General features: G+C 43.4%; 2 protein-coding genes across 2 annotated transcripts; both read right to left on the reverse strand.

Moving 5' to 3' along the window:
• Positions 1–4,930: 4,930 nt before the first annotated feature.
• On the reverse strand, positions 4,931–35,278 carry LOC120030877 (beta-1,4-galactosyltransferase 3-like). Its single transcript, XM_038976374.1, has 7 exons — positions 35,091–35,278; positions 14,678–16,067; positions 12,971–13,206; positions 9,238–9,425; positions 8,886–9,008; positions 8,594–8,698; positions 4,931–8,377 (listed from the first exon to the last, which is right to left on the reverse strand). Exons 2-7 carry the CDS (start codon positions 14,961–14,963, stop codon positions 8,116–8,118), a joined length of 1,200 nt encoding a protein of 399 aa, XP_038832302.1. The 5' UTR covers positions 14,964–16,067; positions 35,091–35,278; the 3' UTR covers positions 4,931–8,115.
• A 4,109-nt stretch (positions 35,279–39,387) lies between these two features.
• Positions 39,388–50,715, reverse strand: LOC120031288 (26S proteasome regulatory subunit 6B-like). The gene is made up of 10 exons (XM_038976971.1): positions 50,660–50,715; positions 49,810–49,908; positions 48,167–48,353; positions 46,073–46,219; positions 43,098–43,301; positions 42,762–42,929; positions 40,824–40,900; positions 40,499–40,667; positions 40,075–40,130; positions 39,388–39,861 (listed from the first exon to the last, which is right to left on the reverse strand). Exons 1-10 carry the CDS (start codon positions 50,693–50,695, stop codon positions 39,748–39,750), a joined length of 1,257 nt encoding a protein of 418 aa, XP_038832899.1. The 5' UTR covers positions 50,696–50,715; the 3' UTR covers positions 39,388–39,747.
• Positions 50,716–72,089: the final 21,374 nt, after the last annotated feature.

Consider the following 72,089-nt stretch of genomic DNA (forward strand, 5'->3'; position numbering starts at 1 on the left):
AGGAAGAGTCTTTCTTGGTGGTTCCAAACTTCTTCCATTTAAGAATGATGGAGGCCACTGTGTTCTTGGGGACCGTCAATGCTGCAGACATTTTTTGGTACCCTTCCCCAGATCTGTGCCTCGACACAATCCTATGTTGGAGCTCTACGGACAAATCCTTCGACCTCATGGCTTGTTTTTCGCTCTGACATGCACTGTCAACTGTGGGACCCTATATAGACAGGTGTGTGCCTTTCCAAATCATGTCCAATCAATTTAATTTACCACAGGTGGACTCCAATCAAGTTGTGGAAACATCTCAAGGATGATCACTGGAAACAGGATGCACCTGAGCTCAATATCGAGTCTCATAGCAAAGGGTCTGAACACATACGTAAATAAGGTGTCTGTTTTAATTGCTAATACCTTCGTAAAAATGTTACCATTTTTTATTTGTCATTATGGGGTATTGTGTGTACATTGCTGAGGGAAAACATGTATTTTATACATTTTAGAACAAGGCTGTAACGTAACAAAATGTGGAAAAAGTCAACGGGTCTGAATACTTTCCGAAGGCACTGTAGAAGTGGAGGCTTTCTGCTTCAGGAAACCTACAGTAGAAATAAACTCGGCAAATAAAGAAATGTCCTCTCACTGTCAACTGCGTTTATTTTCAGCAACCTCCACAGACATGTGACTAACAGAAATGGAATAATGTGTCCCTGAACAAAGGGGGATCAAAATCAAAAGTAACAGTATCTGGTGTGGCCACCTGCTGCATTAAGTACTGCAGTGCATCTCCTCATGGACTGCCCCCGATTTACCAGTTCTTGCTGTGAGATGTTACCCCACTCTTCCACCAAGGCACCTGCAAGTTCCCATACATTTCTGGGGGGAATGGCCCTAGCCCTCACCCTCCGATCCAACAGGTCCCAGACGTGCTCAATGGGATTGAGATCCGGGCTCTTCGCTGGCCATGGCAGAACACTGACATTCCTGCCTGCATTGACAACAAGCTCAGTCTGATGATGCTGTGACACGCCGCCCCAGACCATGACAGACCCTCCACCTCCAAATCGATCCCGCTCCAGAGTACAGGCCTCGGTGTAACGCTCATTCCTTCGATGATAAACGCGAATCCGAGCATCACCCCTGATGAGACAAAACCACGACTCATCAGTGAGAGCACTTTTTGCCAGTCCTGTCTGGTCCAGCGACGATGGGTTTGTGCCCATAGGCAACGTTGTTGCCGGTGATGTCTGGTGAGGACCTGCCTTACAACAGGCCTACAAGCCCTCAGTCCAGCCTCTCTCAGCCTATTGCGGACAGTCTGAGCACTGATGGAGGGATTGTGCGTTCCTGGTGTAACTCAGGCAGTTGTTGTTGCCATCCTGTACCTGTCCCGCAGGTGTGATGTTCGATGTACCGATCATGTGCAGGTGTTGTTACACGTGGTCTGCCACTGCGAGGACGATCAGCTGTCCATCCTGTCTCCCTGTAGCGCTGTCTTAGGCGTCTCACAGTACAGACATTGCAATTTATTGCCCTGGCCACATCTGCAGTCCTCATGCCTCCTTGCAGCATGCCTAAGGCACGTTCATGCAGATGAGCAGGGACCCTGGGCATCTTTCTTTTTGTGTTTTTCAGAGTCAGTAGAAAGGCCTCTTTAGTTGTTAAAGGAATTTCGATTCCTGTTTATTAACCAATTCAATTAAAACACTCTGCCCGTAAATAAGAATTTGTAAGATAATTATCAGCATAAAATGGACAGATACCAGTCTTAAAATCAATCAATCAATTGCGTTTATTCTCGAGAGTACTGAATCATAGTACAATTTACATCAGGTTATATAATAAAGATGATGTCATAGGTTTTAATGTCCAACCCCCTCTCAGATACAATGGCAATACAGTTTGAGTTCTCATTACTGTCTGCCACCTGTTAAACTATCTACAACCAACCCAAGGTCTTTCCCCTCCCTGGGTGGAGACATCATTCTAGCCTGTCTGAAGATAAACCCATTCTTTCTAACAAGGAACACATAACATTCAACATTTATGAGTTATAATTCTAAGTCAAATGTATACATATTTTTGTCATTAAACACAAAAATCCCGTAACATTAGTGTCCTAAGTTTTCATAACTATGACCTTAATTGCCTACCGTCTGTAAGCTGTTAGTGTCTTAATGACCGTTCCACGGGTGCATGTTCATTAATTGTTTATGGTTCATTGAACAAGCATGGAAAACAGTGTTTAAACCCTTTACAATTAAGATGTGTGAAGTTATTTGTATTTTTACGAATTATCTTTGAAAGACAGGGTCCTGGAAAAGGGATGTCTCTTTTTTTGCTGAGTTTAGTAAAGAGCACTTTTTCTATAATCTAGATAGGTAGGACTGGGGTTTGAATATATTGTTTTGCATGTCTGCTCTTTTCTATAAACGGTAGGGAACACAATATATGATCTATACTTGACATGTTGGTTTCTCTCTTATGGGTGGAGCAAATTGAGATATGGGGCAGGGGAATGGGCAGTATATATACAAATGAAATACTGTAGTTAAAAAAGTTAAAGTGTAGCGTTTTTGCAGACATTGCTGTATAATTGACTACAGTGCTTTTGTAGTAAGTACTCTAGTATTTACTATAGTATTCTACAGTATACTACATCATTCTATATTAGGTACTACACATGATTGAGGGATACTACAGTGTGTAGTATAGTATTCTACAGTATACTACCGTTTAATAGAATTCTATAGGAAGTATTGTAGTCTTCTATAGCAAACTGTAGTATTTTTTTATGTGGGTCTCTTGGTAAAAAGTATGGTCTGCAGCTTATCATGAGGTATTCTAACTCAGGCGAGCAAAAACTTGAGACTTCCATAACATTAGAGGTTGTGAACCAGCTGTTGTTAACAGAGACACTACCCATCCTCCCGTCATCTTAACCGGGTCTGCTGTCCGGTCTTGACGATGAAAAACCAGCGAGATGTATATTGTCCATGTCCTCGTTCAGCCACGACTCTGAGAAATATAGGATATTACAGTTTTTCAGGTCCCGTTGACAGGAGACTCGAAATGAGCTCATCCAGTTTGTTATCCAGTGACTGTACATTTGCCAACAGAAAAGGGGAGGGATGTTACTGTTAGTTTCAGTTTGTGTTACATGACTTATGGCCTATTGCGCCTTTGTTTGGTCCTGCTCATTTTACTAGATGCTCATTGATCTTGATCGATCTTGAATAATCATTGATCATTTTACTCTAGCGTCTCATTGATGTCAAATCCTGAGGTCAAGGCAATTGGTGAAAGATCATTCATCCTCATTCATCATCTTGGAGAAGGATGAAGGAACATTACATATTTATGCCATATGATCATCAATTAATGTTTTTGAATGTTTAGCTGTTTTTTGTTGATCGAACCACATTGTGTGTGTGTGTGTGTGTGCATCCAATCCACTGTGCACCCATTCAGTCATTACAGACCCCTGACCAGAAGCAGACCTTTTCCCTATGAATGGATAGCTAACAAGATGGGAAACACCACCCTCCTGGAGCTAATGCCATATCGTGTACACATCCATATAATCCTTTCAGATCTAAAATAATTGTCTAGGGGTGGGAACAGACAGGGTGCGAGTCTCAAACCAACCCCTTGCTCCATTGGCACCACCCCTAGATTAGAACATATCCACCACTGCTCACTGATAGGCTAAGTATTGACAAGTGGCAGAAGCTAGGGATTGGCTTGAACAGAGATTCTGAGCCACCCTTTGTTTCAGTACCCATGACCACGTCAATGCCCATCTAGATATTTGGTTATATTTTAGGAGAAAAAGTGTGGCTACTGTTTTGGTAAGTGGCAGGACAGGTATATAATCTGGATACACGCAACACTGTTCAGTTAGAGCAGAACGAGGTGATGACTAAAGGAGGGAGGGTAGTGAAGTTTGAGGATGTGATGTTTAACAAGTTATAAGGTTATGGAGTGTTTGTGAAATAGATGATTTGACTGCTTCTCCAGAGGGTGGGCCACTCCCCTTACATCCTTCATTGGAAAAGTCTGACATGTTTATGGAGAGGGAATATATTTGGGAGACGGGATTAACGAATGGAATAATTCTAAATGTCCAGTAAAACTATAATAGACGTATCTAACAGTGACAATTCCCCACTACAGTAGACCCAATTTTAAAAAATGTAATCAACAATAAATGTTCTTGCACTGGTAAGAAGGAAACCTTGGAGTGAGTTAAGGTTGAGTAAGGATTTAGGGATGATCTTGAAAGTACTATCACTTCTCCTAATGCTACATGTTACAGTATGACTACAATTTTGCACACCTGGTTAGGTGCAAGTTCACAGAGGCAATTAGAGTCAAAAAAGTAATCGGTTCTGGGAATCTTATTCCTCTTGTAAATCAGTTGCATCTTTAGCACTGTATCATACATTTGACTTTGTACATCAGGGCTCTCCAACCCTGTTCCAGGAGAGCTACCTTCCTGTAGATTTTCGCTCCAACCCTTTTCTAGCACACCCGATTCTACTAATTAGCTAGTTGATAAGCTGAAATCCGGTTAGTTACAACTGGGGTTGGAGTGAAAACCTACAGAAGGGTAGCTCTCCAGGAACAGGGTTGGAGAGCCCTGGTGTAAATAGTAAAAAGCATTTGTTTTGTATCATTTATGACAAGAAGCTGTTCATTATTTCTTACTCTTAAGAATCTTAAGTCACTTTTCACAAATAGATATCCTCTTTACAACTAGCCTGGCTGACGCAACTCACGTGACTACACAGCGAAGAGCTGTGACCAAGAGCTGTCAGCCAGACTACTTTACAATAGTGTAAAAAAAATTCCTCTTGCAAGACTGTCAACCAGAGCCATGTTCAACTACAGAAAGGGTAACCCACACAGTTCATCCAGTCAGAAGGAACTTCACAGGTGTTTGACTAATCTTTGTTTATTAATCATTGTATAAGGCCACTCTGGACTGTGCAGACTTCATTGAGAGGAATTAAAATCAGAAATACAGTATCACATTGTCCTTGTTACATTTTCAATGCCCTGCGGTGAGCTCCATCTTCAGGCGCAGTCATCTTGGACAGCATATCCACATCATAATGGAGTGAAAGTCAAGCTATACATCAACTGAAACAAACTGCAGAGCACAAATAGACATGATAATACAATTGCATGATATATAATAAACCACTACATTAAGTGTTAAAAAGGTACATATAAAATACGTCTTACGAATCACTACACAAGCATACACTTTAGCATGCTTCTAGAAACTCAAATGTGAATTCATGTGATAGTGGTCTGTGGTTTTCTGTACATTTCACTCATCTAATACAGGGTCTGTGTATCATGCATAATCAGGCTTCATATGGAGTAGAAAAGGTAAAGACATAGCCTACATAGTGAAGCAGGTCATCCAAGAGATTCCTAGATCAGATAGTAGCACACACAAAAACCTCAGCATACCTGGAGTAAGTGGAATCGCATCTATTCCCATGTCAGCATGAAACCACCAGCACAACTATCAGGCGTACAATGCCTTCTCTCGAAGCCATCTTTGGTTTCAGCCAAGAGGCCTGAGTCCTCTATGTGACGCACACACAGAGGTTCAATTCCCAGTAGGGATCTAGTGTAAACAATCATATTCGTCAGGGGGTCCAGACAGCATGCAAAGAGGAAAGTCAGGGGACAAGCCATGCAGTGAGGAGGACATTGCACTGGGGAATTCTAGGGGTGACAGATTTTAGATAGCACAAAATAAAAAATGTAAAATGTTGAAAGAATGGCTAGTGGGGAAATGCTGTAAATGCTAACCCAGTATACCTATATAAATCTTTAAATCAGTGATTCAGCAGAATCAGTACAACCAATGAGCGTACTACACAGTAAACTGGCACTAGTTTCCACGTCACTTACCAGTGTCTGATTCCTAATATAGACCTAATTAATTATAGTGGTTTCTGGTCATCCATGGACAAAGTTCCTGGTTTTCAGCTCTCTTGGTTTTCAAAGATTTCAGCCAATTTAGAGTATGGAGATAGTCAGAGACTTGGGATCTATGGAGAGCCCACTAGGACTTCAATCCCTCAGTTTTAAGCTACATTGACAAATCATAGGAAACCAACATAAAAGCTCCATAAGGTAACAAACAATAAGATAAAACACAATGACAAACCACCATTCTGATGTGAATATAGCCAGCCCACCTGAAGGCAGTGCATTGATCATGTCACCTGCACCTATTCTATTTGACAAGGCAAAATGCAACCCCACGTCAATGCAATCTAGAGATTGAAGGAGATAACTGGAGAAAAGACACATTCTGATTGTAGTGATAAAACCCAACCATACCAAAAAGCTGTGCCAGAACTGTGAACCTACTGTGAGAAAATCGTTCAATAATCAGCCTGGATATTCAGGGCCTGTTTTGTGCATGTCCATCAGACTAGGTTTTCTGATATAAGATCATTGTTGCCTTTATCATAATGAATTTGATATGAACACGGAGGACCTGATCCTAGATCAGTACTCCTACTCAGATGCTTTATGAAGACGGGCCCAGGGGGTGACTACCACGCTAATTGCAAACAGCACTTACCCATGTCAATATTCAGGGTAGCAGCTTCACTCCGTATAATATTAAACTGTAAAATCAGTTACATATGGGTCGTTCTGAAATTAGTGCCTTTTGCGTCCCTTTGATATATTAAGTAGAAATTAAATATTAAAAGCCTGTTCTTTAAATGAAGTGCCCTTTAATACTGACCACATGGAAAATTTAATAAATCTCATTTAATAAAGACTTTTTAAACTGCCAAAATTCAGAATTTGGCATATCCCTCTAAGCATACTGTGACTTCGAGGAAGATTTTAACCCACTTAACCTCACCATTATTTGAAAGCCCTAGTTATTTTGTTGCTTTGACAAAGTAATTTCTGAAGACTTAATTATTTAATGTGATTAGTGATTCATTTTAAAGGACAAAAAAGTGAACTGAACTCTCATTTTAATATGGTGAAATTCCTCTTTAAATATTTCTTTCAAAAGAAAGATTGAACATATAATAGTCAAATCATAGTGTACAAGCAGGTGAGCTGGTTCTACTCTTTTTGGCTATTGTCTGGTGTTTTCTGATGGAAAAAAGAGCAGGTCGAACATAACATGTCTACCCTGTTACCCATAAATAGACAGGCTAGAAATGTTTGAAAAATTTAATTTGCACACAACAAGCTTCCATTCCCTGTGTCACAAGGGGATTTATGGCCGACTTAACCCGGTTACGGTCAACCCTGTTACTTTATTTGGCACCTACTATGGTCATTTCTTTAATTTGACCACGAGATGGGAAACCGTGTTTTGAACATGTGCTCTTTATGGCAGAATGTTAAAATTGGGTAAAATCAAGTTCTCACCAAGTTACACTACTCAAAAGCCACCTTATCAGCAGAAAGACCCATATGCTATTGCAATATCAGTAGCATAAAATGGTTTTTCATTTGTCTATTCTATCCCCTAATCTTGCTATCACTAGAAACCGGTTCCATTCATAACTCTCGACCTGAAATTCTACTAAAAGGACAAATAGAACAAGACAGGTTTTTCTAAGGCAACGGGGGTTTTCGGCAGCGATATAAACTCATAGAGTCAGTCTTTTTTTCTCTCCTCTACCATAAGTCCCTTTCATAGAGTCAGTCAGTGGAGTGGTGATACATAGCTGGAGAAGCTCGAGATTCACAACTAGGGTGGAGAATGCGACAGTAAATCATTTAGACAGACAAAGCCTCGGCCCACAGATTCTATCTAGGCAGTGGAGAGCATTGGTCTTCGGTTCGGTCTCTGCTATGCTATTGTTAAAGTCTCAGTTGATAATGATGATCAGACCAGAGGAAGGAACAGAAGGAAAAGGCATGTGCGTATAATGGCCTCTAGTCCAATAGGGGGAGCCACCCACCTCTCCCCACTGTAGGCGTTGATATGAGGTGTGAAGGCAAAGAAAGGAGCGATTTTAGTGTCCAGGGCCCCCTCTCACATCCCAGCTCCCAGGCATAAGTTAGGAGGGGAGAGTCGGTGGTGGATGGGAGTGGAGTGGGTAAAGGTGGTCCAAGTCAGTGGTTCGTGGGTTGGTTCTGTTTTTGTTCCTGTTGGAGCTTGGCTGGAGGTTTGGTGGGGGCTTCGACTGGCGGCTTTGCTGGGGCTTTGGCAGGGATCTTGGGGGACGGCGCCGTGGCATGCAGGCCGGCCTCGGTGCCAATGTGCACAGTGATGTTGGTGTAGAGGGGGAAGTGGTCACGTGACAGCACCTCGTAGTCCACAGTGTTCATGCCGTCCAGCTTCCACGTCTGACGCGTCTTGGCCAGCATGTTGAACCTAGGGGGAGGCAGGGAGAGGGGATTTTAGTGATGGACTGTGGGTTTATTCAACAGACCTAGGTCTTATTCGATAGAGGGCAACATTCAGAGGTAGCAGATGGAAATAAAAAAAATGTACAGATACAATGTGCTGCCTATTTGAAAGAATCTGAACGTGTCACCCTACTGAATGGACCCCAGCCATACACAAACATGTGTCAGTCCTGTACCATACCTCCTGGGGTTCACATCGTTTCCCTTGTCCAGCTTGTGTTTGATCATCTTGTATCGGCCCACCTTCACCGATGGACGAGAGATGAACATCCCTCCTAGGGATACTCTGAGAATGGGAGAGAGGGAAGGAAAGATAAATAATTTTAATTGGGTTATTATCTATTATAAATAATAGGATTATTCCGTGAATTTAAATTGTATCCTTTTGTTAGACAGAACAAACCACAATGGGTCCATAGCTCAATGAATTGGCTCAATGTTCCACCCCCAAAACTCCCAAGGACCCCTCTCACCTGACTCCAATGTCATCGTCCTCTCCTCCCCAGCCCCAGTAGTTGTTGGGGAAGCCGTTCATCTTCAGGTAGTGCAGTGGAGACAACGCTGACACCCCTCCGAAATACATCTTGTATGGCAGCCTAGGAGAATGACAGGATTAAAATAAAAAATTAAGGATCAGATAGGGAACAAGTGAAATCAGAAATGAGTGAAGCCACGCATAATGAAAGAACTAAATGACAACTAAAATATAATACATTTTGTGTTGAATAAACTAGTGAAAATCAATGCGACTTACGGTGAAAAGAGGAACTAATAACATAAGGGGAAAAAGAAGCAAAAAAAATTCAAAAAAGAGAATAGACTGACTTATATCCAAACTTGTCCATGGCGATGGCGGCATGCTTGGGGTTGGCATCGCACATGTAGGTGTTGCGGTCGTCCTCAGGGATGAGGTCCACATCATGGAAGAACAGGCAGTCCCAGTCCTCCTCCCGCATGGCCTCCCGGAACCCAACGTTCATTAGCTTGGCCCGGTTAAACGTGTAGTTACCAGCCTAAAGAGGAACAAGTAAGACATTTTTTATTTGGCCTTTAGAGACCCTTATGTCAGCAACAACCTGCAAATATTCAATATTGACATGGACTCTATACAAATTATAACAATAATAATAGGTTATTCAATATGAACATTCACTATTTCCCTAAGGATTTTTTTTTTCTTCAGTGGTGGCAAGGGTAACGGGGTGCATTGCTGCAAGCGGTATTGCAATGACATGCTAGCTGTTCCCATAGACTTCCAGTCATTGAGCTAATGACTATCCATTTAAAAGTGCATCTCAGCAGAACGATAGATTGGAGATAAAAATACACTACATGGCAAAAAGTATGTGGACACCTGTTTGTCAAACATTCGAAAATCATGGGCATTAATATGGGGTTGGTCATCCATTTGCTGCTATAACAGCCTCCACTCTTCTGGGAAGGCTTTCCACTAGATGTTGGAACATTGCTGCGGGGGCTTCCATTCAGCCACAAGAGCATTAGTGAGGTCGGGCACTGATGTTGGGCGATTAGGCCTGGCTCGCAGTCTACATTCCAATTCATCCCAAAGGTGTTTGATAGGTTTGCGGTCAGGGCTCTGTGCAGGCAAGTCAAGTTCTTCCACACTGATCAACAAACCATCTCTGTATGGACCTCGCTTTGTGCACTGTTGTTATGCTGAAACAGGAAAGGGCCTTCCCCAAACTGTTGCCACCAAGTTAAGATTTCCCTTCACTGGAACTAAGGGGCCTAGCCTGGAACATGACAAATAGCCCCCAACCATTATTCCTCCTCCACCAACTTACAGTTGGCACTATATGCATTAGGGCAGGTAGCATTCTCCTGGCATCCGCCAAACCCAGATTCGTCTGTCGGACTGCCAGATGGTGAAGAGTGATTCATCACTCCAGAGAACACGTTTCCACTGCTCTAGAGTCAAATGGTGGCGAGCCTTACACCACTCCAGCCGACGCTTGGCATAGCGCATTGTGATCTTAGGCTTGTATGCAGCTGCTCGGCCATGGAAACCAATTTCATGAAGCTCCCGACGAACAGTTCGTGTGCTGACGCTGCTTCCAGAGGCAGTTTGGAACTCGGTAGTGAGTGTTGCAACCCGAGGACAGAGGATTTTTACGCACCACGTGCTTCAGCACTTGGCCGTCCCGTTCTGTGAGCTTGTGTGGCCTACCACTTTGCGGCTGAGACGTTGTTGCTCTTAGACGTTTCCAATTCACAAAAACAGCACTTACAGTTGACCGGGGCAGTTCAAGCAGGGAAGAAATTTGACGAACTGACTTCTTGGAAAGGTGGCATCCTATGACGGTGCCGTGTTGAAAGTCACTGTGCTCTTCAGTACGGGCCAGTCTACTGCCAATGTTTGTCTATGGAGATTGCATGGCGGTGTGCTCGATTTTACACACCTGTCAGCAACGGGTGTGGTTGAAATAGCCAAAACCACTAATTTGAAGGGGTGTCCACATACTTTTGACAATGTAGTGCATATATCATATTTGGCCCCCCGCTGCTAAATGAATATAGGGTAAACACTGACTTTGGTTCCATACAACAATAACGGGTAATGGGGTTAACCCATTAAATATATGGAGTGTGCGACTTCATTTTTATACAGTTTATTCTCCGTTAGTAGTCTCATAAAGCCGACCGTAGGCAACACAGGTCTGGTTTCAATGATGGACTCTGTTGGCATAGAGGAACTACGTCACTGCCTAGGTCACTACTTTATCTGCTTGAATATAATACTACATAGTAGCTAGCAAGATGGAGATCATTGAGGTTCTTTTTAATGAGTGGATTTCGCAAGTGGCTAGTTTGCATCAACTACCATTATTAAAACCACTGCAAAAGGTTTTGCCTGTAAACTTTGGCTTTGAATAGCAACGTGGATCACATTAGTGGAAACCAAGACTGTTCTCAGGGCTGGTTGTAGCTACATATTTGAGTCGGGACAATTTTTGCGTTTTAGCTAACCCTAGCCCTTTTCCTAACCTTAACCTAATTCTCCTAACCTGCTATGAAAAGTCACTTACTCTAGTCAAAGCTGGCAGACCTGCCCTGAGAGCAGTGAAAGTATCCACTAATGACATACAGCGTTCTGGCATGTCTGCCTCGTGATTTGTTGGGCGAGTGTTCGGAAATATATTTTTCCCTTATCGACATAGGTATTGAATTACTAGTTCCTCTATACCAGAAGAGTCCATCATTGAAACCAGACCCTAGTCACCTGCAACTATTCAACATGGAAATTAATTGTGTAGTCTACATATAATGAAATCAATAGTCTGATTATTTACAGTACAACTGATCATCTGTAAATTGGCCAGGACGCTCTTGAAAAATAGATATCAAATCTCAATTAGCCCTTCCTGGTTAAATAAAGGTTAAATACATAAAAAAAATATTACAGCATACACTCAAATGGTCTAATAATATTCACTAAACTAAAAAACATCTCAGAAGGATTACACCTGGCAAGATATGACATTTGAGAGCGTTACTGAGGTCAAATAGCATGAGTAGTATTTGTTCCTGTGGTTCAGTGTGTGTGTGTAACTATGACAACCAACCACAGCTGAAGACATGCAAATGCTTGAACTGCTGCTAGCCTGCATTATCTTGTTTGAGTTGAGTGCAATCTGGCACTGGTTACGCAAAAATACTGCACACATGCAGAGTTATGAATAAATGCTTTAGACATGATGCTGTAACATCTTTCTAATGATAAATGCCTTAGCATCTCAAAATGAAACTGGCTCTAACTTGGTAGAGGTTGGCTTGGCGTTCATATGTTGCAGGTAAACAACAAGCAGGCAGTGACAACTTTGCTAACAGTGTGAGGGTAAGACAAAGTGCTTGTTTAAAGTGTAAACAAAGGGATTGCTACAAGTTGTTAAGAAGATTAAACTCGGTTAAGCCTTCCGGTAAGCATCTTTCAACCATAAGGCTGTGTGTGATTCCATGGTTAGGACACCAGAGGGTGGTTTTGATCTAGGCTGAATGTATACTTGGCCTCACCACTACAGCTAGAACGTAGTCCAAATGAATATATATTTTGGTCAATTGTAGGAAGAGTAAAGAACATATTCACACTGATAGGCTATGTTACAGATTGCACAATGAATTGATAACATTAATGTTGTCTTTAAAACAGCAATCATCAGTTGAAACAGTGTTTTTCACAACCCCGTTTCGGTAAAAGGCTGAGGGATGGAGAAATGTGTAACCACTCCAATTCATAGAGCTATGGATGCAAGGACTGACCATTCATGACAGTTTCAACCATGTTTTGAGGCTAGACAGTGTTTGTTTACATTTACTTTGTTTACAAACATTGGAGAAAAACAAACTTATATGTTGGGTTCTCATGGAGTGTAACAGTTGAACTAAACTCATGAGGCATTTATAAGTTATATTCTTCAAGAATCAAATGGGTACATATCATTAATTTATACATCCAAAAAGGTATGTAGCAACTGACGATTGCCCCTTCAAAATTAACCTTTTGAAACAATGTGTGTGTGTATATATGTATGCATTTCACCTGGTGGATGACGTAGATGCCGTAGTTGAGCTGCTGTCGCTGTAAGAATGGGTGAAGGTAGTAGAGGAGGAACTTCAGGTGGTGCTCCCGGTTTCTGTGGGGAATGATTATGGCGGTGCGGTGCCGTGCCTCACAGTCAGGCGGCCTGTAGCGCCCCCCGAGGACCACCAATGGATTCTTCCGCGCAACTTGGGCCAGTGTCAACCCAGAAGGAAAGCTGACGTGGATCGGTCCACCTGATAAGAGAAACGGGGTGAGAAGAAGCTAGATGTCATAACAGCATTTTATTGCTAGACCTATATCGTAACACACACCAATAAATTAAAAATCAGTAGGTTGTCCATGCTAGCATGCTTGTTCTAACAGTGTTTTTGGGATCAAATGTTTTACATGAGACGACAGTACAGAAAGCAGTGTGCCCCCTTTAATCAATTCTGTTCGGTCGTCTCATATAAAAAATCTCCAATCCAAAATGCTGCAGGATAGAGACAAATTTTTAAGTTTTAGCTTCACAGCCCAAATAAATACATGGGGGAGTGTAGGCCTAGGCTATGTAGCCTATGTGCTTTGAAGTTTGTCACTTCAAAGTCAGTAACCACTGCTGGAACATGCTGTCGTCTCATGTAAAAAAAAAAAAAAAAAAAGGAAAAAAAAAGGATCTCAAATCCCCAAAACCCTGTTAGAACGAGCATGCTAGCATGGACAACCTACTGATTGGGGAAGTAGGTAGTCTAGTGGTTAGAGCGTTGGACTTGTAACCGAAAGGTTGCAAGATCGAATCCCCGTGCTAACAAGGTAATATGTCGTTCTGCCCCTGAACAAGGCAGTTAACCCACTGTTCCTAGGCCGTCATTGAAAATAAGAATTTGTTCTTAACTGACTTGCCTAGTTAAATAAAGGTTAAAAAAATCCCAATAAATAAAAGGGCACAGCAAAACATTGTAGGAGCCTTTGCTGTAGGCAAATCTCTTAGTTTCAGTGTGTATATCCAAATTTGAATGCAAAAAAGTAGGAAGTTGGACACAAGGTAAACTGACCATTTGAACACAAGTATATTCAGACCCTCTAGTTGAAGCGTACAACAAACACTCCTGTTGGGTCAGCCGCCACCAAGTCTTGGCTCAGTTTGAATGATCTCAAAGTCAAAACACATCCTGCCTTCCCTTACTAAGGGCCATCATTGAACAATTCCTGACTGTATAGGTAAAGCCAAGGTTCCACCATATCATGTCTACTCAATTCTGGTAACTTTCCCAGAAATCCTGGGTGAAGGACTCCCGGAATCAGAACAGAATAAGCAGGAAATACAGAATTCTCCAAACAGGATTTCTCCTACCGAAATTTGGCACGCCCACTACCCATCCAACCTGGTCAGATCAGTAGCCAACTAACAAGCAAGGTCAGTTGCATATGTGGAATTATTTGGAAATTCCCTTCCACATCAAACCAACCGAGGCTTTCTGACTGGCCACATTTCACATTACGTTTTCTGCCACACTAATCAAGTATCTGAGCCACTTTCTTTTTACGAGAAAGTATTGTTCTGGCGTACATTATAAAAAAACATTCCCTCTTCAGTTTCAGTCTGGAGAGGGAATGAAGTAAGAGGTACGGGGAGCGCTGGGTAACTGAAGACGGCGGCTGGTGAACTCAGAAATATAATGGGGCTGCCAGTTCTAGGACTTCTATTTCTGTGTGTGAACTCACCTATCAGGGGAGACGTCTTGGGGCAGTAGGGCATGTACTCGCCCCGGCCGTGGGCCTTGGCCAGGAGGGACAAGTTGGCGTAGACGTCACTGCCCGTGTGATTGCGCATGTGGGGCGAGCTGGCACCGGACGTCCCCGACGCAGTGGTCTCCGGCTTGCGGAAAATCCTGATGAAGTACGACACTCGCTTGTGGTAGCCCTCGCGGGACAGCAGAGCCATGACAACCAGCTGGACACCCAGGAACATGAATAGGTAGCGCCATTTTGACTGTAGCCACGTCGCCATGTCGCCGGCTCTGCGTCACAAGGAACTTGGAGAGCGGTTTGGTGATAGGTTTGGCTTCGTTAGTCCTAGCAACCTACACTAGAGGAACGCTGTGAGAGAATGCTTACTTTGTGGCTGGGTGAAATACGGGGTGGGATTGTCAACAGTCGGAATGGGGGTGTATGTTTTTACTGTAAACAAGCGGGCACTGTCAGTATTGTGCGACAAGTATGATATGACAAGTGCAACAGGCAATGGTATGGAGGTGCATCAATGAAAAGTGCAAAATCCTTGAGATGTTGAAATGTTTCTTTTAAATCTATTTTCAGATATTGGAGTGTAATATGAAGTTAGATCAAGTTTATAGTAAAAGCACAGTGAGAAACCAAGAAAGGCACTTTGGTTTAGCTGATCACTGGAGAAGCAAAAAAGGAGGTTAAAAAAAATATCATGAAAAAAAGATTGATGTCTTTATTTCAATCTTTTGTCCCACCACAAGTTGAGATGTGTCGATCTCCAAAGTCTGCTGGTGGCCCTCTGGTTCATTGATGGCGTGTGGTGGCGATGCCAGCCCAACATCATGCTACTAGAATTCCATCAGTGTCCAAACCACCACCACAGCTCGTTTGTTTCCAGTAAAACGGCTGACTGGGTGCTGTTGTGCTGCCTTGTGTTCTCTAGCTGCTACTCTCATGGGGGCCCTCTAAACAAACAGTTACCAACAACAAAAAGGGAGCACAGGCAGCTGTATAGGCCCCTATCTTTTACAGAGGATTATGGTTTCATTTGGCTTGACAAGGCTGGCTAGAGAGGTAGGAAGAGGGAGTGGACCGAAACCAGTACAGTGGAAAGAGTAGTCAGGGGCTGGCTGTGTGTGTGTGTGTGTGTGTGTGTGTGTGTGTGTGTGTGTGTGTGTGTGTGTGTGTGTGTGTGTGTGTGTGTGTGTTAGGGGAAGGGTGTGGGGACGGGGCAGACAGAGAGCAAAGAGAGAAAGGGGAAGGTCCAATGTCGACTGCGGCTATTGTCTCATTCTGACTGACACTCTGGGCTGAGAGATGCTTCCAAGGGGGAGGGGTCCACCAGGCGTGGCGGACAGGGGCTCGGACCAATCACGATAATGGTGCTCTGAAAGACAATGAGAGCGAGGTAGGTGGTTAAGAAGTTGTTACGATTGACATCCTATAATAATCTATTGTTGCTGCTAGCATCTTTCCCAATTAGACTAACTGTTTACCACATACATGATGCACAGCCGGAACAAACAGCTTGTTTGTTTTCAGCTAAACAGACCAGCTGGAGAGAGCCAGGAGGAATCAGGCATAACAGGAACTCCAATACGGACGCCTTCAAAGAGAACAGACTGCTGGCAGCAACCGAGAGAAACACAAGCTCAGAAGCGATTCAGAGAATCAAGATAGAAAGCAGTGGACTTTCTAGCTCTAGGAAAAGGTCCTACTACTACCACTACCCCTCAGGCAGACCATAGAACGATTGTGGGTCGTTAAACGGTCCTGCTACTTGTGCTCGCGTAATCCTCCTTCCTTGCGATGGCTATCTGTTGGAGAATACCCGACACGTCGGCACTCACGAATCAATTAGTGCACATTAAAGACGCCAGCCTCAGACTAACTCTAATCCTAATCCCACATGGAGAGCCCAGGGATCGGCAGAATGGTAGAGAGATAGTTGCAGAAAACAGGATGAGAGTCAATGGGCGAGGGTGTGTGCATGTATAATAATGATATGTATCAGGGTTTCTGTTAGCCAGTAACAGCAGGCTTTTGGCCATAAAAACATTTAAACGCCGATAAATGAAATTGGCACCAATCCCCCCCCCCCCCAAAAAAACATTGCGAAATAATGCTTTTTTGCCTACTCATTGATGGAAATATATTTGACCAGTCATGCATATCGGTCTATGGGTTAATTTGCATCATTTTGTAGAATTAAATTGGCACGGATATTCTTTATGCATCACACGCACAATACAGCCTTTTTGTCCCACAGTTGACAGTGCATGTCAGAGCAAAAACTAAGCCATGAGGTCAAAGGATTTGTCCGTAGAGCTCTGAGACAGGATTGTGTCAAGGCACAGATCTGGGGAAGGGTACCAAAAAATATATTCCTTATTGAAGGTCCCCAAGAACACAGTGGCCTCCATCTTTCTTAAATGGAAGAAGTTCGGAACCACCAAGACTCTTTCTAGAGCTGACCGCCTGGCCAAACTGAGCAATCGAGGGAGAAGGGCCTTGCTCATGGAGGTGACCAAGAACCCGATGGTCACTCTGACAGAGCTCCAGAGTTCCTCTGCAGCACGCCACCAATCAGGTCTTTATGGTAGAGTGGCCAGACGGAAGCCACTCCTCAGTAAAAGGCACATGACAGCGCGTTTGGAGTTTGCCAAAACGTACCTAAAGGACTCGCAGACGACCATGAGAAGCAAGATTCTCTGGTCTGATGAAACCAAGATTGGTCTGAATGCCAAGCGCCATGTCTGGATGAAACCTGGCACCATCCCTACGGTGAAGCATGGTGGTGGCAGCATCATGCTGTGGGGATGTTTTTCAGGTGCAGGGAGACTAGTCAGGATCGAGGGAAAGATGAACGGAGCAAAGTACAGAGAGATCCTTGATGAAAACCTGCTCCAGAGCGCTCAGGACGGTTGACCTTCAAAACAGGACAACGACCCTAAGCACAGTCAAGATAACACAGGTGTGGCTTCGGGACAAGTCTCTGAATGTCATTGAGTGGCCCAGCCAGAGCCCGATCGAACGTGTCTGGAGAAACCTGAAAATAATGTAGCTGTACAGCGACGCTCCCCATCCAACCGGACAGAGCTTGAAAGGATCTGCAGAGAAGAATGGGAGAAACTCACCAAATACAGGTGTGCCAAGCTTGTAGTGTCATACCCAAGAAGACCTGGGACTAATCGCTGCCAAAATGTGCTTCAACAAAGGACTGGGTAAAGGGTCTGATGTAGATGTCATCAAGTTAAAAAATAAAGAACTACAAATTTGCACAACCTGTTTTTGCTTTGTCATTATGGGGCATTGTGTGTAGATTGAGGGGAAAAAACAATTTCATACATTTTAGAATAAGGCTGTAATTTGGAAAAAGGGGTCTGAATTCTTTCCGAATGCACTGTAATTGCTTGAAACCTGAAAGTTTTACTACATATTAAGAGGCATGTTTAACCTTGCTTCAAAGTAGCCTAGACAAAATCTGACCATATCCGTGGAGGCAATTATTTTATACAGACATCCATATGCCATTGATACTAGTAGCCTATTTCTCTCATGTGCCATCAACTTTGTTTCATTGTCCGGTAGCCAAATGCACATTCACACGTTGCCTTGTGTGCATTGTTGCACTAATAATGGTAAAAAAAATAGGTTTATCAACATTTTAAACTAAACGTTCTTATCCGTCGCATCAGATTCATTGCTTTTTAACGTTGTTCTATGTAGCCTAGGTCTACTGGTTGTATGAATTTAGGATCCATCATCCCACAACTGTCCCAGAGTCTGTTTGGGCCATTTCCTTCTCGACGAGCTGACCAATAAAAATAGGTAAACTTTACTATAGTGGATGGTAGATTGATATAGGCTCACAGGCAGTGCATCAATAAGGCTAGGGGAAGCTAAGCTTTCCTTAAGAAAATTAAAATCGCCAAAATTATGTAGCCTTATTAGCAAACTCCTCTCCAGAAATAAAATAATTCAAAAAAAGTAATATACAACAAATTACAGGGTAGCCTACTCTGCTCACACTGACAAACAATCAACAACAACTACGTTGTCCATATAATAGGCCTATGAGAAGGGGAGACACAAATACAATATGACATCCATCTAAACTGGAGGAGGACATTTTACAAAAACAATATTTTAAGTGGCAGTGAGCCAACAATGATAAAGAGTGAATATGCACAGTCACCAGCGATAGGGCCGATGCTCTCCGCTGGTCCCAATAAGATGGGTCTACTATTGTTGTTCGCTCAACTAAAAGACAGATTAGTCTTTTCATTGTCTTTACAGCAATAGCCATTTGCTTTCCACACTGTCTTCCCATGATTTGTATTTTGAAATATTGCAATATCCCTGACTGGGCCTCTTCACTGACGGTCGCAGCTACACAATCATATTTTTCCTTTCGTTTATTTAGCACATTTTTTTGGTACTTTTTTGAAACACCGCATTGTTGGTTAAGGGCACTTAAGTAATCATTTCACGGTGAAGTCTATACCTGTTGTATTTGGCGCATATGACAAAACATTTTACTTTAAATTATCTATTTGTTATTTGCAGCACGCGCTGACCAAATTGCGCGGACTGCCTTTCCTTCCGACTGTAGGCTTGTTTTTTCGTTTTTTTAAGGCAAGGGTCAGCTAAAGATCCTCTGTGGCCAAATCATGCTTTTAGTAGCCTATTTTATACACACACACAGCTAATGTCAAATGCAGTAGAATTGCATGAAATGGGTTTTTCCCATGCAAAGAAATAAACTTATCCGACCGACTATTGCCGGGGCCTCTACACTACACGCGCTCAGCCATGCATTGAGCAGTCTGAGTATTATTATTAGCCTAAATGACTATCCAATCTACTCATCACATTACAAATAGTAGGCTCTCTTACATCGCATTTGCAGATTTATGATGCATGGAATGCTATATTATAATGGTGCATTTTGATGGTAAAAATTTGCTTCCCCAAACTTGAAACTCGTGCTCGGCCTATGCTAGTGATTGGGTTTGTTTCTCATCTTGTTGGCTGAGGGAAAGTAAATGTGGACAGTTATTTTAACATCTTCAAAGTACACGGTAAGGATACATGTCCTCAACTTACATTTTCTGTTAAGATGAATTACCATATTCTAAATGTGATTGTCATTCTGAGCACCGTGGGTGGACGCCCTATTCAGGTTACGCACCCAATGCACATGGGTTCGGTACATTTCTCAAATGTCTGGTAAATTAAAGTGCTGCTGGTCAAATGTCCAGCGCCACATTTTCATAACAGAAACCCTGATATGCGTGTGTGTGATCTGCAAATGTGAGCACATCAGTTTCAACAGAAATCTCCCTTACCCCACCTTTTCAGCTTCAATACTCCTTAATCCCCAGACAATGAGGAAACAAGTTCATTAGACAGACAGAGAAATGGAAAGACAAGAGGGTGATAGCATGACATGAGTCGGCAAAATGTGGAGATACTGGAACAGGAAGGAGAGAACTAGAAAGAGGGAGGGAGTGAGGAGAGAAAGAAGGAAAAAAAACATTTGCTTTTGATGAGTACTTTTTTGTTTGCAACTTTAAATATGAGCAGATGGAAGGTGGAACTTCTCAGGCAGTCCTCTCAAATGAGTGTGGCCAGCAGCATCACGTAGAGCGCAACCATATAGGCATAGTGGCTAAATCCTTAGAGCAAACATGATACCCTTAATTTACTACGGTTTAAATGCACACTATACTACCGTATGTCCAATGTCCACTGCAGTTTCACAGGTGTTTACATGAATAGTCAGGGTGTGTATAGTATCATCCCAGCCCGGCTAAGCGCTCAGGGGCCGTATTGACTTGAAATGGGATATAGGGTTGCTGCCTGGGATATAGTGTAGCAGGACAACTTGGCAGCTGGCAACTCCCTTGACAAAGCCAGGGCCTTGCCTTCTCAGCACACATATAAAAAGAGCCAGTGACTTGATTTAGATGCCCCTGTTCCTCAGGCTATGTGATGCTATGTGAGGGAATCTGAGAATGACAAAAGGAGAGGGAGAGAGGAAGCAGAGTAGGCCCAATGCAAGTGGCTAGTTTAGTTGTCTCACCAGCGTTCAATCTAGGCTACATTCCCTCGCTCTCGAGTCTCGACATTTGAAAGTCAAAGAGGTAGAACTGGCATCACTAGCTCATGCAGGCCCGAGTCAGCCAAAACAAACATCTTCCCTCCAGTGTTCTTCCACCTCCTCACGTCACCCCCTCCCTCCTCAGACTGTAAAGCAGCACACACTTTAGACTGAGTGATGGCAGCTATGGAAGATTACAGGCAAGATATGGGACAATCCTTTTCTGCCTGGAGCCATCAATATTACATGCATACTGTATGTACACATGCATACTCTCACACACTGGAATGGATGAGAGAATAGTAGTCAGCGAGGGGGACGAGGAAAGAGAGAAATGAGGTGGGGAGGGATGGAAGGGGAGCAGAGAGAGCGAGAAGTATGCAAAATGTACACTGCTCAAAAAAATAAAGGGAACACTTAAACACAATGTAACTCCAAGTCAATCACACTTCTGTGAAATCAAACTGTCCACTTAGGAAGCAACACTGATTGACAATAAATTTCACATGCTGTTGTGCAAATGGAATAGACAACAGGTGGAAATTATAGGCAATTAGCAAGACACCCCCAATAAAGGAGTGGTTCTGCAGGTGATGACCACAGACCACTTCTCAGTTCCTATGCTTCCTGGCTGATGTTTTGGTCACTTTTGAATGCTGGCGGTGCTCTCACTCTAGTGGTAGCATGAGACGGAGTCTACAACCCACACAACTGGCTCAGGTAGTGCAGCTCATCCAGGATGGCACATCAATGCGAGCTGTGGCAAGAAGGTTTGCTGTGTCTGTCAGCGTAGTGTCCAGAGCGTGGAGGCGCTACCAGGAGACAGGCCAGTACATCAGGAGACGTGGAGGAGGCCGTAGGAGGGCAACAACCCAGCAGCAGGACCGCTACCTCTGCCTTTGTGCAAGGAGGAGCAGGTGGAGCACTGCCAGAGCCCTGCAAAATGACCTCCAGCAGGCCACAAATGTGCATGTGTCTGCTCAAACGGTCAGAAACAGACTCCATGAGGGTGGTATGAGGGCCCGACGTCCACAGGTGGGGGTTGTGCTTACAGCCCAACACCGTGCAGGACGTTTGGCATTTGCCAGAGAACACCAAGATTGGCAAATTCGCCACTGGCGCCCTGTGCGCTTCACAGATGAAAGCAGGTTCACACTGAGCACATGAGCACATGTGACAGACGTGACAGAGTCTGGAGACGCCGTGGAGAACGTTCTGCTGCCTGCAACATCCTCCAGCATGACCGGTTTGGCGGTGGGTCAGTCATGGTGTGGGGTGGCATTTCTTTGTGGGGCCGCACAGCCCTCCATGTGCTCGCCAGAGGTAGCCTGACTGCCATTAGGTACTGAGATGAGATCCTCAGACCCCTTGTGAGACCATATGCTGACACATGCACATTTGTGGCCTGCTGGAGGTCATTTTGCAGGGCTCTGGCAGTGCTCCTCCTTGCACAAAGGCGGAGGTAGCGGTCCTGCTGCTGGGTTGTTGCCCTCCTATGGCCTCCTCCACGTCTCCTGATGTACTGGCCTGTCTCTGGTAGCGCCTCCATGCTCTGGACACTACGCTGACAGACACAGCAAACCTTTTTTGCTGTGAGGATGATTTATTGTCAGGATGATTTATTGTCAATCAGTGTTGCTTCCTAAGTGGACAGTTTGATTTCACAGAAGTGTGATTGACTTGGAGTTACATTGTGTTGTTTAAGTGTTCCCTTTATTTTTTTGAGCAGTGTATATATAAATCATTATCTAAGGATCTCTGTTAGCGTGGCTGGTTATTCAGGATCCCACGCATGCGCAGTCCATAGCCAGGCAGCCGACCAGCCTGTCGGCCAGGCACAGGGGATCCACTAAGAGACCCGCAGTCCCGGGGAGCAGTCAGCTCAACAGACTGCTGGGAAATATAGGACGACCCCCCCCCCCCCCCCCCCAGCAAAAAGCAAAGCAGCGCAATAGAAGAGAAGAAAAGAGTGACGGAAAGTGGAAATATGTAGCCAAGTACTTGAAAACATCTGGTGTGTGTCTGTCTCAAAGGAGAGCTGCAGAGCAGCAGCGGGGGTGTAGGAGTGGGAGGAAGAGGATGGGGTAGAAACAGTTGATAGGCCTTGCGTTAGTCTGCCGCCTGTGAATCAAAGCCTTAACCTGCCGGAGCAGAGCGGGATGCCAGACACGAAGAGAAGGATGAGGGACTGGAGCGATGCCATGTTCGGCTGATTAGAGGAACGCGTACTATATCCATCCATCCGTCAGCTGTGGAAGACTGTGCTCTCCAGCTTTAACCTTGTGATCTCTGTAGTCTGCAAATCTGCTCCAAAACAGCTTTGGAGCTTGGGCGGAAAAGGCCCTCAAATCCTTGCACTCTATTCAGAACCATTCAGTTCTACACACTGAAGATAGGCTCCACTGAGAGTCATGCAGACTTCTGCTACGTTTCACCTCAGATTATCAAAAGAACCATACCAACATATCACCTGCCGCCAGTGTTCGATTACGAAGCAAACTGCGACAAATACTATACCTGTCAAGCCTGTCTGATGAAGTTACTGGTCATATCCACTGCACTATCTAGTTTCACTAGCTCATTCTTTATCTATTGCCATGAGTCACAAGACGTCTCCATGTGTCACCTCTTGCTCAACAAACCTGTTATCACCCCGTGGGAGCATATAGGAGGAAAGAAGATACGGTATGAACAAAGCTAACAGAAATCATGTGAGGGGAAAGAGTAGACGAAACAGCTCTCCCCCCTCAGCTCACTACCACTCTCAGGTGTAAGGTGACAATACACAATAGGGAGACACTCCAGACCGAAACTGCTACAGACCTATATCTATCCTACCCTGCCTTTCTAAGGTCTTCGAAAACCAAGTTAAACAGATTACCGACCATTTCGAATCCCACCGTACCTTCTCCGCTATGCAATCTGGTTTCAGAGCTGGTCATGGGTGCACCTCAAGGTCCTAAACGATATAGTGTCTTTGGAGTCATATCGCACTTCCTAAGGCTTCCACTAGATGTCAACAGTCTTTAGAACCTTGTTTGATGCTTCTACTGTGACGAATGAGGGAAGGAGAGCTCTTTGAGTCAGGTGTCTGGCATGAGCTGACCACGCACGCTCCAGTGAGAGCGACCTGCGTTCCATCGCATTTCTGAAGACAAAGGAATTCTCCGGTTGAAACATTATTGAAGATTTATGTTAAAAACATCCTAAAGATTGATTCTATACATCGTTTGACATGTTTCTACGAACTGTAATGGAATTTTTTGACTTTGTCTGGACCTAGTGCCTGCGCATTTGGATTACTGTACTAAACGCGCGAACAAAAAGGAGGTATTTGGACAAATTATGGACGTTATCGAACAAAACAAAAATTTATTGTGGAACTGGGATTCCTGGGAGTGCATTCTGATGAAGATCAAAGGTAAGTGAATATTTATAATACTATTTCTGGCTTCTGTTGACTCCACAACATGGCGGATATCTGTATGGCTTGTTTGGGCTCTGAGCGCTGTACCCAGATTATAGCATGGTGTGCTTTTTCTATAAAGTTTTTAAAAAATCTGACGTAGCGGTTGCATTAAGGAGAAGTTTATCTAAAGTTCCATGTATAATACTTTTATCAATGTTTATTATGAGTGTTTCTGTAAATTGATGTGGCTCTCCGCAAAATCACTGGATGTTTTGGAGGCAAAACATTACTGAACATAACACGCCAATGTAAACTGAGATTTTTGGATATAAATATGAACTTTATCGAACAAAACATACATGTATTGTGTAACATGAAGTCCTATGAGTGTCATCTGATGAAGATCAAAGGATAGTGATGAATTTTATCTCCATTTCTGCTTTTTGTGACTCCTCTCTTTGGCTGGAAAAATGGCTGTGTTATTCTGTGAATAGGCACTCACCTAACATAATCGTTGGGTGTGCTTTCGTCGTAAAGCCTTTTTGAAACCGGACACTGTGGCTGGATTTACAACAAGTTTGTATGCTTGTATGTTTGAGGAATTTTAATTATGAGATTTCTGTTTGGATTTGGCGCCCTGCACTTTCACTTTCACTGAAACTGCAGGGCGCCAAATTCAAAACCAAACGATTATGTTAGGTGAGTGCCTATTCACAGAATAACAAAGCCATTTTTCCAGCCAAAGAGAAGATTCACAAAAAGCAGAAATATAGATAAAATTAATCACTAACCTTTGATGATCTTCATCAGATGACACTCATAGGACTTCATGTTACACAATACATGTATGTTTTGTTCGATAAAGTTCATATTTATATCCAAAAATCTCAGTTTACATTGGCGACTTACGTTCAGAAGTTCCAAAACATCCTTTGATTTTGCAGAGAGCCACATCAATTTACAGGAATACTCATAATAAACATTGATAAAAGATACAACTGTTATGCATGGAATTTTAGATGCACTTCTCCTTAATGCAACCGCTGTGTCAGATTTCAAAAAAGCTTTACGAAAAAAGCAAACCATGCAATAATCTGAGTTGGTGCTCAGAGCCCAATCAAGACACAAATATATCCGCCATATTATGCAGTCAACAGAAGTAACATTATAAACATTAACTACCTTTGATGATCTTCATCAGAATGCACTCCCAGGAATCCCAGTTCCACAATAAATGTTTGTTTTGTTCGTTAATGTCCGTCATTTGTCCAAATTCCTCCTTGTTGTTCTAGCGTTCAACTCACGACGCGCGGGCAGGTCCAGCAGAAAGTACGGACGAAAAGTTTAAAGTTTTATTACAGTCCGTAAAAACATGACAAACGAAGTATTGAATCAATCTTTAGGATGTTTTTAACATAATTCTTCAATAATGTTCCAACCGAAGTATTCCATTGTCTTCAGAAGTGCGATGGAACAGAGCTCGCTCTCACGTGAACGCGCATGGTCAGGGCATGTTCAGGTCATGATAGACCTGACTCCTTCCTCTCTCCTTCGGCCCCACTTCACAGTAGAAGCATCAGACAAGGTTCTAACGACTGTTGACATCTAGTGGAAGCCTTAGGAAGTGCAACATTACCAATATCCCACTGTATCTTCAATAGGAGCGGAGTTGAAAATCGATCAACCTCAGATTTCCCACTTCCTGGTTGGATTTTTTCTCAGGTTTTTGTCTGCCATATGAGTGCTGTTATACTCACAGACATCATTCAAACAGTTTTAGAAACTTGAGTGTTTTCTATCCAAATCTACTAATAATATGCATATTCTAGCTTTTATGGCTTTGTAGCAGGCCGTTTACTCTGGGCATGCTTTTCATCTGGACGTGAAAATACTGCCCCCTACCCCAAAGAAGTTAAGCATCTCCAATCCAAAATTAAATCTAGAATTGGCTTCCTATTTCGCAACAAAGCATCCTCATGCTGCCAAACATACCCTCGTAAAACTGACCATCCTACCGATCCTCGACTTCGGCGATGTAATTTACAAAATAGCCTCTAACACTCTACTCAACAAATTGGATGCAGTCTATCACAGTGCCATCCGTTTTGTCACCAAAGCCCCATATACTACCCACCACTGCGACCTGTACGCTCTCGCTGGCTGGCCCTCGCTTCATACTCGTCGCCAAACCCACTGGCTCCAGGTCATCTAGAAGTCGTTGCTAGGTAAAGCCCTGCCTTATCTCAGCTCACTGGTCACCATAGCAGCACCCACTCGTAGCACACGCTCCAGCAGGTATTTTTCACTGGTCAACCCCAAAGCCAATTCCTCCTTTGGCCGCCTTTCCTTCCAGTTCTCTGCTGCCTATGACTGAAACGAAATGAAAAAAATCACTGAAGCTGGAGACTCATATCTCCCTCACTAACTTTAAGCACCAGCTGTCAGAGCAGCTCACAGATCACATAGCCCATCTGTAAATAGCCCATCCAACTACCTCATCCCCATACTGTTATTTATCTTGCTCCTTTGCACCCCAGTATCTCTACTTGCACATTCATCTTCTGCACATCTATCACTCCAGTGTTTAATGGCTATATTGTAATTACTACGCCACCATGGCCTATTTATTGCCTTACCTCCCTTATCTTACCTCATTTGCACACACGATATAGACTTTTTCTACTGTATGTTTGTTTATTCCATGTGTAACTCTGTGTTGTTGTATGTGTCGAACTGCTTTGCTTTATCTTGGCCAGGTCGCAGTTGTAAATGAGAACTTGTTCTCAACTAGCCTACCTGGTTAAATAAAGGTGAAATTAAAAAAACAAGCTATCCATATTCAATTACTAAACAGCTCAACTGAAATCCTTGAGGACGGTTCCTGACTCCTGAGGATGTGATATGACCATTGTGATATAGGCTAGCCTAGGACGTGAGAAAACTTAGGCTCCTTCCCAGTCTGTGGTATCAACGCAGGAAGAGGCTTGCCAGAGACCAGCTCAGTTTGCACTGCCCTGAGCATCAATATGCACCAGAAAATGTGCTTTGTGACAAGAGCATTACCTTTACTTGACTGCCAAGACAAGGGAAAACTGTTCATATTTGGATAACCACTGGCTATAAGGCCAACCCTACTTTCTAAAAAAGAAAAAATAGCCTACAAAGATACAGTAGATAGCTCTTCCACTAAACAAGTCCAGGCAATTAAAACATTAGCATACAGTGTGAAAAAAAGTGTCAGCATATTAATGAGGGCTAGCGCCCTTGTCATAGCAACCCATGGCAACACACTGGCCATTCATTGTCAGTGCAGCTGGTACATGTCTCTTTAGCTGCTCCCTCAGGTCTGAGTCCACTGGGACAGGCTCACTACTGAAGAGAAAAAAAGAAAATTATCTCTACAGCTTCTCCTTTACTGTCTGCTGCTGCTTGGGTTGTAACTAGTTTGAGTAGTTTCCATAGCGCAAAGTTCATTTGTGGCTCGGGCACACACACACCTCTGGGACAGCCCTCATTGCAACCATGATGACAAGCTGCACGACTCAGTAGCTAAGCAATGACAACCATAGGGACCAACCAGAAAAACTGAGGATAACCACGTAAACATTACAAAAAGGGCACTAAGAGTCACACAGTCATGAACGGCGAATGTGTTGCCTAGCCACCGCTACTATCATTCCAGAGTACTGGACAGAAAACATAAAGATGGCAGCCTGGGAAGAGTTCAACATCATTGTTAGATTGTGTTGGGGGAAAATGTAATGTCTTGCCCTGATTGGACCGAAAAGGAGCAGGGTCATGGATCTGACAAATAGGAAGGCTAACACTAATGAAACAGCCATAAGTATCAACAGGGATTGGCATAACAAGTTGCCTTGTCACCTAGGGCAAGTGAACTGAGCAGTCGTGCAAGTTGAGCCTGCTCTGTGGTTGTTCCATTGGGCAGGGGACAGTTTACACTGAAAACAACAAAAATGTGTAGTTCATTCACTACGTTCATATAAAATCACGTTCATATAAAATACCGAATATTGCATTTCTGCATGTAAGTGATCATATCTGACAGGCAACCAAAAGCCTACTCCTTACTTGGCTAATGGGCAAGTGCACTTCAGACCTTAAAAGGGATACTTCAGGATTTTGGCAACCAAGCCCTTTATCTACTTCCCCAGAGTCCAATGAACTTGTGGATACCATTTCTATGTCTCTGTGTGCAGTTGGAAAGAAATTGATAACTAGCGTTAGCACGATTGCTAACTAGCATTGGTGCAATGACTGGAAGTATATGGTAACTGCTAGCATACCAGTAGATAACATAGACTTTGTCATTGCGCTAACGCTAGTTAGCATTAGCGCACAACACTACCTCCAACTTCCTTCATACTGGATGCAGAGACATAAAAATGATATCCATGAGTTCATCTGACTCTGTCCCTTTAAAATGTCCAATACCTGTTGAAGGGTAGCAAATGAATGGTCACACAGCACTGGTTGGCTGATTGTGTAAACAGTAGTTCGCTAACTGTTGTAAGAATGTTGTTAAAATCCTGTTTTTGCATGTTCAGCATCAAACTGTAGGTATCAAAGGCCAAATAGGTGAAGCATGTCATTGCAGTCTCTTCCACAAATGGAGAAACTCCTCCAAGTAACACATTGCATGTACACTACGGTTCAAACGTTTAGGGTCACTTAGAAATGTCCTTGTTTTTGAAAGAAAAGCACATCTTTTGTCCATTAAAATAACATCAAATTGATAAGAAATACAGTGTAGACATTGTTGTAAATGACTATTGTAGCTGGAAACAGCTGATTTTAAAGGAATATCTACATAGGTGTACAGAGGCCCATTATCAGCAACCATCCCTCCTGTGTTCCAATGGCACGTTGTGCTAGCTAATCCAAGTTTATCATTTTAAAAGGCTAATTGCTCATTAGAAAACCCTTTTGCAATTATGTTAGCACCGCTGAAAACTGTAAACTGGCCTTCTTTAGACTAGTTGAGTATCTGGAGCATCAGCATTTGTGGGTTCGATTACAGTCTATTCTTGTTCTGAGAAATGAAGGCTATTCCATGCGAGAAATTGCCAAGACACTGAAGATCTCGTACAACGATGTGTACTACTCCCTTCACAGAACAGCGCAAACTGGCTCTAACCAGAATAGAAAGAGGAGTGGGAGGCCCCTGTGCACAACTGAGCAAGAGGACAAGTACATTAGAGTATCTAGTTTGAGAAACAGACGCCTTACAAGTCCTCAACCTCTTGACGCTAGGGGTCAGAGTTTTTATTTATTTTTTAAATAACGTTCAAGGTAAACGGACTATTACTCAGGTCCAGATCGTAGAATATGCATATAATTTACAGATTAGGATAGAAAACACTCCAAAGTTTCCAAAACTGTCAAAATATTGTCTGTGAGTATAACAAAACTGATTCTGCAGGCGAAAACCTGAGACAATCTAACCCGGAAGTGATTTAAAAAAAAAAAAAAGTTTTAATCTGTGTTTCCTGGCCCGTCTTTCTTCCATTTAAAGGGGTATAAACCAGATTCCTTTTCCAATGGCTTCCTCAGGCTGTGACCAGGCTTTAGACATAGTTTCAGGCTTTTATTTTGAAAAATTAGTGAGATTTTTCAAAACTAGTCAGGTGTCCTCTGATTAGTTCCTGCGCGCAAGAGGGGTAGCTCTCCATTTTCTTTCTCTCTTTTATTGAATAGGTTATGGTCCGATTTAAATATTATCGATTATGTTTGTTAAAAACAACCTGAGGATTGATTATAAAAAACATTTGACATGTTTCTACGAACATTACGGATACTTTTTGGAATTTGTCGAACAGAACGAGGCTTTGGTTTTCTGAACATAACACGCAACCCAATATAAAAGTAATATTTATCGAACAAAAATAACATTTGTTGTGTAACTGGGAGTCTCGTGAGTGCAAACATCCGAAGATTATCAAAGGTAAGCGATTAATTTTATTGCTTTTCTGACAATGCTAATTTGGGGATAGCTGTTGTAGCATTGATTGATACACTCACAAAAGCTTGGATTGCTTTCGCTGCAAAGCATATTTTCAAAATCTGACACGATAGGTGGATTAACAACAAGCTAAACTGTGTTTTGATATATTTCACTTGTGATTGCATGATTATAAATATTGTTAGTAATATTTTGCACCCTGCAATTCAGCGGTTGTTTAGGAAAATGATCCCCCTAAAGGGAACCGTAGCGCAGAGAAGTTAAATAGTACCCGCAAAACACCAGTCTCAACATCAACAGTGAAGAGGCGACTCCGTGATGCTGGCCTTCTAGGCAGAGTTCCTCTGTCCAGTGTCTGTGATCTTTTGCCCATCTTAATCTTTTATTTTTATTGGCCAGTGAGATATGGCTTTTTCTTTGCAACTCTGGATTAGCTAACACAACGTGCCATTGGAACACAGGAGGGATGGTTGCTGATAATGGGACTCTGTACACCTATGTAGATATTCTATAAAATAATAAAAATCTGCCGTTTCCAGCTACAATAGTCATTTACAACATTAACAATGTATTTCTTATCAATTTGATGTTATTTTAAATTGACAAAAAAATGTGCTTTTCTTTCAAAAACAAGGACATTTCTAAGTGATCCCAAACTTTTGAACGGTAATGTATGTCTGTACAGACCAGAGCTCAGTACGTTTTTACATTCTGGAGGGTCAATTGATCGCAAACGGTGCTATACTGAACGACCAGTTGAAAAACAGGGAGGGGTTGGGTTGTGGGTTCGGGAACGCTTTCAGCATGGACACTGCACTTTAAATACATCACTCATTGCTTCAAGCCACACCCACCAAATGGGGGCAAACGTACATCAATGTCTGTTCAAGAACGTTTTGGGGAAACGTGTCATTCAGTACAAACAGTTACGCAACGTTGCAAACGTTCAAGAGAACTGATCGCATCAGAACAGGATTCCACAAATTCAGTCTTGGGTGCACGTTTTGGGTTTTTCCCTAGCACTACACAGCAGATTCAAATAAATCAATGAGTGATTAGTTGGTTATTTGAATCAGCTGTGTAGTGCTTGGGCAAAAACGAACACCCGCCCAGGACCAAGTTTGGAAACCCTGTGATAGGATCTTGCTGTTCAGCAGACATCTCCATTGATAAAGTCAGGCTCTTATCCCATGAACAGCGTGGAGTCCTATAGTACAGTCCCCTCCGCTAGTCTAACGTTAGAGCCAGTATCCACTCAGTCAACCTGACAACTCTTGTGACAGGGTCTTTGTGGCCATTTCTCACTATGGAAACTATTTACTACAGAGAGGAGTAGGAAGGAAGGTTTGCCCAGCTCAAATGACGCTGCCCAAAGCAAACGGATTACAGAGCAGGTGTTATTTATTTAACTAGGCAAGTCAGTTAAGAACAAATTCTTATTTACAAAGACAGCCTACCGGGGAACAGTGGGTTAAGTGCCTTGTTCAGGGGCAGAATGACAGATTTTTACCTTGTCAGCTCGGGATTTGATCCAGCAACCTTTCAGTTACTGGCCCAACGCTCTAACCACTAGGCTACCTGCTGCCCCTTTTGTACACCTTCAAAAGATGGCAAACAGCCATGGCTGGGCAAATATAGAAAACAAAAGGCAGACCACTTTCTGAACTTGGTTGCACAAACCACTGTTTTTAAATTACATTCACTCCCTCCTAATCCTGTTTACAGAGGCTGCTAGGTGGATTTAAAATTATCCTGGTTCAGTAAGTGTACACAGGATGCGCCTAAACCTTGAGTATACAAGTCTTTCATCATAGCTGGTTGATTTTGTAAATACAGGCACTTTTGGATGTTAAATGTTTTTGAAAATGAACCTCTTGAAACTGCTTCTTTTCTCTCTGAATAAGTTCTTCACTCTGTCTGGAAACAAGATCTAATAGAGTCTGAGACCATACCATTTAAATAAATAAAATAAAAATATTGGTTTCCCCATATACCCGAGGGGAAATGTCATTGCCACCACTTCTTAAAATTTGCTATTTTAGTTGAAAAGGAAATTACATAAATTGTGCCTAAGGTATTTTATAGAACTTTTTTTTCATACAAGTTTTGATTACATGTATTTATCATTGTCATGTCTAAATGTCCATATAGGCCTTGAAGATACTCAGAAACATGTATTTACCACATTAAAATCGTAATATTTTACATTATTTTAGAATTATCTTAAGAACAAGCATATAAGGTTCACATACAGGAAAAATAATCAATATCAACTGTAATTAATACCCATTTAACTCAAATATGTACCGTGATAGTAATGACTTAGCATTGTGGTAATGACACTGTGGTGGAAATGGCATTTCATATAAAACAGATGAGAAATACCATTAAACAATTTACTGTCACAGTAGTACATGTTTAATTTGTTGAAGATACAGAACAGACCATTTGTTCCGATTCATCCCAAAGGTGTTTGATGGGGTTGAGGTCAGGGCTTTGTGCATGCCAGTCAAGTTCTTCCACACCGATCTCAACAAACCATTTATGTATGGACCCCCCGGGTTTGTGCGCAGGGGCATTGGCCCTTTACTGTTTCAGCATGATTTCTCCAGACTGTTGTCACAAAGTTGGAAGCACAAAATCGTCTAGAATGTCATTGTATGCTGGAGGGTTAAGATTTCCCATCATCGGAAACTAATGAGCCTAGCCCGAACCATGAAAATTAGCCCAAGACCATTATTTGTCCTCCACCAAACTTAAGGTTGGCACTATGCATGGGGCAGGTATCGTTTTCCTGGCACCTGCCAAATCCAGAGTCGTCCGTTGGACTGTCAGATAGTGAAGCATGATTCATCACTCTAATGGAGTCCAATGGCAGAGAGCTTTACACCACTCCAGCCGATGCTTGGCATTGTGCATGGTGATCTTATGCTTGGCTGCTCGGAAATGGAAACCCATTTCATGAAGTTCCCAACGAAGAGTTATTTTGCTGACGTTGCTTCCAGAGGCAGTGCGGAATTCGGTAGCGAATGTTGCAACTGAGGACAGACAATTTTTACGAGCGTCAGCACCCGGCAGTCCCGTTCTGTGAGCTTGTGTGGCCTACCACTTGTGGTTGAGCCGTTGTTGCTCCTAGACGTTTCCACTTCACAATAACAGCACTTACAGTTGACCAGCGCTGCTATAGCAAGGCTTAAATTTTATGAACTGACTTGTTGGAAATGGTGGCATCCTATGACTGTGCCACATTGAAAGTCGCTGCGCTCTTCAGTAAGGGCCATTCTACTGTCAATGTTTGTCTGTGGAGAATGCATGGCTATGTGCTCGATTTTATTCACCTTTCAGCAACGGGTGTGGCTGAAATAGCAGAATCCACTATTTTGAAGGAGTGTCCACATACTTTTGTGTATATATAGTGTATGTCCTTGTCCTCTCCTTGGTTGATTTAGGGGGCATCTCATATAAAATAATTAAAGTCAGTAATAACCATAGTAAGTCACATAAAAAGACATCACAATCACTCCGTCATCCTAACATAATACAAAATGTAATAGCAAATAAGTGTTCAATTTCAACTTAATCATGATCATATGTAATTTGTCTTTTCAGGTCTTAAGGTTAGTAAAAATGTATGAACTAATACATTTCGTCATTATCACATTCTTTCCTTACCATCAGTTCATTATGTGGTGGTAATCACGTGTGGTGGGAATGACATGCTAACTCCAGTTGAACAGCTAGCATACAATGTATCCTAAATAAATAATTAAAACAATTTAAAAAATGTAACAAATTGTTTTAATTATAGCCTACTTGGTAATGACATTCAATAAAAATATTATATTTACCTTAATTTTCTATCATTTCCCGGCATCAAAATGTGAATTTCCCTCCATGTGCTCAGCTGTCACTAATCATATACATGGTAACAAAGTACACACACTTGAAAAAAACGTTATTATAATATACATTTGCTTGACGTGGTGGTAATGACAAAATACTTCAAGAAGACCGTATTGTCTGTATATTTTTTTTTAAAGTAACAAATGGCTTATGCACATCTAATATGCAGGTAGCCTAGTAGTTAAGAGCGTTGGGCCAGTAACCGAAAGGTACCGAAAGGTTGCTAGATCGAATCCCCGAGCTGACAACGTAAAAAAAAAAAAATCGTTCTGTCCCTGAACATGGCTGTTAACCCAAAAGTTTACGGTTATTGTAGTCTTAAAGTTTGTGAGAAAACATCTAAATTCACATTCTCTTTAAAATCTAACGTATTTGCTAAATCCGTCATTGTAAATAAGAATTTGTTCTTAACTGACTTGTCTGGTTAAATAAGATTAAATAAAACAAAATCACCCAGCTATTCCTACGGAATAAGATTTTTTTGCTTGGTCACAGACATGAACAGATGCAACAATATCATATAGCCTTCCTAGAGACAGACAGACACACACACACACACACACACACACACACACACACACACACACTGTATGGTGTTCAGTAAACTAATTCGTTTTGTGTTTTTACATTATTAGACCATTCAAGTCTTACTTTAGATTTTGTACGAGAGTCATGATGATGTAACCAAAGATTCCACCATTTCTGGCGTAGCTAATTTACCTGGGCTCGAGCCTTGCTTCAACAACTCTTGTTAAAGCGGCCACAATAAATAAATAAATATTTAACATTTTAGATAGCCAACGTTAGCTACGGACTAACTAGCAAATGTGACGGAGAAACAAGCAATACAAGCCGGAAAACTAGCGTCACTGACTCCATTTCCTTCTGCTTTGCTAGCTTGCTAACGACTAGCTAACTTATTTCATACACGGTCATGATTTGTTGCTGGCTATCCAGTTAGCATTATTAGCTAGTTAGCTAGATAAAAATAAATAAACTGTGGCCAGCTTACCAACTAAACACACGAGACGGTGTATACCATTCCACTCCTCTTGTTCGTGGATAGCTCAATGGTTCCTTTTCTAATTTATTCCAGGCAACAGAATTGCTAAACATCACTTTCACAATTCGAGTTGCTCCGGGGCTACGTTTCGAAGTTGAAATGCAGCTTCTTCAGCCACACTTCACATGTAGAACCAGTACAGGAAGTGATGTACACAACTGTTTGGTGTTGCTTGTAGTAATGAATGGTAACGTCGGCAGAGACTTTAAGAGTTAGTTTAGCGCACCTCCTCGAACCTTTTCGTGCTGTATGCATGTCCTGATTTTCACCACTACTTGCTGTTTTGGTTTCACAATAATTAAATGAATGCACCGACAATACAATTGAATGGGGTGACGTTGGGTAGTACACAGTGACATAACGACCCTTTTGTGTTATGGCTTACTGAATATAGAACGAGGAAAACACGATATGCTTGACTCGATGAGACATGGTAAAGATAAATTACAGAAATTGTGTAATACAAATTACATTTGTTTATTTATACCTACTACTGTATCTTTCGCACACGTGCTTTTATTTAGAAATTGTACTTTCTAATAAAATATAGATTTTATACCAAATGGCAGATGGGAGAAAATAAAGTATTCTACTGTAATAGATGTGTTCTAGATTCTAGAATGGTGCATCACTCATCTCTTAGTTGAAAATCAAGTGTAAACCAATTGTGGTCAAAGCCAAAGTACTGACTTTTTGCCATATTTCAACACAAAACATCTTATTTAAAAGGTAAGGAATCCACTCAATACTTCAGTATTCAACGTTAACGGGACTGGGTAGTTGTTAAATGTAGGTTAAATTACTGGTCCACTGGCAGGAGTTAAACAAAGGCAATGAAGTGGTTACCAAAATGGCCGTTAGTGATCACACACACATTTGAATTTGGTTGTCCAAACCTTTCTTCAGAATGTCCAAGCTTCCACCTCACCTTCCTCAGTTCCACCCCTGGAAGCCCCAGTCCACCTTGGATGCTGTAGTGTCAGCAATATGGTGCAGTCTCTGCCCTGGTCAAAGGATGCTACCCAGTGGCGGATTTAGGTATGGGCGACATGTGCAGCCGCCCAGGGCGACATTTTGCCAGGGGCGCCCGCACAACATTTTTTGGAATGGTGACATTTGCACGTCACGTCAATGATTTCATGTCACTGTGGGTCAATTAACCTTGTCGGAGTGGGCGCCCTGATTCTAGTTTGTGAGCTAGGCAGGCTACTGCCTGGGAAGGTCTCCCACACAGAAGTACGAGATGGGGAGGGGGGCGGGGGTAGGTTGACCTCAGGTCTACCAACTGGAAGCCCGAGGTAGGGGGAGCGGGGGAATCTATCAAATAGCACACCTCTTAACTTTGTACAGTACTAATGCAATTAGTAAAATCAGTCACACTACGAAATGCTACCAAATAAACCACAATTCATTCATAATACTGTGAATATATTGTTTCACAGACATATTGTTGCATTTTTTTTCTGGTTTGTACAAAATCGTTAAGAATAATATAAATCCAGTCTGCACACCACCAAGGTGAATTGGTTTAGTCTTGACTCTTGGTTGACAGTGTTGGGGGATGGGTAATGTATTGATGCTCGATATTGTAGGTAACAATGATTTTATTATTGCTGGGTATGTATGTGGGATGTTCCACCACTATAAATGCTGTGAATAACATGTGTAAACTAATGCCCATGTGCTCTCCATTAGAAATGTCTGTAGCAGCATCCCCACCAAACCATGCGGCTGAGGATGAACCACTGTCTACAGACCCTGCTGACTGGCCTTCAGTTCTGACTGACAGAATTCAGACACAACTAGTTTGCAGAGGACCAAGTGAGGTACCACCTAACTTTGTTTCCCCAAGGAATGAGAGTGATAGAAGAAGTTGCCACCACCAGCATTTCAGGAAGACCTTGGTGAGCGGTGAAAAAAATCCCTAGAAGTTGGTTGGTGTATTCTGAAAGAAACAACAAACAACAGACCCCTGCAAACTCTTTTCTAAGAAGAAAATTACTTTAGCAAACTCAGGACTGACAGACTGGAAACATACAAGTTATTTGCTGACTTCACACGACAGCAGTCCAGAACACCAAAACTGCATGAAAACACGGAAAGAACTGGCAAGGCTAAAAAAAGGGTAAACAAATTCTAAGCATGAGATGGCACTTATGGAGGCTGAGGATAAGATGGAGAGAGGTGTTGACACGTCTGACTGCTATTGTGCAGTCTCTGGCAATTAGAAATCTGTCACTAAGGGGACACACAGAAACACTGTCCTCTCCATCAAATGGAAATTTCCTCAAAGAGGTTGAACTGATGGCACAATTTGATCCAGTCATGAAAGAGCACCTTTTTTAAATGACCCCCTTTTCACCCCAATTTCATGGTATCCAATTGGTAGTTACAGTCCTGTCCCATCGCTGCAACTCCCGTACGGACTCAGGAGAGGCGAAGGTCGAGAGCTGTGCGTCCTCCGAAACACAACCCAGCCAAGCCGCACTGCTTCTTGACAACGCCTGCTTAACCCGGAAGCACCAATGTGTCGGAGAAAACACCGTACACCTGGCGTCCGTGTCAGCGTGCATTGCGACCGGTCCGCCACAGGAGTCGCTAGTGCGCGATGGGACAGGAACATCCCTGCCGGCCAAACCCTCCCCTAACCCGGACGACACTGGGCCAATTGTGCACCGCCCCATGGGTCTCCCGGTCGCGGCCGGCTGCGACAGAGCCTGGACTCGAACCAGGTTCTCTAGTGGCACAGCTAGCACTGCCTTAGACCACTGAGCCACTTGGGAGGCCGTGGGAGTGTAAAGTTAAGAGTGTCGAGCCACTGAGGTATCAGGCAGCAGCGGTGAGAGTCACTGATTGAGTTGAGGGATCAAACCAAAGACCCTGTGATAAAGATTGAGGCCCAGTCCTTGCCAGAGGTGGGATCATACCGCTTCAGCATCTGTACAGTGGGGTGACATCTTGAGCCAGATCCAGCATGTGAGAAAGCTGATGTAGTCTCCCAGTAGGCATGGTGCAGTCAGTCTTCTCAGAAAGACAGAGGTCTCAGCAACTACAGGGCAACAGGCTTTATGACTGCACAAACATCAGCCAAGGATATTTGCGAGGCTATGAATGTAGAGGCCGTTCTACAACAAAAAAGTATGATCCACACAAAGTGGCACTTTTCATACAAATAATTTGATGAGCCTTTGAGTGATGATCTGAAGAAGCTGGAGGTGACATTTTTCAATGTCGTTGTTGATGCTGCAACCTCAGCTCTTCAGGAAAGATTTTCCACATTGGAAAATGTGGGAGAGAAGTTGAGTGCTGTCAACCTGCCAAAGTCTCTCAAATGAGGAGCTGACAGAACAATGTGAGGCCCTTAGTATGACACTGCACTATAAAGAACACTCAAACTTGAATGGCAGAGAGCTTGCACAGGAACTGAAGAAAGTGAACTTAGACAATGACCCTGCTTGAGCTGCTGATATTTATATACGAAAGGGATCTCAGAAATGTACCCACATTTGTGGACTCAGAATTTGTCTTATTCTTTCAGTGACCGTAGCTGAAGCAGAGAGGAGCTTTTCAAAGCTGAAGCTCATCAAATCCTTTGGCGCTGAAGGGGGGGGGGGGGGGGGGGGGGGGGTTCGCCCAGGGAGCCATTCAAGCCAGAACCGCCACTGATGCTACCAAACCATGACCTGGGACCAATCTTCGCCAAGATGTCACAAGACCTGGAGTCTGCAACCATGCCCTTCTACACCAACTACCTTGACCCAGTCACTGACCACCTGCCCATGTTCCCAATTAGGACACAAGTGGGTACTATTCCAATTGATATACTGTTTGAGGGGCCTTTTACTTTCTAAACCACAATCTTGCCCTTAATAGTTCATGTCTATCTCCAGAGAGCTTGACTTACTAACAGAAAGTCTTTCTCCCCTTGTGGTGTAAGGCTGAACTTCAACCTGAGGCTGAACTGCTTTGACTCATGGGCAGACACAGAGAGAGAGGGAAAGAGGGAGAGAAGCCGCCATGTCCCCGCTAACAGAGGACCCCGCATCAGTGGTGCCTGCCTGTCTAGACTGACAAGGAACAGAGCGCCAAGAATAGAGGCTCTATGACCAACAGTCAGTTTATCTATCAAATGTATGGCTACCACTGCAGATGACCCTGGGCATGTTAGTGTGTTTGTCTTGTTACATCACTAGACTTTAAACCAGTATATTTCAGTCCACATTAACAATAAAAGACCAACTATGCATACTTTTCTTACATTTTTATGGAAAACTTCTTTAATATTTTTTAGAGTACTGTTTAATCAGTGAGTACATTACAGGTACAAACTCTAGGCCATTATACTAGCTACAGTCAAGTAAAACATACTTAAGAACCTGCAGAGCACATAAAGACAGTCCATTCACTGTGTGTGTGTGTTCAAGTTTGGAATCCCAGCCCAAGTTTACATTGGGCCTTTAGTAAATTAAGCAAAATTCATTCCAAGGTCAATGTTAGTCAGTCTGTGAAACCACAAATGGACACAGTAGTAGACAAACACACATAAATCACACAAATTGTGTGAATGCCTTTTTATTTTTTTAGAGAGGAGGGAAGAGGTTACTTTCTACTTGTAGAACTCATGCTCCTGCTCATCCTTCTTGATAACAGTCTTGTAGGCCTTCTCAAAGTCCTTGGCCAGGACGATGTACCTATTTTCACGGACTGCCAGCATGCCAGCCTGAGTGAGAGGAATGAAAGAATTAAAACACATTTAAAAGAGCGTTTCCAGTTCTCACACCGACAACAGGTGATGTAACAGAGGATATTTAGTTATCTTTGGAACAAGAGAGTTAGCAAACGCAATAACTTGCTACTCTTTGACGTTGAGTCTTTTGGAGTAATTTGACCCCCCATGGAAGAATTCCTCCCAACAGCACGGGGTCCCACTCACCTCCTGGCAGATAGAGTTGATGTCTGCTCCGGAGATCTTGTCTGGTCTGGCCACATCTACACACTGGTTAAGGATAACCGCAAACACAAACTCATACGACACTGAACAATGTAGTGTTCTTTCGGTTACTTAGCAACCAAAGAAAGGTATGGGAAAGTGCATTAGACTTTACAAAGGCGGGATTCAGTTAGAGTACTAAAGTCATGGTTCATTTGACCTTTAATGAGACTAATGTTCCAGATCAGAGCAGTATTCAAGGAGGTAAATATTTAATGAAAACTTACAAGCACACTCAATGAACTGGACACAGAATTTGTTCTGAGCTGGAAAAGATTGCATGATGCTGCTAGTACAATACACACCTGCAACCATTAACACACACACGTTATGAGAGACTGCTGTAAGTAGGGCATAATAAGGATACAGTCCTCCAGGTCCACCTCCTCAGAGAGGTTCATCTTGCTGGTGATGGTGGAAAAGACCAGGCGTTTCTGTCGGCGGTCAGGTAGGGGGAACTCAATCTTTCTGTCCAGACGGCCCGGACGCAGGAGGGCGGGGTCCAGTGTGTCGGCCCTGTTGGTGGCCATGATCACCTGACAAGGGAACAGATGTTTTTTTTAATTTACATATTCTCAATGTGACACACAAGGTTACAGGTTAGCTGCATTAATGGAACTACAACATACAATAAGCCCTGGAGACAGTATGTCACAGAGGCAAAGCCCATAGCGCTCTCACACTTAGCTCACCTTGACGTTGACTGTCTGGTCAAAGCCGTCCATTTGGTTGAGAAGCTCCAGCAGAATCCTCTGCACCTCCCTGTCAGCTGTTTGGGAAGGAGAGAATACAATGAGGGATTACCAATGTCAGGGTTCAACCACACCAATAACTGCTTAGTCTTATTTTCAGTCTTAATAATCAATCCCATTCACTATTGGTAGTAATTACTACCAAACTATTGGTAGTAATTACAGTCTTGTCTCATCGCTGAAACACCGGCACGGAATCAGGAGAGGCGAAGGTCGAGAGCCATGCGTCCTCCAAAACACAACCCAACCGCACTGCTTCTTGACACAACGCACATCCAACCCGGAAGCCAGCCGAGGAAACACTGTACACCTGGCAACCTGGTCAGCGTGTACTGCGCCTGGCCCGCCACAGGAGACGCTAGTGCACGATGAGACAAGGATATCCCTCCCTAACCCGGATGACGCTGGGCCAATTGTGCGTCGCCCCATGGACCTCCCAGTCGCAGCCGACAGAGCCTGGGCTAGAGCCCAGTCTCTGGTGGCACAGCTATGCGCCACCCGGGAGACCCTTAATGAATGTTTTTAATTGAGCCTTTGGGATTCTACTAGTTAATAGCTACGAAAAAGTGTCCTGCTTCTGACTGGCAGCTTTAGTGTCGCAGGTCGTGAGAAGGGTGGGTGGGCTGTGTCAGAAAAACGGCACGTAAATGGCCACTAGAACGGCAGGAGCGCGGATGCTACTTGATAAAGCGGAATATCGCGTGCCCCCTGTGAATGAGGTGATTGGCAAAAAAAGTTGTAGCAGAGAAAAAGTCACAACGTAGAACTGGCGCCAGCGCAAGATGCAGCGTTGTGACTTTCCCCCTTCACGTGGCTCTTCAGGGTCGATTTGCTCGCAATGTCAAAGTCTGACGCATTTTTTGCGCCTTACATGGTGTCGGTTGATTGGGTCCAGTGATGTAGTGGTATAAAAAGGTGAACAAAAATATAAAACGCAATATAAAGTGTTGGTCCCATGTTCCATGAGCTGAAATAAAAGATCCCAGAAATGTTCCATATGCACAAAACGCAGGATTTGAATCAACATTTACCCTGCATTTTAGCCATCGAAGTGATGGCTGTAGTTCAGTACCTGCCTGGATAATTGGCAGTGTGGATGGAATGAGCAAGCTCCCCTGGCAACCACTGCGTGAAACACACGAGGAAATAAAACTCTGTAGTCTGCCTGGAAATTCATTTGTCAAGACCAATACATAAAAATATTTTTCCATAAACACATTTGATCATTATCTGTTCTCCTCTCAATATATATATTTTTTTAACCCCCTTTTTCTCCCCAATTTTGATCCCCAACGGGCTCGGGAGACGAAGGTCGAGTCATGCGTCCTCCGAAACATAACCCGCCAAACTGCGCTTCTTAACACCTGCCCGCTTAACCCAGCTGCACCAATGTGTCAGAGCATACACCGTTCAACTGACGCTTGTGGTCAGCCTGCAGGAGCCCAGCCGGCTACAAGGAGTCACTAGAGCGCGATGAGACAAGTAAAGCACCCCCTGCCAAAAGACAAGTAAGCCCCCCCTAACCCAGACAACACTGGGACAATTGTGCGCAGCCCTATGGGACTCCCGATCACGGGCGGTTGTGCACTACTCAGGAGGCCCTCTCCTCTCATTTTCATTCAAGTACCAACTTGAGAAAACGTCAGATTTTCAAGGTATTCCAGTACTTGAATTTCAGAGTGCCAAATTCAAGTACTTTAAGCACCTTCTGAGAACCCTGAAGATCACAGGTAGACATTTGATATCAGAAATGCCAATCTGTAAACCTGCTCTATTTTGCTTGTCTTATTGGATTTGGTTGCTATGTGCAATGCCAGTCCATTCCATTGCCTATTCTGAAGTGCAGCTGATTCTAAAAAGGTACACACTGGCTCATACCTCCAGTCTGTGCGTCAAAACGCTTGGTAGCGATGGCATCGATCTCATCAATGAAGATGATGGCGGGGGCGTTTTCCTTGGCCAGCCGGAAGACGTCACGCACCATGCGGGGGCCCTCACCCAGGTACTTCTGCACAAACTCAGAGCCTACCACACGGATGAACGCCGCTGAGAGAGAAAGCGACAGAGAAAGAGACCAAGATATCAAATCAAATGCATTGGTCAATAACCAAATACTGATATGGTAACATGATAATTATTTGCTACAAAAAAATTACAACATAGCCTAATCATGTTAGCACCAGTGCATCCTATAGATAATGGTGAACGGCCTACCTGTAGTGTGGTGAGCCACAGCCTTGGCCAGCATGGTCTTCCCACAGCCAGGAGGCCCATACATCAGAACCCCCCTGGGCGGGTCAATGCCAATCTGTTTGTAGAGTTCAAAGTGTGTGAGTGGCAGCTCCACTGCTTCCCTCACTTCCTGCTTCTGGATATCCATCCCTCCGATGTCAGCATACATCACATCCGGCTTTTGGTCTGCAAGGAGAGATACAGGAAAATAATGCATATAATGCATATAACATAAAATAGGAGAGGAGCTGCACTACAAGTGATAAGGTATCAATGAGTGGAATATGCATGCAATGTATGTAAGCGCGCATGAATACATGTTTGTTCCACTCACAACTGTGCAATATATATGGGTCAAAGACAAGAAGTGTAAATTTGGTGTCCGAAAGATATTAATTTAACATAAAAATATATGGATCAATATAATATTAAATCACTCTTACCCTTCTCTTGATCCAGAAATATTTGTGTTGCAAACTATTACATTAAGGGAGTTATTGAGCTCTAAAGTGTCCTTAAGTGTAACTGTCCGGGTTAAAATTTGAATGATAAGTGTTTTTAAAATGTAGAAATTCACCCTAAAAATATAAATGAACACCCATGGCATAACTGTGTTAGTGTTTGCAACAATATATAGAATAATGGGCGACAATACTGTCTCTAAAAAATATTTTAAAACGAGAATACTTTTGTCCGGACTTTTGCACTTCATTAATGTCATGTCATTCGGTAGAACGAAGGCAAAAAGCCATTTTAAAGCATATAACATGATGGTAATCGTGTGACATCACAAACACGACCCTCTATCAATGAGGTGAGTAAATCTCTGAATTATTTTATGATTTCACCTTTTCACCCTCTAGTAACAAAAACGCATGCCCTTCAGTACAACACAGAAAACTTACTTTTAATGTTATTTTATAAAAAGCTATATTAAATATGAAAAGGATAATCTTTATAGGTCATTACTTTATATAGGATGCCAAAGAACTGCCTGTTAAATATGTTTGTATGAAATCTGTCCTTCAGTATCACGCTTTTGTCCTTCAACACAACAAAAGTTATGTTATATCACCCGTTATGCTGAATGACAGTAGCTTTGTTATCTCATGTTTTCACTAGTTTACAACATTTAATTATGCAATTCATATTTACTTGTATGAATACTAAATATAATTTTAAACAATTGTATGGCATTTTAAGGTATTTCAAGGCACATTATCTTTATACTGTAGATGCCGTTATCTAATAAGGAGAGGGCTGCACGGCACAGACAAAAGATTAACGCAGATCCAGAAAGACTAGCCAGAAGAAAAGCAAGGTATTGTTTTCATGCCATCGTCAGCAACAGAATAGGATATAAAGCTGGGTGGATAACACTTAACATTAAGTTGCACTATTACACTGTAGTTAATGTTTAATTGCACTGTTAATAAGGTATAACTGATGGATTATATTAATTAATATAATAACACACACACAATTATGGATAAAAAATGTATTATGAATTATATTAGTTAATAGCTGCTTCACATTTGGGGGACTTTGAGAAATCGAGACTGTACAAGTTTGAATTGCAGTAGTTTGATGGCCATTTTATGTAGCTATGTGTGTAGGTATCTTGAAATTGCATTTATGTACCTGCATTGAAGAGAAATTTACCAGTTATAGTGTAACAATGCATAATGAAAACATTATCTATCATGTAATAATCGTGTAATAATGCAAATTAACGCAATGTAAAGTGTTGCCGCAGGCTCAAATTATAGTAAAGTGATTATTATTAACATTAGCAATGAAATAGTAACAATACATGTTTGAGAGAGAAAGGGAGAGGGAGTTGATTTAACTTTTAAACTTTGATTAAGTGTTATTGTATAGCCTACTATTAATAGACTACTAATAACATTTAATGGATGCGAATCTTATTCTGTGCCAGTGTCATAACTATTACATTTTCCAGCTATCAGAGAAGGATGTCAATCCTGATCATCCACCGATCCATACAATGGCACAATCTGATGCTCAAAAAAAGAGGGGGAAAAAATGGAGATTAAATTTTAAGCAAAACAGTTTTTTGCACATTATTTATGGAATGTTTTTTAATTAATGCTTTGTTTGAAATATTCAATGCTGATTTAATCCTAGGTGAATTAAACTGTACCCCGTGTCAATTAAACTATGTTGCATAGTAAAACCCATGTTCTTTATGTGTGTGGCGTATTGGTCATTTCTCTCTAGTATGGAAGCGATCTAAGTTCAGCTAGCCTGCACATTTTAAACATCTTATCCTGTCTTTTTATGCAGTTTTATAACTTTAATTATTGCTGAAGGAATCACATTTATTCAATATTTGTGGGCCGTAGCGATGTGTTCAGGGTAACAAAATATTGTCACATAGTCTAACACCAGTATTTCATATTAAAATACAATAACTTTGTTTTCTTGACTCAGAAAGAAAAACAAATCTCAAAGGATGAAGTGAAAGATATTTTCATAGATTTTTGAATTTTTTCCAGTGTAAGGTTAAATTTTTAACAACATGTTTTGTTAAAAAAAACTTCAATACATTTTCAGTTTTACCCGTGACAAATCAAATATGTGGTATTCAAAATAAAAGGTCATTTTCCGGGTAGTTATATTTCTGCCAGTCTAAGCAGAAATGTTGTGATTATGAAAAATGGGCATAATTTTTTTTTTTTAAACACTTAATGTTATTCTGAAATACATTTTACTAGGGTACAGTCATATGAATCAGTCATATGAATCACAATAAAAAATTAACTTTATTCTTGAATATAACTTCTATAAGGGCATAGGTGACACGCCAATGAACATACAAAAGCCTTTTAGGGAATTGTAATGTATGTTTTTGCTACTTTGAAAACCTTATACGTCTTTGACCCATATTACAAAGGGATATGTATACCAGGGGGTAGAATAGTGTGTATGTGTACCTGATGTGAGCATCATGATGCTGCTGTCAGCCTCTGGGGGGAGCACGTCCACCAGGGCATTGCTGTGCTTGTGCAGGGCAACCGACGCATTGGGCTTCAGCAGCTCTCTGTCGATGGTGCTTAGGATACGCACATAGTAGTTTGAGCCTGAGTCAAGGAGAAAAGAGGGTGGACAGAGCCGGAGAAGGGCGTGGACAGAGCCGGAGAAGGGCGTGGACAGAGCCGGAGAAGGGCGTGGACAGAGACGGAGAAGGGCGTGGACAGAGACGGAGAAGGGCGTGGACAGAGACGGAGAAGGGGGTGGACAGAGACGGAGAAGGGGGTGGACAGAGACGGAGAAGGGGGTGGACAGAGACGGAGAAGGGGGTGGACAGAGACGGAGAAGGGCGTGGACAGAGACGGAGAAGGGCGTGGACAGAGACGGAGAAGGGCGTGGACAGAGACGGAGAAGGGCGTGGACAGCGAGAGAAGCAGAGAAAGAGGGTGGCACAGGGAAAGACAGAGGGGAAAATGTCATTAGTGAATATTAGAGCCAAATGTTCAGCATCACAGTAAGAATGAGGCATTGGTGTTACTGTGCAAAATATGGGTGCTTATGGGTGTGTGGCTATTAGAGAATGACCGATATGGATTTTTTAGGGGTCAAAGTTGTCTGATATTTTAGGCAGATATACAATATACCATTTCCCAAAGACAGCCATGTATGCAATAATGCATCAATATTAAAACAAAACAATAAATTTTACTTAGTTAATACCAAACTAAATAACAATGGTCATTTTATTTGAATGGTAAATATCTTGATAAACTGGGTAAATGAAGATGTCATAGGCATACTCACAATACAGGTGAATCGATATTCAATAGGAGTGTGTGCATGCATTGAGTTATTGAGCTTGTTTTGGCTGATCAATGGAGTCTATGGCACTACAGATGACAATCTGTTAGCACTTCATTTTGGACTAACAGTATATTAGCCAACTGATCAACAACATTTGCACAGAAGCATCACTTCAGCATGTCACGCCTGTATGGAATGACATCATATAGGCACTGCTGTTAGTTTGAGAATATAACATATCTATTTAACACAAATGAGTCCAACGTAACGTTATGATTTGTGAAAAATACAATGAACAACAATATAAAACGCAACATGTAAAGTGTTGGTCCAATGTTTCATGAGATGAAATAAAAGATCCCAGAAATGTCCCATATGCACAAAAAGTTATTTCTCTCAAATGTATGCACAAATTTGTTTATATCCCTGTTAGTGAGCATTTATCTTTTGCCATGATAAATCCATCTACCTGACAGGTGTGGCATAACAATAAGCTGATTAAACAGCATGATCATTACACAGGTTCACCTTGTGCTGGGGACAATAAAAGGCCACTAAAATGTGCAGTTTTGTCACAACACAATGTCACAGATGTCTCAAGTTTTGAGGGAGCGGGCAATTGGCATGCTGACTGCATGAATGTCCACAAGAGCTGTTTCCAGATAATTGAAAGTTAATTTCTCAACCATAAGCCACATTGAATGTCATTTTTGAGAATTTGGCAGTATGTCCAACCGGCGTCACAACCGCAGACCCCGTGTAACCACGCCAGCCTAGGACCTCCACATCCAGCTTCTTCACCTGCGGGATTGTCTGAGACCAGCCAACCGGATAGCTGATGAAACTGTGGGCTTACACAACCAAAGAATTTCTGCACAAACTGTCAACTAACTGTCTAAGGGAAGCACATCTGCAATTTTGGTCACTGTGTCAATTCATCAGTTTCTCAATACTGCACCTTTCTGTTGGAGAATGAGCTAGCTTGCCGCTGCTGCTGATTTTCCCAGCTAGACATTCACCGGCATTGTGCAGTGCTCGTGGCTCAGGCAGTGAGTGGCGGCTGGCATAGCAGCAGTATTGCTAGGCAGAGGGACAAGCAGCAAAGCCGATAGAGAAGGGCCGATAGACTAGAAAAGGGCCAATAATCAGACCGATATCGACTCGGATTCAAGTCTCCAGTCTCTGGATCCAACAACCAGAGGCTTACCTACACAATCTATGCGAGGACAGACAAAAGTGTAAAAATACTGTACCTGTGGTGGAGCCCACGATGGCTGTGTTTTGGTCCACAGCCTCCAGGAACTGGCCGATGACCAGGGGGATACTCTGTATCCTCTTCACCTCCTCCTGGGCATGGAGGAACTCCTTCTTCAGGTTCTTCTGTTCATCTTTGATGTACTCCTCCTGCACCTCCAGAAACTCCAGCTCCTGCTGCAGCTTCTACAATAGTAAAGGGGAAATTGTGAATGGTGTCATGGAGAATGAATGTTTATTGATGAATCATGGTGATCATATTACTCTAGTGCTAGCCTCTCTACAATGGCTTACTTTTAAGGCTAGGGCTGATTTCAAGGTTTTACTGCTAACCTACAAAGCATTACATGGGCTTGCTCCTACCCATCTTTCAGATTTGGCCAATTTTTTTTATTCTTTAAAGTCTGTTAAATCATTGCTAGACAACAGTTTAAGTATTGCCATATATTTAAGTCAAAACTAACTCGGCCACTCCAGAACATTCACCATCTTCTCGGTAAGCAACTCCAGTGTAGATTTGGCCTTGTGTATTAAGGTTATTGTCCTGCTGAAAGGTGAATTCATCTCCCAGTGTCTGGTGGAAAATATATTGAACCAGGTTTTCCTCTAGGATTTTGCCTGTGCTTAGCTTCAATACGTTTCTTTTTTTGTCCTGAAACATCCCCAGTCCTTCACGATTACATAAATACCCATAACATGATGCAGCCATCACTAAACTTGAAAATACAGAGTGGTACTGTGTTGTATTTGCCCCAAACACAACACTTTGTATTCAGGAAAAAGTTGATTGATTTGACAATTTTTTTGCAGTATTACTTCAGTGCCTTGTTGTAAACAGGATCCTGCTTTGGAATATTTTTATTCTGTACAGGCTCTCGTTTTCGCACTGTCAATTAGGCTAGTATTGTGGAGTACTAACACCATTGTTGATCCATCCTCAGTTCCCCTATCACAGCCATTAAACTCAAACTGTTTTAATGTCACCATTGGCCTAATGGTGAAATCCCTGAGCTGTTGATGCACCATCAAAAGTGTAATTAATAACTTCACCATGCTCAAAGGTGTATTCAATGTCCGTTTAATTATTTTCTTTTTTTCTACCAATATGTGCCCTTCTGTGCAAGGCATTGTAAATTCTCCCTGGTCTTTGTGGTTGAATCTGTGTTTGAAATTCACTGAGGGACCTCACAGATAATTGTGTGTGGCGTACAGAGATGAGGTAGTCATTCAGAATTCATGTTAACCACTATTATTGCAGAGAATGAGTCCATGCAACTTATGTAACTTGTTAAGCACATTTTTACTTAAAAACGTATTTAGGCTTCTCATACAAAGGGGTTGAATACTTGACTCAATACATTTCAGCTTTTCATTTTTAATTAATTTGTTGAAAAATAAAAATATCATTCCACTTTGACCTTTTGAGGTATTGGGTGTAGGCCAGAGACCAAAACATATCGATTTAATCCATTTTAAATTCAGGGTGTAACAACAAAATGTGGAAGTAGTCAAGGGGTGTGAATATTTTCTCTAGGCACCGTAATAGTTAACATTATGATTTAAATTGCTTTTCTTGGGGTGCTGACAGAAATAGATCTCAACAGTTAAGCACAGACACACAGAAGCTGTTCCCAGTACAGACCTTGTATCTGCTGTAAAGGTCTTCAAGATCTTCTGGTTCTGGGGCCAGGAAAGAAAGCCCCGTCTGGGGTCGTGAGTTCAGCATGGCAGGCACTTCGTCCTGTGTAGACACAAGACAACACAAACATTTACACAAGTTCTACGTTGAGAGCATACTCCCAAATCTGTGAAAACTCTGTAGCTAATGTTAACTACTAACGTTAGCTAACTGTTTGTTGTGTTGCTAGCTAGCTTGTTAATTTACTTGCCTAATGTTGGGTGAGTGATGACCGACAGAAAATGTGATTTCAATTCACGAGATTGTTTCAGTGCTGTTCCGTAACGGATAAGTACGTTACTGCGGTAGGTAGCTGACTTCTTCTGTCTTGGCTAATAATTCATAAGACATTCAACATTAGGCTCAGTCAGATGCAATCTAATTTATCGCGCTAGCTACTTAGCTAGCTCGCTAACGTTACATTCGATTGTTTTCTGACTTGTTAACTAACTTCGCTATCTAACCTTACCTGCCGGCCGTTGACTTGTGTTATTTTGTTTACGTTGTAGCTTGAAGCTTACCAATACTAACCCCACAACATAAATAGCTACGTAGCCAAACCAAAATACAAACGTTTAGCTAAAATTGCCTAGCTTGCCAGTTGAGATAGCATGTTAGCTTACATGACAGAGCATTTACAGTGCCGTGAATGAATTGGCACGTTTAGTTGGATGACGTACGATTTAAATGTATTCAAAGAACACTTTAGATTAAAGATAGTACGTTTTAAATTGTCTATACTTTTTAAAGCGTTGTATAATCAAAAACAACGGTGAAACGGCGTGAATATGTACACGGTCAAAATGAATCATACCTGAAATTTTTCAACAGTTACTCCAATGTCCTCCATGTTGAATTCCTTATCATGTGACGTTCTACGTAAGGACCCAAGCGACATTTGCGTGATTCATGGGTAATGAAGTTTCTGTGGACAAGTGTTATCAACAAATGCAAATGAATTGAGAGATTGCTCCACAAATAAAATGTTATGTTCTTCTGAGTAATTTTTCTAAACCTTTCATCCATCTGATATAGTAAGCAAGCACCCTCAGATCACTATGAATAAGATGAATACTGATGATAGATATGATGGATAGCAGATGAAGGACTGCTCATGCTGTCTTTAGCAGAATACTAGTTTTATGTACAGAACAGTTTGCCAAAGGATGTTGACAGTGACGTGCAATAGGTTAGGTGAGGTTTGTGGATTTCCTGCCAGTTAGTTGGTGGCTATAATAGGCTGTATGACTCTACTGCTGCTGCAGTCTGTTGCATCTTTCCTCTATTGCATAGCTTTTTATTTTTGTCTTGTATTTCAAGTCTGTCCACAGATGAAAAAAACATGCTTCATACCAAATCTATCACAATCACATTCAGTTGTTTTCGAGGGATTTCTGTCCCCCATAGGCTAAGCTTCCCCTAAAGTAAATTGAATTATAATTGCCAAAATTATATAGCCTAATTAGCCTACTCCTGTCTATACAGAAACAAATTAAATAATTCAAATAGGCTACAACACCAGAAAGCATGATTTGGCCAGAGGATCATTAGGGTCTTTGAAATAAATAAGCTGTGGATTGTTTTAAATCGTATTGCCGACAGTTGGAAAGGCCCTCAATTAGTATTTGAGTTATCAAAATGTATTGAGCTAACAGTATACTCTAAACAGCGGTACTCAACTCTTACCCTACGAGGTGGTTTTCTGTTATACCTGATAATTAATTGTACACATCTGGTGTCCCAGGTCTAAATCAGTCCCTGATTAGAGGGGAACAATGAAAACAATGCAGTGGAACTGGCTTCGAGGTCCAGAGTTGATTTTGAGGTCTCTAAAATGAAAAGGTTCCTGAAGGCACCTTTAGGGGTTCCTCAGGTTGCAACACCAGTGGAACCTTTTCCCTGAGGAACCTTTTTAAAAGGTTCCTTAAAGAACCTTCTAGGAATCTAGGGCTTTAAGGTTTGTTGTGGAAATTCAACACAGGGACACTCTGAGTCAATTTTAAATAATTCTTTATTATCAGCAACCTGGAGAGGTTCCAACAAACGTAATGCGCCAAGTAGTACACGTCTGTCAGGAGCTCCGTCAGGGCAGTCCCGTGAGTTCTCTTATATACTTGCTTAAACAGACAGGTTATATTTGTATGATTTACATTATTCATGATTAATTCATCATTAACTTTTGGTTCATGCATGTGACTGACCAATACCTCACAAGGCTTCTTCTCTCTAAGCTGAGACCTTGAAACTGAGACACCCCTTTTGGTTCTCAAAACAATGTTCTGGGCGTACTGCCAAATTGCATTATACTGATAGTGAGGATTCCTCCCAGGCAAGCTCAATCATTTACTTAAATGAACCCAGTCAAATTGGTCGAAAAGCACAAGCATAAAATGTCCCTTCACAGGTTGCTGTCCAATATATTCTATTATGAATAATAGTAATATTAACAATAATAATAATAATACAAATAAGATTGGGTGGCAAACTTGTAAAGTCACAAATGAATTGTATTGACATGTAAGGTCACAGAAATCCAAACATGCAATCAATAAATAAAGTACAATGTCAACCGTTGACAAATATTCATATTTGATGTGTATCGACAACAAGATAGTAGCCTATATTAAAAATTACAATAATAATTATTGTCATCAACTATATCAAAAGACCACATCTTACTGATAACAATTATATGTTTAGATACAGTCAGGGTTGGGGAGTAAAGGATTACAAAAAAACGGTAACTGTAACCATTTCATTACCAGCAATATTGTAATCAGATTACAGATACTTTTGAAACACTAGATGATTACTTCGAGGATTACTTTTAAATTCAGAAAGGATGTTTGCGAAATAATTTGTTGACACTTCTCTGTTGTCATGACTGTCCTGGGAAGATCCAAATCGGTCAAATCAGCTTTGCAATACATAACTTCAACCAGACCACCTCTCAACCCCAGAGGAGGGGAGAATGGAACTGGTGGGTGGTTGACAGCTCACGCCCTGTTATAAATCAAGGACAGAACATGAGCTATCTCCCTCTCCAAATTCACCCAAGGAATGTGCCTTTGTCTACACAGACCTTTTCCCGCCGAAACTCTAACATGTTCTAAAGTGAATACTGGAACAATATTTCTAACATGGAACGTGGGGAATGGTCAGAGGCGATCTGGAAAACACTGGTGACGTTTTGGATGTTATTTTGTGATGTCATTAAAAATGTTATAAAGGAAATACTATAACTTGGAAAGTATACCAACTATATGTGTAAAGTGTCCATTGAGCATGAAATATGAAAAAATTATGAAAGTGTTTTTGTTAAGAGAGGGACATGATTTTAGGAGCCATAAGAGATAATAGTTTCACACAACTTTGTACAAGTGACAAGCTATGCCCCTGAGTGAGGCAAGGGAGCGTGTCAGCCTGACGGAACCGGCCATTTGAATTAACTGCATAAAATGATGGGTTACGAATGAACTTAAAAGACCAGAAAGATGTCGAGCTGCAGCTCACATCCAAAGTGGTTCGAACTCTGAATCTCAACACGAGGTAGAGACGATAAAGTCACCTCTCGGACAATCACTGGTACGGCTGGTTAGCTGCCCTAAGTAAAGTGTCTTCAAAAGTGAATTTAACTTCTCTAGGATAGTGGGCAGCATTCGGAATTTTGGATGAAAAGCGTGCCCAAATTAAACTGCCTGCTACTCAGGCCCAGAAGCTAAGATATGCATATTATTAGTAGATTTGGATAGAAAACACTCTGAAGTTTCTAAAACAAACCATTCAGAATAAATAGTTTTTGAGGTCACTCTCTTTTCAAGGGGTTTCATTGGGAATCCAGATTTCTAATCGACTTTCTTGCAGTTCCTATCGCTTCCACTGGATGTCAACAGTCTTTAGAAATTGGTTGAGGTTTTTCCTTTGAGAAATTAAGAAGTAGCACTGTTCAGAACAAGGCTAGAGGGAAGTGTAATCTTTGTTAGAGGCACGTGACCTGAAGGCTCGCTACAAATTGTTTTCCTCCGGTATTGAACACAGAATATCCCGTCTTAAATTTTATCGATTATTTACGTAAAGAAATACCTAAAGTTGTATTAGGAAGTAGTTTGAAATGTTTGGACAAAGCTTACAGGTAAATTTTGTAGTCATGTTGCGCGAGTTGGAACCAGTGTTTTTCTGGATCAAACGCGCCAAATAAATGGACATTTTGGATATATATCGACAGAATTAATTGAACAAAAGGACCATTTGTGATGTTTATGGGACATATTGGAGTGCCAACAGAAGAAGCTGGTCAAAGGTCAGGCCTGAATTATATCTTTATTTCTGCGTTTTGTGTCACGCCTGGAGGGTTGAAATATGATGGTCTGTGTTTGTTTGCTGGGGTGCTATCCTCAGATAATAGCATCTTTTGCTTTCGCCGTAAAGCCTTTTTGAAATCTGACACGTTGGCTGGATTTACAACAAGTGTAGCTTTAATTTGGTGTATTGCATGTGTGATTTCATGAAAGTAAAATTTTTATAGTAATTGATTTGAATTTGGCGCTCTGCATTTTCACTGGATGTTGGCCAGTTGGGATGCTAGCATCCCACATATCCCAGAGAGGTTAAGTAGGAACATTCTACTACTCTTCTCAAATCACCATTGTAAACTACTCTCATCACCCCACCGGGAACCATAGACATGGCTGGCTAGCCTATCTTCAAAGAAGCATCTTCCAGAGCTAATGGAAGTAGAATAAACTCTTTAGTTCTTTTCAGGACTACACCTCAAGTCACCGTATATCGGACGACGGCAGAGGAGAACAACAGTAGAAGACGGGTGGGAACCCCTTTTGGACAATCAGAGCCTTACAAGCGTGCCACAAAATGGCCCAACTCCCTTTCCTAGGCGGCCTGGTTCCAACAGAAATACACAAAGAAGCAAGGCATTTATGGTTCGTGTGCAAAGTATATGATTACTGTGAGAGTAGTTTAGAAAAGGTACCAAAGTCTTATGTCTCTGTCCCTCTCTCTCTCGCCCTCTCCATGTCTTTTGTAACAAGTAGCCATATTGTGTCAGTCCCTTAGGGACCTATTTCTAATGTATTAAGTGTGCATGTTTATCCTGTGTTACCATTTAGTTTGCTAGTAAATAAATCATTAAACCAATTTGTGTAGTACTGAATCATAAGTAAAGCTCGGGTTTTGCAGATGCAAGGAGGTTACGACTGTTCAGAATGATGATATTATACAAGTTAATGATTTATAAATTGATAGTTTATAAATGTGATAGGTTAAGACCTTTAGAGTTCAATTCGGGAAATGGTAACTCTTTAAAAAACTGCTCTTGTGGTTCCCCAAATCCTAATGAGTTAATTGTTACATTATTAATTTAATTGGGTAACAATTAAACATAGTTAGTTGATTAGATAAATAACAGTCATCAGATTAATGAAAGTAAAGTCACAGCACTGTTTTCTCAATGACATTCAAATCAGCTTTGAAAAAAGGTGCAAGTTTAAGTTTGTTCCGCCTGAGCGAGCCTGACTAAAAGTCAGAGACCACTATGATGACACACCAAATGGGTTTGATGGATCGCAGGGAAAAGAGCAGGAATAGGCTTTTGTAGGCTACAATCCTAGCTAGGTCTTCCAATGGTGCAACTGCTGTCGTCATCCAAAGATTATCCAACTTGAATAAACGCTTGGAGGTAAGCATGACCAGTGGTGTAATCTACGACGATACGAATATCACTTATTATTGATATCTACAGTCATGGCCAAAAGTTTTGAGAATGACACAAATATTAATTTCCACAAAGTTTGCTGCTTCATATTGTCATTAGATATTTTTGTCAGATGTTACTATGGAATACTGAAGTATTATTACAAGCATTTCATAAGTGTCAAAGGCTTTTATTGACAATTACATGAAGTTGATGCAAAGAGTCAATATTTGCAGTGTTGACCCTTCTTTTTCAAGAGCTCTGCAATCAGCCCTGGCATGCTGTCAATTAACTTCTGGGCCACATCCTGACTGATGGCAGCCCATTCTTGCATAATCAATGCTTGGAGTTTGTCTAGAATTTGTGGGTTTTTGTTTGACCACCCGCCTCTTCAGGATTGACCACAAGTTCTTAATGGGATTAAGGTTTGGGGAGATTCCTGGGCATGGACCCAAAATATCGATGTTTTGTTCCCCGAGCCACTTAGTTATCACTTTTGCGTTATGACAAGGTGTTGGAAAAGGCATTGTTCATCACCAAACTGTTCCTGGATGGTTGGGAGAAGTTGCTCTCGGAGGATATGTTGGTACCCTTCTTTATTCATGGCTGTGTTCTAAGGCAAAATTGTGAGTGAGCCCACTCCCTTGGCTGAGAAGCAACCCCACACATGAATGGTCTCAGGATGCTTCACTGTTGGAATGACACAGGTAGCGCTCACCTTGTCTTCTCCGGACAAGCTTTTTTCCGGATTGCCCAAACAATCGGAAAGGGGGTTCATCAGAGGAAATTACTTTACCCCAGTCCTCAGCAGTCCAATCCCTGTACCTTTTGCAGAATATCAGTCTGTCCCTGATGTTTTTCCTGGAGAGACGGGGCTTCTTTGCTACCCTTCTTGACACCAGGCCATCTTCCAAAAGTCTTCACCTCACTGTGCGTGCAGATGCACTCACACCTGCCTGCTGCCATTCCTGAGCAAGCTCTGTACTGTGGTGCCCCAATCCCGCCGCTGAATCAACTTTAGGAGACAGTCCTGGCGCTTGCTGGACTTTCTTGGGCGCCCTGAAGCCTTCTTCACAACAATTGAACCGCTCTCCTTGAAGTTCTTGATGATCCGATAAATGGTTGATTTAGGTGCAATCTTACTGGCAGCAATATCCTTGCCTGTGAAGCCCTTTTTGTGCAAAGCAATGATGACGGCACGTTTCCTTGCAGGTAACCATGATTGACAGAGGAAGAACAATGATTCCAAGCACCACCCTCCTTTTGAAGCGTCCAGTCTGTTATTCGAACTCAATCTGCATGACAGAGTGATCTCCAGCCTTGTCCTCGTCAACACTCACACCTGTGTTAACGAGAGAATCACTGACATGATGTCAGCTGGTCCTTTTGTGGCAGGGCTGAAATTTAGTGGAAATGTTTTTTGGGGATTCAGTTAATTTGCATGGCAAAGAGGGACTTGCAATTAATTGCAATTCATCTGATCACTCTTCATAACATTCTGGAGTACATGCAAATTGCCATCATACAAACTGAGGCAGCAGACTTTGTGAAAATTTATATTTGTGTCATTCTCAAAACTTTTGGCCACAACTTGTAACGGGTGTCGTCGTCTGAAGAGGAAGAATAGGACCAAAGCGCAGCGTGGTAAGTGTTCATGACTTTTATTTAAACTGAACACTAGAACAAAATAACAAAGTGCAAAACGAAACAGTCCTGTCAGGTGCAGAAAACACTAAACAGAAAATAACTACCCACAAAACACAGGTGGGAAAATGCTACCTAAGTACGGTTCCCAATCAGAGACAACGATAGACAGCTGTCCCTGATTGACAACCATACCCGGCCAAAACAAAGAAATACCAAAACATAGAACATTGAATGCCCACCCAAATCACACCCTGACCAAACCAAAATAGAGACATAAAAAGCTCTCTAGGGTCAGGGCGTGACACAACTGTATATAGCGCATTGATGTGAATCACACTGCTGCTTTCTCATTTAGCTATTTGCATTTAATGGATTGTGGTTGTTGTGGATGGCTGTTCACAAATATAAATGTGTATTTGAAACCAATAATGGTTGAATTCAAGAAGTTTAAGCTGCCTATCAATTATTGTTTATGAAACCAGTGGACAGCCAGTGAAAAATGCACCCATGCAACAGCTGCATGGTGAAAATCCATTGGCCTAATGGACACATGCTCAAACTCGCAAACTTTTGATAGACTTAAAGGGACAATCTGTAGTTGCTACATCAATTTTTGGACTTAAAAATTATATATATCTACAGTCCCAGTCAAAAGTTTTGACACACCTACTCATTCCAGGGTTGTTCTTTATTTTTACTATTTTCTACGTTGTAGAATAGTAGGGAAGACATCAAAACTATGAAATAACATATATGGAACGATGTAGTAACCAAAAAAGTGTTAAACAAATCAAAATATATTTTATATTTGAGATTCTTCAAAGTAGCCATCCTTTGCCTTCATGATAGCTTCTCTTCTCTTTGCGAGTATAATGATCAGCCTGTCTTTATGTTCTATGTTTTTGGTTGTCTATGTAATCTATGTAATTTCTATGACATGTCATCGCTGTAGTATCAAAATGTATATGGTCATGCCTATATTTGGCAGCGGTTAAACATTCTTATTCTGGTTGGAGCATCAGTGCTGGGAAGACCTCGGGACACTTCACACTGATGAAGTCCTGGTTTAGGGGGTGGGTGATTTTTATTTTGTATTTTCATTTTTTTTGTATCTTGTGGGTTTGGGATATGTTTATGACATATTTGTTCTATAGGAAGTTTAGTGTTCTATGTGAGATGCACGACCAGTCGTTCACTTTCTTTGATTCTCTAAGCAAAGACTATTCAAAACGCATTGATTTAAAATATTCTAACAGTCGTCACATTTTGGTAATAGTATATTTACAAACTTTCAGACATGATGACCAATGTGATAAAAATTACATTGTTTGAATGTGAACGGATTAGGTTCATATTCTAAAAGACGAAAGATATTATGTGATCTTATACAAAAACACTCAGATGTGATTATGCTCCAGAGAACCACCTTCTTGTCACGTCTACCCCCCCCCCCCCCCACTCCCACCCCCTCTGGTGCTTGTTGTCGCCAGTTCTCATTATTACGCACACCTGTCAACAAAGTTACACGTATCTGCGCCTCATGAGACTCACCTGGACTCCATCACCTTCCCCTATATCGGTCACTCCCTTTGGTTCTTTCTTCAGGCATTGATTCAGTTTATATGTTTCCTGTCTGTACGCTACTTGTGTTTCTTGTTTTGTTCAATGTTAGTTTATTTATTAAATTCACTCCCTGTACTTGCTTCCCGTTTATTAGCATAGACGTTACACTTCTGGAAAAGTATGCTCCTAGGGTGGGAGACAGATGGGTGGGCAGTGCTTACCATAATACATTCAACCAAAAAATAGAGGTGTCTGTTCTATTTTCCAAAAGTATACATGTTCAAGTGGAAAAAGAGTTAAGGACAAAGAAGGACAAATCTTGTAAAGGTTTCAGGACAAAATATAATATTGGGAAATACTTGTGCTCCGAATGAGGAAGACCCAGACTTCTTCCTTCAACATAACAAAATAATATTGAATTTCGGTGATTTTCCTCTGGTACTAGGGGGGACTATAATCAGGTCCCTGATGCATTTTTTATAAATCCAAAACTGGTCTAACCGGGACCTCCAAAACTCAAGAAGCAATTAAAACATTGTGTAAGGATGCTGGTCTTTATGATATATGGAGACTGGTCAATCCAACCGCTCGTGATTACACATCATTTTCAAATAGGAACACTGTTAATTCACGCATCGACAACTTACTGATCTCACACTCTCTCATAGATAAAGTGGATGCTTGCAGTGTGGGCATGATAGCTATGACAGATCGTTGAAATGGCGCTGAAGAGTATGGCTGACGTTTTACATGCCCGTAATAAATTGTGCTATTTTGTTTGTAACTTTTTTTATTATTTGGTACATAATATTGTTGCTACCGTCTCTTATGACCGAAAATAACTTCTGGACATCAGATCTGGGATTACTCACCACGGACTGGAAGAAGTTTCTTCCTTTAACGAATCTGACGAGAAAGATATACTGCTCTCCTGGGAACAGGCCCAGATCCACGTCATTTGCGTGAAGAAAAGACGGAGGAAAAGAGGACGCAGATCAGGCTGCCTTTTGAGAATCCATAGGCGAGCGAGTAAACTCCCATTGCCATCAATTCTACTTGCTAACATGCAATCATTGGAAAATAAAATGGATGACCTACGATTACGATTATCCTACCAACGGGACATTAAAACTGTAATATCCTATGTTTTATGTGGCTGAACGATGGCACGGACAATATAGAACTGGAGGGATTTTCAATGCACCAGCAGAACAGAGAAGCTACGTCTGGTAAGAAGAGGGGTGGAGGTATGTCTTTTTGTCAATAACAGCTGTTGCGCGATGTCTAATATTAAAGAAATCTCAAGGTATTGCTCGCCTGAGGTAGAGTACTTTATGATAAGCTGTAGACCACACTATCTACAATGAGAGTTCTCATCTATATTATTCATAGCCATCTATTTACCACTACAGACCGATGTTGGCACTAAAAGTGCACTCAACCAACTCTATAAGGCCATAAGCAAACAAGAAAATGCTCACCTAGAAGCGGCGTTCCTAGTGGCCGGGGACTTTAATGCAGTTTTACACATTTTTAGCAGCATGTCACATGTGCAACCAGAGGAAAAAATACTCTAGACCACCTCTACTCCACACACAGAGAAGCATACAAAGCTCTCCCCCGCCCTCCATTTGGCAAATCCGACCATAATTCTATCCTCCTGATTCCTGCTTACAAGCAAAAACTAAAGCAGGAAGTACCAGTGACTCGCTCAATATGGAAGTGGTCAGATGGCGCGGATGCTACGCTACAAAACTGTTTTGCTAGCACAGACTGGAATATGTTCCGGGATTCATCCAATGGCATTGAGAAGTATACCACCTCAGTCTTCGGCTTCATCAATAAGTAGATTGACGATGTTGTCCCCACAGTGAGCGTACGTACATATCCCAAACAGAAGCCATGGATTACAGGCAACATCCGATTCGAGCTAAACGCTAGAGCTGCCGCTTTCAAGGAACGGGACACTAATCCGGATGCCTACAAGAAATCCCGGTATGCCTTCAGACGAACAAACAAACAAAGAGTCGATACAGGATTAAGATTGAATCCTACTACACTGGCGCTCATCGGATGTGGTAGGGCTTGAAAAATATTAAGAGCCACAAAGGGAAACCCAGACGCGAGCTGCCCAGTGACGCAAGCCTATCAGACGAGCTAAATGCCTTTTATGCTCGCTTCGAGGCAAGCAACACTGAATCATACACAAGAGCACCAGCTGTTCTGGATGACTGTGTGATAATGCTCTCGGTAGCCGATGTGAGCAAGACCTTTAACTTCTTGTGGCTGCAGGGGCAGTATTGAGTAGCTTGGATGAAAGGTGCCCAGAGTAAACGGCCTGCTCCTCAGTCATAGTTGCTAATATATGCATATTATTATTAGTATTGGATAGAAAACACTCTGAAGTTTCTAAAACTGTTTGAATTGTGTATGTGAGTATAACAGAACTCATATGGCAGGCAAAAACCTGAGAAAAAATCCAAACAGGAAGTGGAAATTATTAGGCTAGTCGATTTTCAACCAAGATCCCATTGAAATCACAGCGAGATATGAATGAGTTTTCACTTCCTACGGCTTCCACTAGATGTCAGCAGTCTGTAGAACCTTGTCTGATGCCTCTACTGTGAAGGGGGCCGAATGAGAGAGGAATTAGTCAAGTCTGCCATGGCCTGACCATGCTTTCACCATGCGCGTTCACATAAGAGGGAGCTCTGTTCCATCGCTCATCTGAAGTCAATGTAATTCTCCGGTTGGAACGTTATTCAAGATTTATGTTAACAACATTCTAAAGATTGATTCAATACATCGTTTGACATGTTTCTACTGACTGTTACTGAACTTTTGGACATTTCGTCAGCTTTTAGGGAACGCGTGTCACGTTCCTGACCTTATTTTCCCTTGTTTTGTATTTATTTAGTATGGTCAGGGCGTGAGTTGGGGTGGGTTGTCTATGTGTGTTTTCTATGTTGGGATTTTGGGTTCGGCCTGGTATGATTCTCAATCAGAGGCAGCTGTCAATCGTTGTCCCTGATTGAGAATCATACTTAGGCAGCTGGGGTTTCACGTTTGGTTTGTGGGTGTTTGTTCCTGTGTTAGTGTTTCGCCACACGGGACTGTTACGGTATGTTCGTTTGTTGTTTTATATCGTGTATTGTTTTCGTGTACATTAAATTACCATGGAAACTTACCACTCTGCACATTGGTCCTCCGATCCTTCTCGCCTCTCCTCGTCCGATGAGGAGGACGACTTAGACTGCCGTTACAGAAACACCCACCACCAAAGGACCAAGCAGAGTGGGAAAGGACAGCAGCAGCAGCGGAAAAAGACACAGGACTTGGGAGGAGATTCTGGACGGAAAGGGACCCTGGGCTCAGCCAGGGGAATATCGCCGTCCCAAGGTAGAGAGGCGCTGGTATGAGGAGGCAGCGCGGCAACGCGGTTAGAAGCCCGAGAGTCAGACCCAGAAATTTCTTGGGGGGGGGCACACGCGGAGTGTGGCTAAGCCGGGTAAGAGACCTGAGCCAACTCCCTGTGCTTACCGTGGAGTGAGAGGGCGTCGTACTGGTCAGGTACCGGGTTATGCGGTGGAGCGCACGGTGTCCCCAGTACGCGTGCTTAGCCCGGTGCGGGCTATTCCACCTCGCCGCACTGGCCGGGCTAGGTTGGGCATCGAGCCGGGTGCCATGAAGCCGGCCCAACGCATCTGGTCTCCAGTGCGTCTCCTCGGGCCGGCGTACATGGCACCAGCCTTACAAATGGTGTCCCCGGTTCGCCAGCATAGCCCAGTGTGGGCTATTCCACCTCGCCGCACTGGCAGGGCTACGGGGAACATTCAACCGGGTAAGGTTGGGCAGGCTCGGTGCTCAAGAGCTGTAGTACTCCTTCACGGTCCGGTATATCCGGTGCCACCTCCACGTACCAGTCCTCCGGTGGCAGCCCCCCGCACCAGGCTGTCTCTCCGGGTTCTCTCTAGAGTTGCTCCCGCCTGTCCAGCGCTGTCAGAGCCTTCCTCTTCTCCAGCGCAGCCAGAGTCTCTCATCTGCCCAGAGCTGCCTGAGCTGTCTGCCTGTCCAGCGCTGTCTGAGCTGCCTGCCTGCCCAGCACCGTCTGAGCTGCCTGCCTGCCCAGCGCTGTCTGAGCTGCCTGCCTGCCCAGCACCGTCTGAGCTGCCTGCCTGCCCAGCGCTGTCTGAGCTGCCTGCCTGCCCAGCGCCGTCTGAGCTGCCTGCCTGACCAGCGCCATCTGAGCTGCCTGCCTGCCCAGCGCCGCCTGAGCTGCCTGCCTACCCAGCGTCGTCTGTCCCGAGCCGTCAGAGCCGCCCGTCTGTCCCGAGCCATTAGAGCCGTCCGTCAGTCAGGAGCCACTAGAGCCGTCCGTCAGTCAGGAGCTGCCAGAGCCGCCAGCCAGCCAGGAGCTGCCAGAGCCGCCAGCCAGGAGCTGCCAGAGCCGCCAGCCAGCCAGGAGCTGCCAGAGCCGCCAGCCAGCCAGGAGCTGCCAGAGCCGCCAGCCAGCCAGGAGCTGCCAGAGCCAGCCAGCCAGGAGCTGCCAGAGCCAGCCAGCCAGGAGCAGCCAGAGCCAACCAGCGAGGAGCTGTCAGCCAGCCAGGACCTGGAAGAGCCAGCCAGCCAGGACCTGCCGGAGAAAACGTGTTTACCTCTTTTGAAGAACTAAGGTCCAAGTATAATTTACAGAAACAGACTTTTGGAGAGATCCCCAGCTTATGTTTAAGGTAGGACAGAGTAACAACAAATTCTCTGTACATTCTGATATGTGTTAAGATATAAATTGTTTGCAAATTACCACATACCGCAGGGCTTATAGCCACCTTATACTCTAGGTGGATTTAATAGAACTTGTAAAACCCTAAAGGCCGTATGGGGAAAAAGACCCGGAGGTAACTTTTGGAGAGGAGGAATGGAATATAACAGTAAAACAGATGCTCCTCCCTATGAGAGATGCCCGGTCCAAACTGATTCAATTTAAAGTGTTCAATAGGATTTATTGGACTCCTCTGAGGTTGAACAGAATAGGTTTGATAGAATCCAGTCTATGCTGGAGATGTCATTCAAGTACAGGTGACATAAACCATATGTTCTGTGACTGTCAAAGCTTGCATATCGTTTGGCAGAAGGTGATGGAAAAGATTGGGGATATTCTGGGTACCACAACACCTGCAAATCCTGCTTTGCTATTACTGAATATCAGTAACGATATTGATAGACTTAGAATCTCATGTTTAAACTGGCTAAAAGTTGCTCTAACCACAGCCAGAAGATTCACATTGAGACACTGGAGGGAGAAGGACCCTCCCTCATATAAGGAATGGTACATAGTCTTGGCAGAAAAAGCTTCATATGAAAGATTGATTTATAAAATGAATGGTAAACTCAATAACTTTTCTGACATCTGAGGACATTTTCTCTCAGGGTAGACAGAGAAAAGAATCTGTAATGGCCTGATAGACTACAGACATACATAGATGACTGGTAGGGGTAGGCCTTTTCTTTTGTTTGTTTAGTTGTTATTGGGGGGGGGGGGGGAGGGGTTGTTGGTGAAAAATTATAAGGTTGAGATTGTTTCCCTCTCTGTCTTCTCTATTGTATGTGCGGTACGGGTCGGGGTTTGGACACACCTACCCATTCAAATGAGTGGGTGGGTGTATCCAGGTTTTTGACTGGTACTGTACAGTATTTTAATGGCTGCCAAGTTATTGTTTAGTGCAAAATGTAATTCAATTGCATTGTTATATCGTAAAAGGAAACAATAAAAACAAACAACGAAAGAGATTACAACAAAAAAAATATATACAGTTGAAGTCGGAAGTTTACATACACCTTAGCCAAATACATTTCAACTCAGTTTTTCCCAATTCCTGACATTTAATCCTAATGAGAATTCCCTATCTTAGGTCAGTTAGGAATCACCACTTTATTTTAAGAATGTGAAATGTCAGAATAATAGTAGAGGGAATGATTTATTTCAGCTTTTGCTTCTTTCATCACATTCCCAGTGGGTCAGAAGTTTACATACACTCAATTAGTATTTGGTAGCATTGCCTTTCAATGTTTAACTTGGGTCAAACGTTTCGGGTAGCCTTCCACAACCTTCCCACAATAAGATGGGTGAATTTTGCCCCATTCCTCCTGACAGAGCTGATGTAACTGAGTCAGGTTTGTAGGCCTCCTTGTTCGCACACGCTTTATCAGTTCTGCTCACAAATGTTCTATAGGATTGAGGTCAGGGCTTTGTGATGGCCACTCCAATACCTGGACTTGGTTGTCCTTAAGCCATTTTGCCACAACTTTGGAAGTATGCTTTGGGTCATTGTCCATTTGGAGGACCCATTTGCGACCAAGCTTCAACTTCCTGACTGATGTCTTGAGATGTTGCTTCAATATATCAACATCACTTTCCTTCCTCATGATGCCATATATTTTGTTAAGTGCACCAGTCCCTCCTGCAGCAAAGCACCCCCACAACATGATGCTGCCACCCCCGTGCTTCACGGTTGGGATGGTGTTCTTCGGCTTGCAAGCCTCCCCATTTTTCCTCCAAACATAACAATGGTCATTATGGCCAAACAGTTCTATTTTTGTTTCATTAGACCAGAGGACATTTCTCCAAAAGGTACGATCTTTGTCCCCATGTGCAGTTGCAAATTGTAGTCTGGCTTTTTTATGGCAGTTTTGGAGCAGTAGCTTCTTCCTTGCTGAGCGACCTTTCAGGTTATGTTGATATAGGACTCGTTTTACTGTGGTTATAGATACTTTTGTACCTGTTTCCTCCAGCATCTTCACAAAGTCCTTTGCTGTTGTTCTGGGATTGATTTGCACTTTTTTCACCAAAGTACGTTCATCTCTAGGAGACAGAACGCGTCTCCTTCCTGAGCGGTATGACGGCTGTGTGGTCCCATGGTGTTTATACTTGCGTACTGTTGTTTGTAGAGATGAACTTGGTACCTTCAGGTGTTTGGAAATTGCTCCCAAGGATGAACCAGACTTGTGAGGTCTATAATTTTTTTCTGAGCTCTTGGCTGATTTCTTTTGATTTTCCCATGATGTCAAGCAATGAGGCACTGAGTTGAAGGTAGGCCTTGAAATACATCCACAGGTACACCTCCAATTGACTCAAATTATGTAAATTAGTCTATCAGAAGCTTCTAAAGCCATAACATCATTTTCTGGAATTTTACAAGCTGTTTGAAGGCACAGTTAACTTAGTGTATGTAAACGTCTGATCCACTGGAATTGTGATACAGTGAGTTATAAGTGAAATAATCTGTCTGTAAACAATTGTTGGACAACATATTTGTGTCATCTACAAAGTAGATGTGCTAACCGAATTGCCAAAACTATAGTTTGTTAACAAGAAATTTGTGGAGTGGTTGAAAAACGAGTTTTAATGATTCCAACCTAAGTGTATTGTGGTGTACAGCAGGTCAGCCACCAGGGGGAGACTCGTCGAGGCCTGGTGACAGACGGAGTATACATCACAATGCGATGGCTCCATCTGCTGGACGTGCCAGGTCTCGACGGGCTCTCCGGCCAGACTAATTGGGGCTGATTGGGAGCTGGTGAGTAATCAAGGGCTGATTGCTCACCAGCTGTGTGTGCAAGGCCCATAAAGCTGCCAGAAGGGCAGCACACAAGGGAGAGCAGGGGAAGAAAGGACTCCCGTATAGTTGGGGACGGTTGCAGAGGTATGGGGAGGGAGTTCAGTTTGTGTGCCCGACAGGATACAGCAAGAACCGGAGCCCAGAAGACGGTATCCCGAAGAGGGTCTCATGGGGAGACCTATCCTTTTCTTTTTGATTTATTATTTAAATAAACACCCTTGACACCGAGCTAATCATACTCTGTCCGTGTAAAATCTGTGTAAACGTCTGGACCAAACCCCCTGGTCTGCTACAAGTGGTGGAGAATGCGGGCATTCTGGTAACGTCAGATCAAGGTTGACGTTTACACAGCATCAGCATGGATGAGTTGATAGCTTTGTTCGTACAGGCCCAACAAGCACAACAGGCGGTTTAGGAACGAACGCTGGATGAACAGCGACTACAAAACGTCCGCCTCGTTGAGGAAATCAGGAAGCTGCAAGAAGGAGCGTCTCCTGAATCACATCCCAACCAGTTTTTAATCAAGCTAACGGAAGACAATGACATCGAAACATACCTCTGTACCTTTTAACGGACAGCGCTACGGGAAGGATGGCCAAGGCCGACGTGGGTTAGTCTGCTGACCCCCTTCCTCTCTGGGAATGCCCAAAAGGCGTACTGGGATCTGAACGGCAAACAGGCATCTAACTACGACGGACTTAAACTGGAGATACTTAGCCGATACGGGTACAGCCTGGCCCATCGTGCTCAACGGTTCCACGACTGGAGGTTCGTACCCGACGCATCCCCGCGAGCCCAGATGAGCGACCTACTGCGTGTCACCAGGGCATTGCTCCTAACCGACATATCCACCCTCTCCATCCTCAACAAAATGGTCCTGGATTGCTTCTTACAGGCGCTACCCCACGACATGAAGAGGGCAGCGAGTCTATGCGCTCCCCAGACCTTGGAGGGCCTCCTGGAAGCAGTGGAGACGCATCAGAACACTCAGGCCCTGCTGAGTGGGAGCCGGGACGAGTCAGCGACCTGTTCGATGGGACGGAAGGACAGCCCCACTGCTGTATCCCCCGAACCGACAGTCGGCAGTGCCAAAGGACCGCATAACAGTGGAGAGACGGCTGGGGTAGGGACGACCTGCCACCGACGACCCTAGGTAGATGAAGACCAAAGGAGGTGTTTTGAATGTGGCGCCCGGGGGCACATTTTCTGGAATTGACCGGCTCAAGAGGAGTCGATGCCATCAGCTAGCCCCGGACAACAAGGTGGGTCACGCCGAAAACTATGTCACCTTCTGTTGGGGCGAACCACGAATCAACTGCACCCATGGTCCCGGTGAATTTTGACGGACACGACACGGAAGCGCTGTTAGACTCCGGAAGTATGGTTACGCTCGTAACCACGAGCCTGCTGTTCCAGGAGACCGAACGGGGTAGGGAGATGTCCATTTCCTGTGTTCACGGTGACACAAAGTGGTATCCAACCGTATGGACCAACCTTGTGACGTCACAAGGGAGCTGCCAGATGATGGTGGGTGCAGTACCAGAGTTGCCGATACCTCTCATAGTGGGCTGTTCGCAGCCCTACGAGTTGAGGAAAAAGATATGAGCCGGCCGAAGAAGAGAGCGGGGACGACCCATCGCCTGTGCGGCCCGGAAGCAACCGGTTAACCAACCCGTATGTACGGGTCCGGAGTCGGAGGCGGAGGGGGCGCCGGAACTCGAACCCCCTGGGGAACTACTAGAGGATGAGCCGAGCCTCCCCCTCCTCGATTTCGAGGGGCCAGTCGAGACACCGGCGGGGGGCCAACTAAGGGGACAATTCGGGACGGCGCAGTGGAAGGATCCGAACTTGAAAGCCGCCGTAGCCCAAGTGATAGTGATGGATGGACAGCTACTTCCGGGGGTGAATGAATGGCGATACCCCCATTTCCAAATCAAGAATAACCTTTTGTATCAGTTGTCGCGCCAACAGGGGGAACTTTGAGAGGCATTGTTGCTGCCCCGAAGGTACGTGGGAACCGTTTGGGGGCGCACCTGGGAATGGAGAAGACCCGGGAAAGGATCGCCGCCCGGTTCCACTGGCCCGGGATGAGGAGGGTTGTGAAAAACTATTGTTGCAGCTGCTCAGAGTGTCAACTCACTGTACCGATAGCCTACTTCCGAAACCCATTGGTCCCCCTACCAATCAACGGGGTTCCCTTTGAACGTATCGCCATGGACATAGTGGGACCCCTGGTAAAAACAGCATGAGGACACCGGTACATCCTGGTGATAGTGGATTATGCCACCCGGTATCCCGAGGCCATTCCCCTACGGGCGGCGGTATCCAAGGGAATCGCCCGTCAGGTGTTCCACCTTTTTAGCCGTGTGGGCATCCCGAACGAGATCCTGACAGACCAAGGTACTGAGTTTATGTCCCGCCTAATGAAAGAGTTGTGTGCTCTCTTGCAGATCAGACAAATCCGGACCTCCGTCTTTCACCCGCAGACGGATGGGCTCGTCGAGCGCTTCAATAATATGCTCAAACAAATGCTGCGGAAGGTCATCGAGCAGGACGGGAAGAACTGGGACCAGCTACTACCCCACCTAATGTTCTCAATCCAAGAAGTGCCCCAGTCCTCCACTGGGTTTTCCCCTTTCGAACTCCTCTACGGAAGGAGGTCACGCAGCCTACTGGACCTCACCAAGGAGGTGTGGGAAGCCCAACCTACCCCATTACGCAGCGTGGTAGAGCACGTGGAGACGATGAAGGAGCGGATGACAGCCATATGGCCAGTCGTGAGGGAACATATGGAGAAGGCCCAACGCGCCCAAGCCCAGGTCTACAATCGGGAAGCCCAGCCCCGAGAATTCCAGGTGGGAGACAGGGTGTTCGTCTTAATCCCCACGGCCGAAAGTAAGTTCTTGGCAACATGGCACGGGCCATACAAGGTGATCGAGAAGCTGGGACCTTTCAATTACCGCGTACGGAAACCGGGGAGACGAAAACCCCAACAGATTTACCACGTGAACCTGTTGAAGAAGTGGCACGAGAGGACAGCCTTGGCCGTGTTATGGTCGGGACCCAGGACGCCAACGGTACCAGTGGTGGTCCCGAGCAATGAGGACCCCGACCCAGCCCAGAAGCAAGAGCTCAGGGAGCTCGTCGATCAGAACACGACGGTGTTCTCCGAGAAGCCGGGCCGCATGACCCTCATTGAACACCACATCCGTACCCGGCCTGGGGAAACCTTACAAAAGAGGCCATATCGGATTCCGGAGGCCCAATTGAAGGCCGTGAAACAAGAAGTAGAGGCTATGCTGAAGAGTCCTACAGTGCATGGTGCAGCCCCATCATGTTGGTGCCCAAACCGGACGGTAGCCTGCGCTTCTGTAATGATTTCCGGGGTGTGAACGACATAAGTTTATTCGACGCCTACCCCATGCCGAGGGTGGACGAGGTCATCGACCGATTGGGAAAGGCCCGGTACATCAGCACCCTTGATCTGACCAAAGGATATTGGCAGGTACCGTTGGCAGCCTCCTCCCGGGAGAAGACGGCGTTCTCGACAGCAGACGGTTTGTATCAGTACCGGGTGCTCCCGTTCAGTCTCCACGGCGCCCCGTCCACATTCCAGCAACTGATGAACAGAGTGCTTCGATCCCACCAGCAGTACGCAGCGGCCTATCTGGATGATATCATCATCCACAGCCAAGGTTGGGAAGAACACCTGACGCGCCACCAGGCGGTGATGGACACGCTCAGACAAGCCGGGTTGACCGCAAACCCCAAGAAATGTAAACTAGCGTTCGAGGAGGTGGAGTACCTGGGGTATTTGATCGGACGGGGAACGTCAAGCCCCAGGAGAGGAAGGTTCACGCGGTACGTGACTGGCCCGTTCCACGCACCAAGACACAGGTCAAGTCCTTCCTGGGACTGGCAGGATACTATAGCAGGTTTATCCCCAACTTTGCGGCTATAGCTTCCCCCCTCACCGATCTAACCAGGGCCCGCCTCCCAAAAACAGTGAAATGGACAGACGAGACAGAAGTATGACGCTACAGAGGCGTTCAGCCGTCTGAAGGAAGTGCTGTGCTCCAATCCGATTCTCGTAACGACCGATTTCCAGGTGTCGATGGTGGTCCAGACGGATGCATGTGATACGGGACTAGGGGCCGTTCTGTCCCAGATACACAATGGGGAGGAGCACCCCATCATGTACATCAGCCGAAACTGATGCCTAGAGAGAAAAAATACTCAATTGTTGAGAAAGAGTGTCTAGCGGTGAAGTGGGTGCTAGGTGGGTGCACTCTTCAAGTATTACCTGTTAGGGACCCACTTCACCCTGGTCACAGACCATGCTCTCCTGGTCTGGATGGCCAGGGGAAAGGACACAAACGATCAGGTCACCAGGTGGTTCTTGTCCCTTCCATGCTTCTCTTTTTCTGTTGTGCACAGGTCAGGGGTGAAGCATGGAAACGCTGATGCCCTATCAAGAAGGGAGACATACATGGCACTGATGACAGTCCCCTCCCCGACAGAGCTAAGGGGGGGGGGGGGTGGCGCACAGCAGGTCAGCCACCAGGGGGAGACTCGTCGAGGCCTGGTGACAGACGGAGTATACATCACGAGGCGACGGGCTCTCTGGCCAGGACTAATTGGGGCTGATTGGGAGCTGGTGAGTAATCAAGGGCTGATTGCTCACCGGCTGTACAAGGCCCATAAAGCTGCCAGAAGGGCAGCACACAAGGGAGAGCGGGGGAAGAAAGGACTCCTGTATAGTTGGGGACGGTTGCAGAGGTATGAGGAGGGAGTTCAGTTTTTGTGCCCGACAGGATACGTCCAGTATCAGCTCCTCTATGAACTGGCTGTATCCTTTATTGTCCACCGCCCGTCCTCGCCAAACCTTCTAAAAAAATCCCTCTGATTAAGGTCGCTGGGTCTTCCACCAGTCAGTTTGACACCTTGTAAAGAGTTCTCCTGAATCCTTCTCTGGCTGAGTTGCGTGTGTCGGCTGCTCTGCCATTGCACTGAACACCCTCGCTTCCCTGATGACTGCCCTGTGTGCAGTAATAATTGTGCAGTCTCTTTTCAAGTGACAATTCAGATAGTTCTTGAAGTACATCACACATAAGGCCTAGATTGTTAACAAACGCATGCGAGGATATTCGAATGGCAAGGGCACTATAGCTCTGACGGGTCACGTTGTCACGGGAGGTATCCTCAGCTCCTGTGGTGAAATGTTTGTGAAGAGCCTGTTCATTTTTCCACACAGACTCTACAGTTTTACAACTTTAATCCACCCATCTAGTGTCCAAGATGCTGCAGATTTTGCACAGCTGAATGTCTAAACTCTCTGTTCACTCCCTCAGCTCCATTCAGTTTATGTTGGATACGCTATAAAGCGCATATAACTTGTCCAAAATTATTTTTAAATGACTGATAGCTGGACATTTTGGATAAGCTGGATTTTTTGGTTATGACTCACCAGGTCACATTCAAAAGAGCCAGTGAAGACTGGTAACCCACCCAAATGGCTGTGGCCTGGGGTTTTGACCTGCTTGTCTCGGTGGGACTTCAGTGTTTTGGGTGGCACATTAAAAGCACGGGCAGCTGCCTTAACGCCCTGCCCATTTTCAATTTCATTTGGGGCACAACAAAGCGCCTCTCAGCCAAAACCAAAATGATCATATTTTCTTGTGAACTCTCATCTGAAAATATAAAAATGAAAA

This window comes from Salvelinus namaycush, chromosome 37, assembly GCF_016432855.1.
Source record: "Salvelinus namaycush isolate Seneca chromosome 37, SaNama_1.0, whole genome shotgun sequence".
Lineage (NCBI taxonomy): Eukaryota > Metazoa > Chordata > Actinopteri > Salmoniformes > Salmonidae > Salvelinus > Salvelinus namaycush.

Bases quoted from the DNA above. Each gene is read 5' to 3' on its own strand.
- LOC120030877 (XM_038976374.1), bottom strand. From the start codon at position 14,963: ATGGCGACGTGGCTACAGTCAAAATGGCGCTACCTATTCATGTTCCTG. The intron at 13,207-14,677 runs GTGAGTTCACAC...TTCTCTTATCAG, and splicing joins CAAGACGTCTCCCCTGATAG to GTGGACCGATCCACGTCAGC. The intron at 9,426-12,970 runs GTGAAATGCATA...GTTCCTCTTTAG, and splicing joins GCATCTACGTCATCCACCAG to GCTGGTAACTACACGTTTAA.
- LOC120031288 (XM_038976971.1), bottom strand. From the start codon at position 50,695: ATGGAGGACATTGGAGTAACTGTTGAAAAATTTCAG. The intron at 40,901-42,761 runs GTATGAGCCAGT...CTTCCCAAACAG, and splicing joins TTTTGACGCACAGACTGGAG to CTGACAGGGAGGTGCAGAGG. The intron at 40,131-40,498 runs GTATCCTTATTA...ACCAGTGTGTAG, and splicing joins GGAGGTGGACCTGGAGGACT to ATGTGGCCAGACCAGACAAG.